Genomic DNA, 70,496 nt, shown 5'->3' with positions numbered 1-70,496 from the left:
AAGAAGGGTTAACAATGAGTAGTTAAGACTCACTTCTTGATGTTCAAGGTTAGTTCCAAAAATACTATCTTATGAAATGAACATTTTCTCATTCAAATGCACATTATATGCATCATTTTCATCAAAATTAATCCACTTTCACTTGCAATATGCTCACCATTTATGCTAGGGTCATAGTACATATCATTAGAAGAAATAATTTCATATAACTCATGCAATTGGCCTTGTATTCTACCAAAGTGAGAAGTTAATTTATCTAATTTTTCCTCAATCCTAACAAAACGGTCGGCGGTCGCATTAGCTAGTTTTTCTATAGCTAACTCCTAAGATGGTTTAGAATCATTAGCTAATCTTTCTATTGCTAATTTCTAAGATGGTTTATATTCATATTGGAAACATTCGGATTAGTAATCAAAAGAACATGGAGAAGCACTATATGCACATTGATTATCCCAACCGTAAGCATAAGAATTACCCCAATTAGAGTTGTCTTGATCAAAACAAGAATTATAGTGCCCAAATTCATCATAGCAATCCACATTTTGTACTTGCATACATGTATGAGTAGCATGATAATCTCCACACAAGTCACAAATCACATGATAACAATTAAAAGTATTAACATTCCTTTTTTGTTCAAACATATTCGTAATGGTGTCTATTTGAACATTTAACGCTATAACATCAAGTTTAACCTTTAAACTCCTTAAACCATCTTCAAACGACATATTTTCGTTAAATTCTTGGTTACTTCTATCTATGGAACTTTGCACGTAGTAACCATTCATTGCCAAACTTCCACTTCTCATGCATTGTTTTCCAAATTGATCTACCCTCCTCATTATCTAATATTGCTTTTAAACAACTTAAGAACAAGATTAGTAAGAAGAATAGGTGATAAAGCACATACACACGTTAAGCAAAAAAAATGAATAAATAAAATTCAAAACTAACTCGATAAACACAAAACAAACTAGACTCAATTAATATACTGAAAAACTATTAAAATGTTTAAACTAATAAAGTTGCTCTTCACGCCTATATTGCCACAAATCTTCCCTGGCAATGGCGCCAAAAACTTGACGAATTTTTGATATGTGTACAAGTTTAAATCCAATTTACACCCGTTTTGACTGCAAGTATACAGATCAAATTAGTAGTTTAGGGCATATATCGGTCGATTCCACGAGGAAGATTGGACAATTACCGGCACTACTAAAATTTCTCTATTATTTAGATAATCAATGAATTAAAAGATATAAAACTAGACTAAACTTATGCAAGAAAATAACAAATGAAAACTCCTTAGGTTATGGTATCCCTAACTACTCATGCAAGTGCTATTTTTGGATCATTGAGTGCTACTATATTGGTAGTTATGGCGTAATTTTCGTATGCATGTGAAACCTACTCTCGTAGTGAATCAACTATACTTATAACTAATCGATACCTACTCTCGTGGTTATGAAATTAACTACAAGTTCATTTTTTCAATGAAATTACATGAAATGAATTATTAAAACCACAAAGGTGTACCTCTACTCTCATGAATGTAGTCTCTAGGTTTAGCACTTCTTGAACTAATATTAAATTTCAATTTTCATTAAAGAAACAATACCTTAAGATAATCACAATTAATGGTACCAAGTAATCATGATTTAAAGAGCAAAAATACTAAATAACTTGTTCAAAATAATAGCATCAAATAGCCAAATAATAAACTCTAACAATCATAGAAAGTTCAACTAAACCCAAAGTATAAACTTTAGAAACACATAATAAACATAGAATCTAAACTTGTATATTAACTAAACAATAGAATCAAGTATAAAAGATAAAGAGTTTGGAATGAAATGTAACCCTTGTCACATGAGTTCATCTCCTCCATCTTCATCTCCTTCTTCATTTTTTCCTAGCTAATAAATAAGAAGGATGAACTAACTAGTTAAACTCTCCTATACTACACTAACCTAACATCAAGAAAATGTAAGAACTACATTTTTGTAGTATTTTTTACACTCTTCAAGCTCTTTTGATTCTTGCAACTCCATGGCTATTTATAGATAAAATTAGTCAAGAAATGAGGCTTCAAACATCACTTTTACAGCTGCAAAATGGTTGTCACACGTCCATCAATAGCTGTGAATTATTGGAGAAGAAAACAAGTTGTGCAAATAGAGAGCAGCATTTTTGACCAGAATCTAGCCAAGAATCCTGTTAGAACCCGGTCGGATTGTCGACCGGATTTCTCCCCTACTTTGCTTCTGAATTTCTGTTCAGTTTTCAAGGTCGTTCCAATTTCGTATCAAATTCAACTGAAATTTTCTCAATGATAGAAGCTGAATTAACTCTTGACTAAAACATAAAACTTGTAGCCCTTTGAATTAGATTTCCAATGCATCAAGAATCACCTCTTTTGGATTTGTGTAGGCTACGAAATGACTGAATTACCCTTGATTACTCAATGCCTTGTTTCAGTTTCGATCATACAAAATTGGCTACTATAATTTGGCTTTTTGACCTGGAAAACCTTTAAACTAAATTTCGATGTCTTCATAAGAATTGTAGAGCCATCTCTTATCTTCAAAATGGTTCAAGAATTATCTCCATCCAATCATTATAACTCAAGTTATAGCCGAAATACGAAAATGTATCAAAGCTGTCAACTTTCCTTTTTCATCCAAATGACGTCCATTCCAACTCCTATAAAAATTATGGACAAAATACAAGTAAAAAGGAACATAAATCTCATTTAATCAATTAAGAGCATTTTAAACTAATAATAGTCAAAATAATCTATTTTCTTCTTATAGCATTGCAAAAGTGACTAAAAATAATATAAAATGTCATTCAAATATAGCTCAAATTAGTCACTTATCACTTTGCGACTGTGATTCTCTAGTTAAAGGAATTTTCTAGATTTTTAAAAATAATTATCACTTGAATTTGATTCAATTAATTTTAAACCTCTTAAATTGAAGTCTTTTGAGATTAAAGGCTTGAGCATATACTGATATATGATTAGAACTAAATAAATTTTATACTTTCATTTAATAAAGTATTATATGAATGCATGATAGATGATTATGGATTAAAACCAATGTGATTGTATCTCTATTATTATTTTTTTATTTTTTCTAAAGAAAAATCATTTCATCTCATTAGATTTTTATTTGATTGTTTTTGCAGAAAAACTAGAAAGAAAAAGAAAAGAAAGAAAACAAAAAAAAATAGATGTTTGTTTAAAAAAAAAAACCCTTGCATGCACGCAATACCTTCTTCCCTAGACGATAGTACAGAAAGCTGGCGATGTTGCATTATTTTGGAGGAATTCTAATTCGTTTTGGCTCCTGATTTCTTGGCCTTCCAAGTCTAAATAAGTACAACACAACTAATCCCTCCTACTCTTATCTTGAGACACTCGAAAAATTGATCAATTGGATAAAAAATGGCCATCAAACTTGGTTTCATATCTATTATTGTTCCTAGGGTTTGAGGGGTTTTTTTTTTTTTTTGCATTTAAAAATAGGAAGAAGAGTCTAGGGAGGTGGCAGAGAAGGGAGAGAGCAAAAAAGAGTCAGGAAAGCGAACAAAAGAGAGAGACAGAGAGAACAAAACAAAAAAAGAAAAAAACGAAGTTTTCTGAAAAATTGCGACTAGGCTGACGGACCAGCCTAGTTCCTTGTCAAATTCCATTGTCGATCTTAACTTTTTGAGCAAACTATTGATTTCTGCACTATCCCTGAATGCAGTAGAGCAATTTTTGTTTTGAAAGAATTTAGGGAAAACGCCTCCAAGCCAGTCAAATCGAAACTCAAAGTAGCGGGTTCATTAGGACTGCGCACCCTGTGATGAAGTTTTCCTGACTTCGTTTCAGAAACCAACATGCATTTTCGGGGAAACCTTATGTTCGTTTGACTGCACGAGCATTCTTAGGTACTTTCAAACATAACTACTCATAGAAATCTCATCATTACGCGGTCCCGCAGCAGAATCTTGAGAACCGTGAAAATATGAATTTCCATCCGGAACCGACAGAAAGATCTACCATAATTCCATCTTAAATACTGCAAATTTGGGGGCCCAATTGAGAGAGATGCTGAACAGATTCAATGAGTTAAGTGCAGAGATGGTGGCACAAAGGCGCATGATCAATTAACTGATCTCAAACAACACTGGCAGTGTCCAAAATGATCATATCCCGTTGACGATAATCAATATGAGTTAGAAACCTATCACCTCATATAGGGGTGAGCAAACGGTGCAAAATCAGTAATTCAGTAAATTCGGTTATTGGACTTATAAAAATTTAAACCGCTTTCAAATTTGAATTAGAGATACCCGAATTCATTTCACTTCCATATTTGAATTTGAAAATGGTAATGAATTAGGGTTAACCGAATTCATTAAAAGAAAACAAGTCTGCTGAATCCTTTAATTGTAGTTTCCATTCTTATATAGCTTTTTTGGAAAAATTTGCAAATCACTTAATTGGTTTTAATAGTAAAAGCCAATACACTAATACATTGATTTGCAATTCATATGCATTCATTTAAACTGCTTAGTTGTCTTGTCTATGCACAAATCCTTAAGATTAGTGAATAGAGAATATGGATTTTTATGTTAAATATGTTTTGTAATTTTAGAGTACACTAATATTTGCAAGTTATAAGTTACGCATTCAAATATTCAATAATTCAAACATGAATGATGTATCAAATTACCAATATCTAAATTCTAATCATTAATTATGTTTATTGTTTAATATTTAGTATTATACATATACTTATTAATTATCATCTAATTCTAGTCTTGTATAAAATAATAAGTATTATAGTTATGCTATGTATTATTATATATTTGTATTATTATAGTCATATAACAATTAACAAATACTAAAATAGTATATTGTACATCATTATATATTATTATTATCATAAGTACATGGCAATACCATATACTAACTATTATTAATAGCATTTACCTATATAATATAATAATATATTAGTAGTATATACTAATACTAAATAGCATTTATCTATATATTATATAATTTTATAAACTAATTTGGTATTCGAATGCGGTAATACGGTGCCCTATTTCATTTTACTAAATTTAAATGTGAAATCGGTTATTACCAAATTCATAATCTCATTACCTATTTCATATCATATTAGAATTCGGTGAATTCGGTAAATACAGCTTTTGTACCAAATTACCAAATACCCGATTTCAAAGTACCAAATTAAATTTGAATTCGGGTATGAATTTGGTACGTATCAAATTTATTCACCCCTCACCTCACATATCACATAGTCAAACCACTTTTATCCCACTTTTTACAAGTCCACCTGGGGACGCCTTTACTTACCCCATCCCTAGTTTACCGCATACATATCCAAACAATATTTTCGTCAATCCAACTAGCAACCAAATTCTCCAAAGTTACCTACAAATCAACTTGAATATCCCATCTAACTCTTAAGGATCCCATCACCCTACCATAGAGTCGTTCATGTTGGACATTGTCGTTCAAACAAAGGCAGAAATTGACGAACCCTCTGCTTCAATTGATAAAAATTTGCTAAAAAGATTGGATCGATTTGATAAGTTCATGAAAAAAAAGCCAGGGATTGAACAAGCATGGAGATTTGGACTATGATGAACTGTGTCTCTTTCCGGATATGCAGTTGCCTCTGGGTTTTAAAGTTCCTAAATTTAGTAAGTATGATGGAACCGAAAATCCCAAGATGCATCTCCAAATGTTTGCAAACAAGTTAAGGAAATCAATGGATGATGAGAACCTACCAATGCATTTATTTCCTGAAAGCTAGGAAGGCGACGCTCTGGACTGGTATTCCAATGTGAAGCCTAAAGAGATGAAAACTTGGTTGGATTTGTCTACAACTTTTGTGATATGAGTACAATTGTGAGCTTGCACAGACAAGAACGACGCTCAAAGGAACCAAGAGGAAACCATTAGAAGATCATAAGATATATGCTAAACATTAGAGGAAGTTGGCCGCCAAGGTAGAAACCCCTATGACCAAGGAGGACACTGTCCGCATATTCATTAAAGCACATGACCCACTATACTTTGAAGAGATTTTTCGTATAACTGAGTGTTTATTTGCTGCTATTGTCAACAAATTTGAAGAATTTGATGGGTTTGTCAAGGCAGGAAAAATAGTTAACGTGTCAACTTTAAAAATGCAATTGGAAGCCCTATAGAGCCAAAATAATTCTGAAAAGAAGCCTCAATTCAAAAAAAAAAAAAAAAGAGGAGAGACTGCCTCTGTATGGGATCAAAGCCCCTCAACTAGACCAAATTTCAAAACCACTCCACCTACTCATCTCCTTATCCATACTATCCAAACCCCCGACCCGTTTATCGCACCACCAACAATCATCCTTGCTCCCAACCAAACTATACAAGCATACCGGCATCGCCTTTTTAAATTTCTCACACAAATTTGCAAACTCAACCCCAACCCCTTTATAATCTAAGGGGATCCCACCCTACCAATAACCAAGCCCATAACCATGCTCAAGCTAGTGGATCCCAAACCCAAAACCAGTTCCGAATCTTCACTAATCTAGCCTGACTCCTCGATCAATTGTATGAGCAGCTTAAAACTGTTAGCAAAATTGGCATTGTACCTCCTAAAACCTACCCTAGGGGTATTCCTATTGGTTATAATCCTCAAGTCATTTGCGCCTATCATTCTGAGAGTCATGGTCACTTTATTGCCAGTTGCTGGGCATTGAAACACAAAATTCAAGACATGATTGACGCCAGAGAGATAATTTTGAGGAGGAGAGGTGAACAAAGGTTGAATGTCAGTAAGAATCCTCTTCCTGAATATAAGAGCACTGTGGGAGCTATTACCACTGATGAGTAGTTTGAAGAGCCTACCCAATATATTGTAGACGAGAATGAAGTAATTGAAAAAAATTGAGAAGCCATTTATACTTGAAAATGAACTCTTCGAAACAAGTGGAAATCCTTTCATCCTGGACTAGTCGGAATCTGTGGTACTTGAATTTTTCGAGCAATCACCTATTGACGGCTTGCATAGAAATTTAGAAAAATTGCAATTTGGCCCCTTGACTTTTGAACAATTACACTAAGGCCCAAAAGTTGTGAAAAAATGAATCAAATCTTCTCTTTGCAAGCCTTGATCCTCTTTACATGTTTTATGTATGCTTTTGAGTGAATTATTTCTAAATTTTAGGATATAATTTGGGTCTAAACATTTTTGTTGGCTTTTATTTATTCAATTAAATATTTGGGTTTAGGAAAATAATTTAAGAAATGGGTTAGGGTTATTTAACGGGTTTTGGTGGATAGGTTTATGGTATATTTTCTTTGGTTTATGATGTGAGTTTGTAGGTAAAACCCAACATTTTTTATTTGGGTTTGCTTAGCCAAAATTTTCTCTGTGTTTTCCCTTTTGGCCAAGAGGTTTTCGACCCAAGAAAATAAATGAGAAGTTCCAAAGGCCTTCCAGCCCTAAGAAATTAGAAAGCATATTTGTAGTTTAGTTCCTAATGTTTTGATTAATTTCATTATGGCCCTAAAAACTTCAGATTTCTTTCAATTAGGTCCTTAATTTAATTAAAATTTGATCCATGAACTTTATCTCTTGTTCAATTTTGACCATCGACTTTTTCCAAAAATTATTATTTTGACCCCAAAAAACTTTTCAATTTTTGCAATTGGATCCGTGACAGTTTTGATTTCTTAAGTATAATTTATCTATCTTCTTTAAATAATTAATTATACCTCATTTAAATGCATTTACTTAGTAAATTTCAGGAATTTTATGTCCATTTATATTTCTTTATAATCAAGTCAATTTGCTATATGCTTACATTTTATTTTTAATTATTAATTAAATTAGTGTCTTGACTATTTTGTTGATTTTGGAGTATAAATAGGGCAACTTCTACCTCATTTAATCACTATTTCAAGGGAGGTATCTTCTATTATTATTTTAAATCCTTTTATGTGCTTCTATATTTTTTTTTTGTGTGATTGCATATTTTGAGTGCTTTTTCTTGTATTTATTCATTTTAAAATTTTATTTATTATATTTAATTTTTCATAATTATTTGAAAGGCATTTAAATGCCTAATTGTAATAGATAGATGCTCAAGAAATGTATTTAGTTAGGTAATGTAATAGATAAATTTTATTTTTGCCAAAAAATGTAGTTAATTAGATGGATATAGTAGTTAGGTTATTGTTTTTCAAATTTCCCTTTTAGGTTATAGTTAGAGCCCCAATGTAATAGTTAAGTCTTTATGTGCATTTATTTCCTTATGTGCTTATGTGTTTATTCGCTTTCTTTAGATTCTTTACATCGAGATATTATGCTTATGTGTTACGTGCTTTATCTGCTTTATATGTTTATTTGCTTTAATTATGTTTTATATGATTTATTTATTTATAATAAATGTATGATGTCACCATACTAGTCCAATGCTAATTGTGACCTTTCTCCCCAATTTTTTGCTAGTCTAACGCTAGTGAGGACTTATAGAAATGGATTAGTCCAGTGCTAGACCTTTTAGACTGTTTTCGTGCTAGATTCATACCTTGTGTGACATTTGTTGCATTTCATGCATTTTTCCTATTTTTGGATTATTTTGATTTGCATGTTATTTTTCCTACTATTATTGCCTTACCCTTTATATATTTGGATCATATCATTTAGAATTGCGTCTCATTCTATGAAATTAGAAGTAGGCTAGTCCATTTGTTTAATTAGATTAGAAGAATCACTTTTCAAATATGGGAAATGAACTAGTGTGATTTCTTAATCTTAGCACGCTATTATCTCTTCTATAAGAAGGAAAATTTGAGTCATGAATTTTAACATCCCATACCCGTTATGTTACATTCCCCTTTTTTAGATCATGTATATTTATCTATATACTATAATTTCCCTTTTGACTCTTATCTTTTGTATTTTCCGTGACCTCTTCTAAGAATCATTCTTGGATATCACAATTAATGTATTTTGCATCAATTAAATTTTGAAGAGACATTTCGACCCTCCTAATATCCTTTAAGTCTCGATTTGCATCTATGTAAAAACATCCAAATGTGATAAGTTTTATAGGTTAGATTATGAAAATTTTTGACTAAATCTTGCAACTAACCTTGGTTAGATTGAAAGGGTGCTTTAGGTTTGAACCTATCAAATCTTTGTCTTCCCTTTCTTCAACCGTGACTCTCGAACTCTTTTATCTTGTGCTTCAAAGACCCGAAGTCGTCTAAAAAGGGTTTTATTTATTTTTTTTATTTGAAATATATTTTAGGTGATTTGGTACACCTAAATTCAATATCAAGTGGCGACTCTAATTTTTTCTAAAATCCTTTTTAAACTATTATTTTGGATTCAAAACGTCGCATATTTTAAGTTCCATTTTAGGTCCTTTTTCTTTATTTATTTTCTAAAATAAAAAATGCGTTAAAACACTAAAATTTATTTTCAAAAATGGGGCGCGACATATTCGAGACTAACTTGGAATCTTAATGAGTCGAGCTCGAGTTTAGAATACATATTATCGAATCAAATTGAGTTACCTGCTCGCGTGACTCGAGTTCCAGCTCGAATAGGTCTGTATGGCACTGAATTCGAGTTCGAGCATAGTATTACTTGAATTCGACTGAACTTGTTACTCAGCCCCAAATCTAGTTGGAACAAAAGGAGAGCAATTATAATGCCACGTACTGCCTCCCGCGCTTCACATTTTTAGCTCCAATTTCGCCTCCCAACTCCCAACTAGAACCTCCGAGTGAAGAAGGCTGGCCATGGCTGCCGTGGCTAGCACCACGTCTATTCTCAACAACTTTCCAAGATTCAACAAATTTAAAGAAAGCCCTTTTCTCAATTATATCTCCAGAGGGGTTTTCCCACTGAGAATTGCAAAAGACCCTAAAAAATGACAACTTGCAGGATCCAAATGGAAATGGTTAAACCCAATAGCTTCAAGAACACTTCTTTTGTGAATCACAATGGTCGAATTTACCATAGGCTTGAGTCTTGTTTGGTCATTCCTCCTCCAAGAGGGAGAAAACCTAAAGCTATTATTAAATTTTTGGGAGGTGCTTTTGTTGGAGCTGTCCCTGAAGTTGCTTACAGGTCAATCACCAATTTACTTATGTATATTCGCCTGTCGTTAATATCTCTGTTTCAAACATAGTTATTAAACCCGGCCCGAGGAAGAATTCAGTGAAAGAGGTGGGTCAACGGGTTACTGGTTCAACCGGTGAGTAAGTGGTCCAATCGGTGGGTCACTACAAATATTTAAATATTATGTTTTATAATTTTTTATGCCATAATAAATATTCAGTTAGTTTAATTTATTATAGATTCATTAATTTTTATAAGAATTAACAACCTAAGTTTAATTAGTAATCCACCAAATTTCAAGTATAAAATTTTATCTAAGTGTAATTATCTAGTTTATTTATGAATTTTAAGTGCAAAAGTTTATTAAGAATAATATTTGCCATTAAAATGATTTTTGTAATATGTTATTTTTAAGTCAATTTCACAATTTATAGAGTTCAGGGAATAATAAAAATGTTATTAAAAGATTTCAAATAAATTTTGTTTTGGGGAAATAAAATAAGAATAAGACTCTAATATATAATATAAGAGCAAAGTAAGTAATAAATGGTTGGTTGGTCCAGCGGTAATGGTTGTCTTCTTCTTTGCATGAGGTCACACGTTCGAATCTCCATTCCAGCAATGTTTACAAAATTTTTCCATAGTCCGGGTTTCTCAGAAAATCGGCCGGTTCAATCGAGTTAACCGGTTGAACCGTCGGTCCGTTGAAAAGTCTACGGATTTAATGCAGAAACGATCTTGTTAAGAACCCGGCCTAGTTCCATGGCCGGTTCACTGGGTTGACTAGTCGAACCGTCGAGCCGGATCGGGTTTAATAACTATGGTTTCAAACTTCACTATTATAGTTGATAATTTTCATGTCTTTTTTTTTTTTTCCTATTTTGATGAAGTGCTGTTAGATTTCTGGGATGGAACATTTTAATTTAATTTCTGGATTAATATATGTGGCTATTTGCTTGTCCAACTATAGTTTTAACACACTATATTAGATTAATCCTTGAATTAATTCTTGAAACACAGAAACTGAAATAAATTTGCTGGTAGTGTTAATTTTTTTTGGAAGATTTTTCCTGTGGTTGAAGTAATTTTTTTTTTTAACTTGGGAAAAGAAGAAGGAAACATTGCTCTGGAAAAGCAAGGTCTACTTGATTGAAATTCAAACTGTGATGTTTACTACAGAACAGAGGGTTGTTAATTCAATTTTTTCTACTGTAAACTAAAATGGTAATAGAGTCTTATAATCCGTTTTGTTTGATTAGTTGTTTTTGTTGTGGTGGCAGCTATTTGCTTGAGCAACTGGCAAATGAAGGCTATTTCATTATCTCGGTGCCATATAACGTGACGTTTGATCATGAAAAAGTTACTAGGGAGATTTATGAGAGGCTTCATGCTGGCTTTGATTTGATTTTGGGGTCTGAATTGCCAGAATATGGCCTTTCACCTGATGATATTGTTGATCTTCCACTTTACTCGGTTGGCCATAGGTGAGTGGAGGTTAATTGAGCATTAATGATCACAAATTAAACTTCATAAAGCCTTAATTGTGTTGTCTAATGTTAGTTTGTATGCTCAATGATATACTTTGTCCCGAGGATGTTAGGCCTGTCCTCTTTTTTTCTTGAGGAATCTTTACATCAATGTGTATTGGAGCAGCTAACCTTCATATCAACATTCATTTTATCATAGTAGAGGTTCAGTAAAGCTGTTTTGGAGCTGAACATGGGATAGTTGTCCAATGAATTGTTTTTTGAATGTAAGATGATCGAGTTAAGCTTGGATACATTGGAGGAACTTATGACTGATTGGATTGGATTAACAAAATGCTGGGAATGTTTACTTTGAAATGGTGAGGATGATGAAGAATACTTCAAGGTTAAAAACCTCGCTAGTACTCTTAAGTTTCATTCCGATGAGACTTCGTTATAGATAACCATGCCTAAAATGCTATCTAATTCATCTAACTTTTATTTCATTCTTATCACGATACTATCTTTGACGTTATTTGGTTTAACTATAATTGCAGCAATGGTGCACTTCTACAAGTGCTTAATGGAAGTTATTTTTGTGAGAAGATACCCAAGGTTGCTTCTTTCTTCCAAAGTTTCATAACTGCTTAACCAACATTGAACTTAATTAAGATAAGAAAAATATAACTAAAAAGTTATGCTTTTGCAGCTTTAATGTGTGAACATGCACCTTAGTTCAGTGTTTAGTACTTTTTGACTTAATGACGGTTATTCTTGTCTCTCAATGAAGGCAAATGCAATAATATCATACAACAACAGGCCAGCGTCGGAGGCAGTACCATACTTTGAGCAGGTAATTCTATTCCAATACTAATTTAAGGGGCTTAGCTATTATCCTGACTATCCAAAAAATAGCAAAAAGTTGGTTTTTAACCTTTTTGGCTGTTGAAGTTGAGCAATAAATCTTTATTAAATTGGATGTTTGCTATTTTTTATTTATTTCAATGCTAAAGATCTTTCTTTATTTAAGTATTTACAGTACTTACCCTTATTCCTTCGCCTAAAAAAAAACAAGAAAGAAAATTACCCTTCTTACCCCCTTCATCTCTAACTGCCATAACTTGGGCTATTCATGCAATGCTCTTGGGGAAGGAAAAATTTGCAGTTTATGCTTTAGTTTCTTTCATTTTCCTAGTTCTGGCTTTTACTGGCTTCCAAGGAACTTGGATGGGGATTTCCTTTTCTTATACAGTTGTGGCCATGAAATCTTGGAGGCCACCCTTCAAGAGCCCAAAAACCTTTGGGGATTACGATTCTTCCTGGCTGGCTCATAATGACTTAAGAGCAGTTATATAATATGTGAAGCTGGGAATGGACTTCTATGGGGAGATTGAGTAGTTCAAAACAATGTTTAGTGAGTCAGGATGCATCTGTGTTATGCCACTTGCTGAAATAGTCTGTATGAGTTCATGCACAGGATGGTAGCAACTCGTGAGTGTAGAAGTTGCTGTTGCACCTTGTGATTTGGGTGTTCTTGCACAGGATGGCTGCAACTCGTGAAATAGTCTGTAGATTTGGGTTTTCTTTCATATATATCATTTTTACCATGGATAACAAGAGTAGTTTTTAGAATCATCCTTTTCAATTTGTATATAGGGTATTTTGTTTCCATCTTAGTTCCGACCATGTGACATAAGAACTGCTGCATACTATGCCAAGCAGGTAATGGTGCTCTAGGGTAGATCAAATAATTGTAGCCATGGCTTAGCTAGTGTGATGCCGGATATGAAAGACATCAGTATATCGAAGGAAAAAAAAAACTTCAGTTTCACAATCTTTTAGCTCTGGAATTGATTTGAGATTCAGATTGTGGTTCATTTGCTAATTTTCAGTGTGCAACTGTTGAGCTTGTTGCTGCAACATTTGTTGGTAAGTAGTTGGCTGCCTGATAATGATGCTGTACTTGAAACTAGTAGTAGAAGTCTAAGGGTAAAGCATGATTGGAAGTCCAATGGGCATGGGTGGACTTTCAAATAACACCCATGGTTGGGAGTTCAATGGTCATCCAACATAGCTACTATTGTTGTGGACAACAATTGTTATCGACTCTACTCTTGAATGGCTGTTTTTTTTTTTCAGAAGAGAAAGCTTTTAGGTTGCTGTGTTAGACTCTTTGAATAGCTTGCATTAGTTTTTGTAATTGAGAGTGAGTTTGAATCAAGAAAGTTTCAGAATGAAACCCCTCTTAGGCTCTTACCTGTGAAGTCTGAGTAGTCATGTTTCCTTCCTTCCTTTCTTTAGCCCTGTACCTCTCCTAATCTCTATCTAACCTCTACTTCTTAAATCTAATCTGTGCTCAAATTTCACCAGGCAAACAGCCTATTCTTTCATTGCCTCTCTGAATTTTCAAACCGACATATAGGGTAAATTTATAAGAATCGTGGTTTCTATTGAGGATCTATCATGTGATGCAACTGACTGATGTAGTTTGTCTGAGTTCATGAACAGGGAACTCCACGATTTGTGAGTGTTAGCACTCTAAGACCTACCCCATCAGTGATGTAAAAGTCATGTCCTGTAGATATTTGACATGTATCCAGCTGATGCCATTTTTGAGAGCGCACTTGGTGGATGAAAGTCTCTTTAGTTACTAAGATTGCTTTCATTATCATGCCATGGCATGAGTTTATTACCTTTTTCAAGCGGAATTTCTACTAATCCTCCAATAATCCTATGGATAATATCATCTTAGTTGTCGAAAGATGTATGCATGACCTGTTGTGTCGGATCCTATCATCCTCAAAATCTCCGTAATTGTCATGCTATTCCCTTTACATTGGAATATGTATAAGATGTAAAATGTTAAACACAAACATGAAAAAGCTAATGCATAAAGCAATGTAAAGGTGCCATCGCATCAATGCCGTATTATGATTGTCAGCTAACAAAGAAAATTTTTTATAATATATATTGCTTCAGCTATGCCATGAAGTTGACGTAAAGTGAAGATTTTTTTTGGAAAGGAAATAATTGGTAACATTACAGGGAGCAAGAAAACGGGTAAACTTATAATTGAAACAGGACAAATGATAGCTGAAGGTAGCAACTCAGAAAATAAAGTGAAAAGGAAAAAAAATGTGAAGTAGAAAGTGTAATATGCAGTTTATAATTAAAAGAGTGTCCACAGTGATTGCATATATTTGTGGAAATGGTATGTCTGTACATCATTTCTAGATCTTTCTGCTTCGAGTTTTAGCACCTATGCTTCTGCTTGCTGATGGCTTTTAGAGCAACTAACGCACTTTTGTTCGTTTGTGATTGTTGTAATTTTGTCCTTATACTGAACTGTTCACCAATTATTATTCATCCAAAGGGTGAAGTCATATCAGTCTTCTGTTCATTCAAGAATACAAATTAGTTCAGTATAAGGGAATCCACATAAACAACATTATAGTTAACATATCCTTGATCTTGGTGATGGCTTAACTGGAGCCAATCAACATTGAGGATTATATGGAAAGTTGGATCTAAACATTTCTTTAGTCTGTTGAATTTATATTTTGATATTGCATAAATATTATACCTTGAGCTTTGGTGGATCAATTTTGTCATTTGTTTTTGAACCTTAATTTCATTTGAAATCTTATATACCAAGGTGGAGTTGATTGTAAATATGCTTATGTGATGAGTTGTTTCTATACTCGTTCAATTGGTAGGGCTGTAGTTTTCTCAGCCCTTGCTTTAGAATCCGTGACAAATTTTTTGTCTACTGCCTCTCAAAGAACTAGTATTGCTTTTGTAACATTCCTCATTTTTGAAGTTGTATTATGCTTTGATGCAGTTAGGACCTCTTGTCAGTCAAGTACTTCCAATAATGAAAGCATCTCCAGTATATTCATTCACTCAAAATGCCTCAGGTTGATCACAGCAAAAGGTTTCTTAATTTTCTTAATACTTCTTTAAAATTAAACATCATTAGTTATGTTGCTTTAGCTACTTATACATCAATGCTGCGTTAGTCTAATAGAAATCTTTTGAATCCCATGATTAGTTGTATGCTCTTTACAAAAGCGGGCTACTGAGAAATTGCCAAATCAATTCCTCTGTTGTTAATATAATCACCGTTGACATTAGCTTTGATGAGAAACAGCATGGCTTTGTTTGGACTCTTGAAGGTCATTTTTGCTCTCACCTTCCCATGATCTAACTTGTAGTTTGGGTTAGGTGGAGGAATTTGTGTTGTAGACTAATGAGTATTGGTGGACTGCGAGAAGGGATGGGGTGGTAGGGAATGTTCCTGTTTCTGTTTTATTTCTCTATTGTAAATTGCAGTAATAGTTTAGTACTATTTTCTGAGTTAGTCTAACTTTTTAGGGCTAAGTTCTGTATAAGGGTGTTAAACAACAGAGCGGACAACTGGTTACCTATAAGGTGGTTTATATAGAAACGCTCTAGTGACGGTCATAGATAGCACTAGAATGAGGGGTAAGTCTTGGGCTTTTCGGAAACTAGCAAGGCATGCTGTAGAAATTGTATCCTACAAATTGTGTGGACACAAATACTTGTGGAGCTACTAATGTGTGGATGTCATGAATTTGTAGCCAAATCAAAGCTTCTAGTTGTAGGTACCAACTTTGTTATCCACAAATCGACAATCCGCAGTCAACATGGTTTTGTAGTTTTCTATCTGCACTTAATTGAGTAATTCATGTGAATGTTGTGACATTCTTGACAATGTTTATTTGCCTTTTTCATTTTCTCTTCTATTGGGAAAACAAACCTTCTGTTAATGTAATGGAGGATGAGTACCTCTACCGTATTGGACAAAATTTGAATAGGTACCACCAGTTTGATTTAATCTTATACTAATTCCCTGTCCTGTGCAACTCTTTGGGTTCCTGAAGACCAATTATTTGGAACTATAGTTTGGTGAAGTGTCTCTACCCTTGATTTCCTTATAGATATGCTAAAAGAGAATCTTCTTGCAAATGTTATTTTCTGTGGCCTTGAAACATACGCAAGATTACCCAGGCATACAAGTGCTCTTTAGTCTTGATTCCATTTTAATGCTTTGAAAGAGGCCACAACAATATCTGCATTAAACGGAAAATGAGACATTATTTGATTTTTGGAGGGACGGGGGAGGGGGAGGGGGAGGGGGAGGTGGAGGGATGGGTTGGGTGGTTCAAGAAGAGGGAGAGTAAGTGAGAAATTCTGGATTCGAACCCTTCCACTTACACTAAAAAAAAAAGAGACGTTATTTGACATTTGCAGAGAGTGTACTTCATTGCAACTTTCAAATGTTAATACGTGCATTTTCAATGTAGATAGCAAGTGTAGCAGTAACAACAAAAAGTAATTTTTTTGGCTTGTACAAAACTAAATAAAAGAAAAAGAAAAAGAATCATTAGCTATATTCGGATTTGTACTCTTGCATTTGGTTTCTTTTTCTTAATTTTGCAAATGTTTATTAACAGTTAATTCCTTGTGTTACCCTGTTTGGATTGCTAATTTTAGAAATTTTTGTAGGAAAATGTACTGTAGCGATTTGATGTATGTGAGGTAAAAAGGTGATTGGGAATGTGTTCATGGAAAATGTAAAAAAAAATTTTTTGCACAAAATTGCAATCCAATTATTTTCCTGAACCATAGAAGCTTCCCACACCACCCCGACTGTGTTGGGGGGGGGGGAGGGGGGAAGATTGGGAGTCTGCACATGCTAGGCTGTAATCTACGAGTCCTCCTCGCATAACCCACATAATGTTGTTTCTCATTTATTCCTGAAGATATGAGTGTGATGGACACTGAAGCAAGTAGTGTATTCATTTAATCCTTGATCAAGCTAATCGTGCATAAAGCTTTTATAACACTGTGATGCAGATTGGTGCTTGAAAACTGGGCTTTATCAAGAAGAGAAACTTAATGCATGAAGTGTTTTGATGTCAGGCTTTAGATCATGTAAAACATCGTTCTTCTATTTTGTGTTGAGGGAGTAGAATATTGTTTTTAGGGTCTTAGGGAATACAGAGATATTTTCCTGCAAACTATGGCAGGCTATATTTCATGTTTGGATTGCATTTTCCATGATTTTTCATGGAAAAAATACTGTAACGATTTGATGTATGTGAGGAAAAAAGGTAATAGGGAAATGTGATCACGGAAAACGACGTAATTTTTCAACGGAAAACAACAATCCAAACAAGGCCGAGCACAAGAGTGACATATAATTAACTTGTCCTTTCATTTTTTATGATTTACAAGAAACAGAAATCAATTCAAGACCTTGAAATTATTATTTTTGAAACTTTTATTAAATCCTCCCCAAGTTTCACAATTACCAAATGTAAGGTATCTCTGTAAACCAAGGCAAGCCTTCAAGTAGTAATGAAAATATCCTAGTAATGGTTTTAAAATCAATTTTGGATTTTTTTCATAGGTATGATACTATGCTTCATTTTATTGAAGACATATAGCTGATGAGGTTGAATAATTGCTTATGTTATCTTTCTAATTCTAATGCCTTCTCCTTTCATTGATACTAATACACAGCAGATGTATGGAAAGTACTACTTGATACTGCTGGAACCATGATTCCAAATTACGATCTGGAAGTGGCAGTTTCAGTCAACATGTTTGTTGATCGGTTGCCAGCTGTTTTTAATCAGGTGACAAGCCTCTTACATGATGATGCCTATCCAACCTGGAAAACAAATCCTGCCACCTTTGTGGCTGAACATGTCTATATCTCCGACATTTATCTGTCAACTGGTGAAATGGCTTTGTTGCTCTTTCTGTCTTCTGGTCGTTCTCTAATCCTCAAACTGTCTCAAATGGATGTTACTTCAGCTTGCTGAAGGAATTTTGGAGTTCAGGCCTGTAGATGCTGTTGCTCAAGGTCTTGAGACAATTTCTTTGAACGACACTCGAGTCCTCACAAGAACAATTACATACTGGTTTAGTCAACTTGAAGGATAGAGACACATGAATCAGAACCATGATGCGGCAGTATCTGAATCGTGTGAATCCTTCCTGGTATTAGGTTGACCTTCTTCCCTTTGAGTTGTTTGCATAGAATTTTTCTCGGAAAGTGTTCCTGGAAAAGCATCCTATGTTTGCATAGAACTTTCTAGGAATTTGCAGGGAAAAGCATCCTATGATGCAGAGGATGCAGGAAATTTGTTTGGATTGTAAATTATTTGAGATATTTTTACTGTAGCACTTTTTGTGATGTAATGTATGTGAGATAAAAAGATAATTGAAAAGATAAAAAGGTGTATTGGAAATTGTGATGATGACGTAAGTAAATATATTTGGTCAAATAATATGTTGTCCAAACAAACTTATTAGATATGATATAAATACGTAATTTTGATAGTTGTAGGCATCATTACAAGTTACATGACTTGTAAATACGTCATTTTGATAGTTCTGCACACACACACACAGATGCAGCTTCAAATGGCACGTCAACATTTAGCTTAGTTTTGGTAATTGATACCAGCAATCATTTGCTTTCTACTTGGTGATACTGTGATTTAAGTGGTGGCCTTGTGCATAGTTTGCGGGGAGGGGCAGACTGTACATCTAAATCTCCTATTAGCATCATCTGATATGCTTTGTCATGTCTTGTAATCTTTTCCTTTAGGTGTATGTCTTTTGCAGCGTGGAAAAAGACTGTTTTATGGCTTTTCATCAAAAGCTGCATGAAAGTTTAAGCTCTATCGGATCAAAGATTCCTTCAGTAATTGAAGTAATTTGAGCTCTATCGGATCAAAGATTTCTTGTCCACCAGTTGCACCAATAATCACTGGCACGAATTGCATCTATGGAATGAATTGATTTAGGACTAAGCAAAGAATAGCCGCACAAAATTTTAGCCTATATGTTTCTAGAGTACTCACAATTCTTTCCTGAAACTTGAAAATTATTAATCCGAGGCCATAATTACTAGACCTGAGCTTTCCTTTTTCTCTGTGTTGTTCAAGGACTCTTCCACTTCCGACACGTTAGTTTGTTATAAAAACAACTTATCCTACGCCTTGGTCTTTGACAATCCCAAAGAATGTCGAGAAGTATTTGTGTTTGTAATACCGCATATAAACAAGATTATGCAATACAATATTTATACAATAAGATAAAAGATAACGCAAATTATAAACTTAGAAGTTACAAACAAAAGTGCAAAAAGTAAATAAAAAGAAATAGGAAGGCAGGGCTACTAAGAGAGGAATATTTACATCTTCTTCCCCCATAGCCGGCAACGTTTCCATCCCTCATCGGTCCACAATTCAATGACAACTTCAGAAATGTGTGCAATTTTTCTATAATCTTCAGTCTCTTCATTTAGATTCTCTAGCTTCTCCATCAGTTGAGAACCCAACTCATACAAACCCAGCTTTCGGAGACAGCTTAAGTGTTGAATATCCAAAGGTAACTCCTCCAGCAATGGAAGTGTATCCAGACTAAGTTCTTGGAGACTGGGCAATGCACCCTTCTCCACTTCCATCCATCTCAACTTTTCTAATTTCTTTAGGTACAAATCCTTCAGCTTTAGGAATCCTCCAGCCTTGAAACACAACCCCTCTCCTTGGTAAGATCCACAAAATTGAATAGTAACCAAATTTGGCAAATGGTGGAGGGGTGCAAGCGGATCCTCCTCATCCCTTAAACCGCTCCAATACAAATCTATTCTTGCCAAACTTTGAAGATGAGCTATCCATTGCGGCATCATTTCTAAGCGGCCACGCAATACTAGCATACGAAGAGATTGGAGAAATGAAGAACGCATTGAAGATGAAAGAGAATGATTCAGATCCATTACCTCATAATCACCACCATCATTTCTAATTGAAGCAATGTTTAGTTGCCGAAGACTCGTGAGGGTGGCAAGGGAGGAGCAGAGCACCTTTCCATCCTCTCTTCTCAGATTTGAAATCCCTAATCGTCTTAATTGAGTCAATGCTCCTATCTCTTTAACTACTACGGATCCGCTACTCGCATCTATGGTTGTTAATGATTGAAGGGCAAGAAGCCCTCCCAATTTTGATGGAGCTTTAAATCCATGATATCCATAAGTTGTATCAGAAACATCAACTTTTTGGTATACCACAAGATGCTCAAGCTTTTGTAGCTTCAGGATTTCAACGGGTAATTCCTTGACTTGAGTTTCACGCAAATCCAAATTCTCCAAATTTCGTAGCTTTCCTATGAAATTCGGGACTGCTTTAACCCCTGTCCTACATAGGTTCAGATGCCTGAGATGATACAAGTTGAAAACCTCATTTGGGATTTTCTCCAATGTCTCTTCATCACTCAAATCCAAAACCTTTAACAATCTGCTACTCTTCAAAACTTCAGATAACAAGGTTCTGGATATTAGTGGATTCATGGATTCAATCGTAATAAAGGATCGAAGGTGGTTAAAGCTATAACATTGGCTTTCTTGGTGCTGCTCGGTGTTGTTGCTGCTACTATGGACTACCAAACGGCGTACCTTCTCAGACCACCACTTTGTGTATTGTCCAGTAGTAATTGCGATCATATTTTGTTCCCTTGCCTTGGAAAGAACAATTTCTCGCACTAGATCATGGATTCGACAAGCGTAGGGGATTCCTTCATAAAAAATTTGGGTCACTTGAATTAGGCTCCTATTGACCAGTTCTCTGAGGTAATTGTAGCCTACATCTTCCACAGTCATTCCTTCTCTCTTACCCACAAATCTTTCAGCTGACCATAATTGAACAAGTCTACCACAAGGTATTTCAAAATCCTCTGGATAAATGCTTAAATACAACAAACAGGACTTAAGATGGGAGGGTAGATCATTGTAACTGAGAGAAAGTATCTTTTTGACCCTGTCCAGCATACCAGAGCCTTCTAATTCACCCACTAGGCTGCGTCGAACTATCTCCCATTCCTCTGCAATATTCAAGTCTTTCAAAGCCAAAAGCCCACTGATTGCAAGAATCGCAAGGGGCAATCCCTGACATTTCCCCAATATACCTTTTGCAACATCTGTTAGATGGGCAGGACAACCATTTCCTTTGAAGATCTTGTTGCAAAATAGGGTCCATGAATCCTCGAAAGAGAGGGGCACCATTTTGTAGACATAATCTTGAGATTTGTTGCAAGATGCAGAGGCTACATCGGCTTTTCGTGTTGTTAGCATGACGCGATTGCCATAGCCATTTTCGGGCAGTGCAAATCTAATCGCATTCCAGAATTCCACATCCCATACATCATCAAACACAATTGCATACCTTCCAGCTTGTTGAAGAAAATCTTTAACACATTGTTTCAGCTGAATTGCAGTCATTGTCTCAATCGATTCTGGAACTGGTTTCTTCAAATCATTGTGTAACTGCCGAGTCAAGTCTTTCAGGAGCTCCTGGAAGTTGCATGGTTGAGAGACAGTTACAAAGGCACGAACCGGGAAATGCCTTCTAATACCTAAATCTTCGTGGACTTTTTTGACTAAGGTAGTTTTACCGAGTCCTCCCATGCCAACCACAGAGACAACTTTGAGCTGGGAATCATCCCTCTCGAGTAGTTGAGAAATTAGCTGTTGTTTGGGGTGGTCAATGCCAACTAGTTCAGCTTCTTCCACGAGAAGTGCATCATCCCTGCTATAGCGCCATGTTGTGTTGTTAACAGTAGCAAGAGACTCCGCCGCTTGGGTAGCACCGCCGAATTCTGATTGGTATCTCTGATGCCCTTCAGATATATTCTTTACTCTGGCCTTGATGCTCTGTATTTGCTCAGCAACCTTACGACGAGCTCGCAAAGTCTTCACGGAGTTGAAAATTTTCCTAACAGAGCCATAGAACCCTGTTGCATGATGGTGAGCAAAGCGAGCTACGAATTCATCAAGAACATCTTCAGTGTCATAAGCGGCTTCTCGTACTTGCTTGATCCATTCTTGCAGCCTGGGATCTGCATCTTCTTCCTTTGTTTCTGCCACTCTCAGGAATGCTCTCATGTGCCCCAACTCATCGCTGATGAGTTGAACCTCGTGGCGAAGCCCTCCCAATAATCTGCCCTCTTCACGCAGAAAAATTGACAGCTGATCTAACACAAAAGAGAGAACTGTTTCTGCCATTTTCAGTCTTTTTCTTTAACTTGAGAATGTCAGGAAAGGAAGAGAGGGTCCTTGACCTTGTACAGAGAAGGAAGAAATTAGAGTCGGTCCTGGGTTCGTAGTATACTATGAACTTTAATAATCTGTGGTTCAGAACCATTGGTCAACAAATCAAAACCGCGTTCAGATGTATGAATATGAAAGGTGTGGGGCAGAACTTACAAGGCTTTGATTCTGCAAAGACTTCCGGACAATGTTTTAAAAATCGGACCGTTAATTAAACCGGTGACGTGAAAGAGTCGAGGTTCAATCGATCGGACCGATTTAACCTCGGTTCAATGAATTTAAAAAAAATATATTTATATAAATATTTATGCATAAAATAAGACATGTAATGGACTAATTTAATACATTATATGATGAAAAGTTTATTATTTTTGAATAACTTGATTTTTTAAAAATAAAAATTTTAAATTATAAGTTAAAACAAATAAATTTCATTTCAATTTCAATTATATCTACCAAAAAAATCTTAGATCTAACCCAAAAATATCATAATATTTTAAAATTATACAAAATTCATGTCTATGAGAATTTAGATTTTGTGAACTTAAATTTTAATTTACGTTTTGGGATTTAGAGATTGCAATTTAAAAAAGGAATTTTGGAGTTCGAAAGAAGTCAGGAGAATCGAAAATAGAAATGCAAACTTGATAAGAAATAAAAAATGAGATAAAAGTGAGTGGTTGTGGCATTAAATAATTTGGGTTAAAGAAAAATAATTCTTTTTTAACCTTTTTCAATTTAATGGACAAAAATAAAATTAAAAGATAGAAGAAAACATCAATAAATTAAAAATAAAGTGGTTTGATTAAAAAGTGAGTGACAAAAAAAAGAGGAGAGAGAGAGAGAGAGAGTGTGTGTGTGTGTGTGTGTGTGTGTGTGTGTGTGTTGAAGATTAAAAAGAAAGAACCATGAGATGATTAGATTTTGTAAAAAAAATGAAAAAAAGAAATATGAGTTTTTGTTTTATATAAATAAGTTATAAAAAAAAACTAATAAGATGTGATGGTGCAATGGTTACTACATTGGTCTTTTATTACAAAGGTCTTGAGTTCGAATCTTGATAGCTGCATTTTGCAAAATGTAAAAAAAAAAAAAAAAGGGAAAATCTCGAAAACCGGAAACCGCCAGTTCAATCCGGTCCGGCGGTTTTCACGGTTTAACCAGTTTTTGACCGGTTTTCTAACCTGATCAACTATAGCATAGAATCGGACCGAAACCATGACCGATTTGCGGTCCAATCGGTCGAACCGGCCGGTCCAGTCTGGTTTTCAAAACACTGTTTCCAGACATATTCACATGTGAATCTGTTCTTTACTGATTTACTTATGCAATGATAGCTAATTTGTGGGACACTTGTGTTACATATCATTGTGATGACTCTAAAAGAATATTTATTTTTTTAATTGCTCTTAAACATATTTTAGAATTACTTAAATACATTACACTACAAAACATGCTACAGTGAATTATACAAAATTTTTTCTAAGTAATATTCTATCCATGCAATCCCAACTAAAAAAATAAAAGGAATTTTTTTATTGGCTTTTCCTAAATATATTTTGGAGTGATAGGCTAAAAAGTAGTAGTTCAATTGATTGAGTTATTACCTTATTTTTTCAGATTTCTATATCAAAATAGTTACCTTAGTTAAATATTTAAAATTCACCGGTGAAATTTGTTGCTAGTCATAACTTGAAAGTCAATTACTCATGTTACTGGAATCCTACGACAACTAATACCATATTCTTTAATTTTTCTGTAAGTGTTTGTCATCTTGATACCATTGCTACAAAAGAATTGTCAAAGACGTGTGAAAAAGTTAAGGATGAAATGCTAGAAAATATAATTGTAATCACTAATTCAGGAGAAAGAAATTGGAGGGAAAATGAAGCCATAATCGTCCAAAAGGGAAGAAAAAACTAAAGCAAAAGGATGGAAATTTAAAAAAGAAGCCAAACAGCGACTTGAGTTTGAAAGACGAAGCTGCCTTACAAAAGAAGCCAAAATGCAAAAATGTAGAAGTTATCAGGAAGACTTTTTTAGTCAGTGGGGGTCTTCACGCTTCAGGGTTATTCAATTGATTGTGGGTTCTTCGAACGGATAAAGGACTGAAGGAGCAGCCATTGCACGGTGCAAAAGTAAATAAACAAAGAAGGGAAGATTGTTTATATTTATACGCCTTTTGTGTATGTGTCTCTGTGTGTGTGAATGAGCATTTTTTTAAACTACTGTAATTTTGGGTTAATATTTGCCATGAGGGTTTGCAATGATAAATCAGGCCAACTAAAGAGAGTCAAAAGTTACCTACGATATCTTGTCATTTTTTTACTTTGTATTTTAGGGGTACACATTAATAATTTAATATTGTTGGCCATTATTTTCTAAGTATATAGAGTCTAAGCAGTTTTTAGTCTTACCAATATTTGTAAGTTGATAAGCTCCACAAATTTTTGAGTGCATTTGTGATTTCAAGGACCTTAATAAAATTCTAATCAATATCTTTATTTCTTAAAAGCAACCAGAAACTAGAAAAAAAAAATACAATGTGAGAAAAATAAGACAAACTGGAAGAGGATAGTATTTTTGGGGATTATCAAGAATGGCATTGTCAAAAGAAAAAACAGGAAAAGTGTAAAAAAAAAAAAAAAATAGAGCACTAGTACAAATAGGATAATCATAAAGCACAAATAAGTGATTATACTCTTTTTTTGGTTTATCCTGTTACAGGGATATACTCTTTTTTTTTTTTTCTGTCAATGGCAGCTCATATAAATGATTATGCTTTTTTTTTTCTTTCTGAAAAGTGCGGAAGATAGAGGCAAAAATCAGCATACCCTTTTCTGAAGTAATGATCTTGTCACTTGACAAATCGAGTTTGTGGCAGTATTTTTCACCTGCAATGGTATGTTCTTTAAAAAGCAACATTTTATTTGGCATGTGATTAAAGTTAGTACGAAAAACAGGAAAAATCTCATGGTCACCTACTAAAGTATTTTTAATACTAGCCCAAAAGATTTAAGAATGTGAGCATTAGTTGTGTTTAACTTTTTTTAAGACATTTCTTTTTTCCATTCTTCTTCAGTTTCCAAGAAGTTTGCCAACAAATAGCATCAAATTCACTTAATTTTCCTAAAGTCCTATTTAGTCTGCCATGCTATTTTTCATTAACAAAGTGACAAAAGTTCCCCACTAATTGCAATGTGCTGCTCGTGTTTTATAAGTTCCCTATTTTTTAACCACTAATTAGATGGAATGGTTCAATTAATATACTAAAGTATGAAGTATTCTAACATTATCATTTTATCATAATCCTAAACTTTAGGAATTTTGATTTTACAAGACATTTGTGTGTTCTTTAAAATCTCGAGTGTTATGCTTCCCAAAAAAAAAAAAATATCTCAAGTGTTTTTAGTTTTAGATACATTTGGACTTTGGAATTATTTTATAGGGTTTTGTGCTCTCTCTCTTTTGTACTCTTTTGCTTATCGCGATTCCTTTTTCACTCATGACCCACGATAGTGGATCCTCAGAAGAAAGAAACTGCCGGAAAATGAAGAATTAATTGTCAAGAAGGAAAGAACACCAGAAAGCAAAAGGATGGAAATTAAAAAGAAGAAGCCAGACAGCGACTTGATTTTAAAAGATGAAGGTGTGACAAAATGAATTTCAATAGTCATAAAAAATTAAAAAGAGTATAATATGAAACTTCAATCATCAATTAATAAGGACATAATTGAAATAACAAAAACTAAGATAACTTGCACTTACATTCTAAAGTACCGAGATTTGTTGTATCTTTTAAAAATGATAATGATAATAAGTGTTGTTAAGAAAAAAACGGTTTTTTTTTTATCAATGCTTTTGTGAAAAAGTAAAGAAGTTGCAACCAAACGACAAACGACGTGAGAAGTGAAAATGTGTAGATATCATTTAATGCTAAAAAATTGGGTTGATCACATTTTATCCCCTTAAAGAATATCCCATTTCTCAGTTTACCCCCTAACCTTTAATTTTGCTCACTTAACCCCCTTTAGGACAAAATTGCCCTTGCATTATTTTGAATTTTCATTTACCTTGTTTTCCTTTCTTTTATTTCTTTTTCTCTTTCTTCTTTATTTAATTCTTTCTCTTTCCCACAAAAATCTTCACCTTAATGATTGAAATTAAAAAAGAGGAATTGCAGAGATCTATCTTCTCCTTAAATGATTAAAAAAATATTCAAATCACTTTCCTAAAATACAATTTTTTTAGCCTTTCAATTCTTTTAATTTTGGGTTTTCCTCTTTCCTTTCTAGTTTCTCATTTTATTCTCAAGAAAATATCATAAGATGAAATTGTTTTCCTTTCTTTTATTTCTTTTTCTCTTTCTTCTCTCTTTCATCCTTCCCAATAGAAATTCCATTTCAATGAAAATTTTTGTTTTGAGTTTGTAATTGCATATTTCTGGGTGAAGGTTTAAAAGGTATCAAAAACTAATTTTGATTTTTTGTATGATGCCACGTGTCACAAATTTCAATTGATGATTATTAATCAGGTCACAATTTCATCTTAAGATATTTTCTTGGGAATAAAATGAGAAACTAGAAAGGAAAGAGGAAAACCCAAAGTTAAAAGAATTGAAAGGGTATCAAAAACTAATTTTGATTTTTTGTATGATGCCACGTGTCACAAATTTCAATTGATGATTATTAATCAGGTCACAATTTCATCTTAAGATATTTTCTTGGGAATAAAATGAGAAACTAGAAAGGAAAGAGGAAAACCCAAAGTTAAAAGAATTGAAAGGCTAAAAAAATTGTATTTTAGGAAAGTGATTTGAATATTTTTTAATCATTTAAGGAGAGGATAGATCTCTGCAATTCCTCTTTTTTTAATTTCAATCATTAAGGTGAAGATTTTTGTGGGAAAGAGGAAGAATTAAATAAAGAAGAAAGAGAAAAAGAAATAAAAGAAAGGAAAATAGGGTAAAATACACGGAACCCCCCTATGGTTTCGCGAAAAGACACATTACCCCCTTATCGTTTAAAAACATATACATAAACACCCTAAACTTCATAACTAAAGTGGAAATAGACCTATAACCGGCTGAACGACCTACTGATGATGGGTATGCGAGATTCTTTTGAAAAGATCTTGAGTTTCATTCCCAAGTTACCCTTCAGTTGCTATATTGAAGTGACATATCAGGGGAGAAGAGATTTCAACCTATCAAAGAGTGAAAGGAAAAAGGGAGAAGATCTACGGAGAAGTTTTCACCTTTCGGACCTAAATAATAAGCCCTCATCGCTAAAAGGTTTGGATGCCTGATCTTCCCCAGTATATTAACCTCAGTTTCAAATTCCCTTTGTCCTTTTGTAATCTTCTCTCTCAATCTCTTCACTGCAGCAACACTGCCATCCTCCAATGTTGCCTTATATACTGTTCCATAAGTGCTCTTACCCATGATCTCTGCTGTGGCACACAACAGATCGTCTGCTGTAAAAACCATGGGTCCATCAAAGTGGACAATCTTTCCTCCTGCTTCTCCAGCTGCTTCAACTTCACCTGCAGTTGGAGGAGTGCCTTTTTCTCCGGAGATGAGGAGAGCCCCAGCTGCGATGAGAATAATGTCTTTAGTGCTCAGTTTATGATGTTTCTTTGCTGGAGATTCTGGTGGAGTTGATGGGCCCGGAGAGGGTGGTATTGGACATTGGGTTAATGCACTGTATCCGCATAGCTCAAGATTGCCCACGAAGGCGCTTGCATTGAACTTTTGAGCAAGCTTAGTTGGAACAGGACCGGACAGATTGTTGTAAGACACATTAAAGGAACTAAGATTAGGTAAATCACCTATAGATGCTGGAATCTCTCCACTAAACTTGTTTTGAGATAAATCAACTTGTGTCAGGAAAGAAATGTTCCCAACTGTTGCTGGAATAGGACCAGCAAATTGGTTATTTCTCAAGTTGAGAACAGATAGTTTCTGTAGTTTGTTTACAGCTGCAGGAATTTGGTGGTCAAGATGGTAGCTTTCCAAGTTCAAAACTACAAGGTTTGATAAATTGGAAAGAGCGGCAGGTAAGCTCCCATTGAGTGCATTATATGAGAAATCAAGTGTTCTAAGCCTAGATAGTCTTCCAATTTCATTGGGTATCAATCCAGCCATGTTGTTATGACTGAGTGAAATCTCTTGGAGCTCACTTAAGTTGCCAAGAGAAGCTGGAATTGTCCCAGAAAATGAATTGTGACCAAGTGTTAGGGACTGAAGTTGATAGAGGGCCTTCACATTTCCACCCCAAGAGTCAGGAATGGAACCAGAGAGATTGTTGTGCTCTAGAGCAAGAAAAATCAGCGATTGCGATTGAGTAAGGCTGGTGGGAATTGAACCAGACAAAGAGTTGTAGCTAAAATTAAGCCTAAAGAGCCTGGTTGAAATGGCAAGAGTAGCTGGAATAGTTCCAGAGAGGGAGTTGTTACAGAAATCTAGTGATTGAAGAAGGGGACTCAAACCAAGTGTAGGTGGGATTGAACCAGAAAATCGATTATTGAATAATTGAACACCTCTGAGGTTAGGCAAAAGCCCCAACGAGGAAGGAATTGCACCACCAATTGCATTATCGTGGAGGCTAAGCTTTCTGAGAGCTTGCAGCTGCCCAATTTTTTCAGTTACTCGACCACCTAGACCTTTCCAGGGAAGCTGGATTACAATTACTAGTCGCCGAGCACATTTAATCCCGGCCAAGCCACCCGAACAAGCTCCAATACCACTGTTGTTCCAGCTTCTCAGGAACCCTTTAGGATCAACCAATTCATGTCCGAAAGGCAGCCACGCTGTTTTCAACTCAGATTCATGATATTTCAGCAACAATTTAGTATACAAATCCCTTGTTTTAGGGTTTTTTTTTCTTACACAGGATGAACGAGAGAGAGTCAGTTCTTGATTCTCTCTCCCTCTCTATTATAAATGAGGGTATTTTGGGTATTCGACCTGCAGCTGGTAACTCAGCCGGTTAAGAAGTCAATCTCCACTTTAGTTATGAAGTTTAGGGTGTTTATGTGTATGTTTCTAAACGATAGGGGGGTAATGTATCTTTTCGCGAAACCATAAGGGAGTTCCGTGTATTTTACCCAAGGAAAATAAGGTAAATGAAAAGTCAAAATAATGCAAGGGCAATTTTGTCCTAAAGGGGGTTAAGTGAGCAAAATTAAAGGTTAGGGGGTAAACTGAGAAATGGGGTATTCTTTAAGGGGATAAAATGAGATTAACCCCTAAAAAATTTTATTGAAAACTTGTGAAAATTGAACCCTGAACCAAAGTAGGAAACAGGGGTAAATAAATGGGATCTGCTGAGAGGCTGCATCATTAAAGTACAGAATGAAGAGTAAAAGTCAGTGGTAGGTAAGATAGCTGCATCATCCTTGGAACGAAGCTGGAAATCCGAGGACGAAGATTAAATTGATTAACAGTATAAGGTTACTAATGGTACAGAAATCACATCAAACTGATTTCGAAATTCTTGAGGAAGCTGCCCTGAACTTACAATCATTTACACTAGAAGCCGATCAAGTACAAATATGCACTGGAAAACGAATATGGAGATATGCAAGTGGAAGATTAAACAAATTACAAAACTTAATTGATTAGGAATCATTTATATTTTATATTGAAATGAAAACCGACAATGATATCATTAGATTTTTATAATGTCTTGATGACCTGTACCATAGTTATTAAACCCGGCCCGGAGAGGAGCCCGGTGAAAGAAGTGGGTCAACGGATTACTGGTTCAACCAGTAAGTGAGTGGTCCAACCGGTGGGTCACTAAATATATTTAAATATTATATTTCATAATTTTTGATATAGTTGAAACTATAATAAACTATACCATAGTAAATACTCAATTAGTGCAATTTATTCTAAAATCATTAATTCTTATAAGAATTAACAAAATCTAAATTTAATTAGTAATCAACCAAATATCTAAGTGTAATTGTCTAATTTATTTACGAATTTTAAGTGTAAAAAGTTATTAAGAATAATGTTTGTCTTTAAAATGAATTGTGTAATATGCTATTTTTTAAATCTATTCATAACTTATAGATTTTGTGGAATAATAGAATTTTATTATAAGATTCCAAACAATTTTGTTTTGATGAAATAAAATAAGAACAAAGATCTAATATATAATATAGAAGGGCTGAATAAGCTCCAAAGGGGTTGTTGGTCCAGTGGTGCGCGCGCTTGGCTCTTCTGCGTCAGGTCCGGAGTTTGATTTTTCCTAGCAACATTTTCTAAATATTTTAACATACAACCGGTTCCTTATAAAACCGTCCGGTTCAACCAAGTTGTCGAATCGTTGACAAGTCAACGGGTTTGTTGTACAAACGATCTAATTACCAACCCAGTCTGGTTTCATGGCCAGTTCACCGGGTTGACCGGTTGAATCGCCGGGCCGGACTGGGTTTAATAACTATGACCTGTACGCAATATTATTCACTTGGTCATCTACCAGTTGTTTTACGTTTTTCTTTGTCTTCTATTTGGAAAAGAAACCTACACCCAAATGACGAGTATATCTACCTTCAATTTGGACAAAATTTTAAAATTATTGACTTCAAAGTTTGTATAAAAATGTTGATCCAGCCCAACTCGAATCAACTGACCTATGCAAACATTGGGTTCTTTAATTGAAAGACCAATTCTCATGCCACTTCTCCCGTAGAAAAAGATAAAAGTATTGATTGATAGATAATAGACCAATTCTCATGGGTTTTAGTTTAAGCATTTTGGTTATGTGAATTATGCTCAAAAGTTATTTGGTGAACCCAAAATGGAAAGCATCACAGTTACTATTAGAGCAAAACTTGTATGCTTTCTACGAGATTGGCTTTGTCGTATTGGGTTATGAATGAGCAAGGTACTGGAGGGGTTAAGGATTGTACCCGATTAAGTGCAATACCCACGTAAAGGCAGGCATATGACTTACCTCTAGATAATAGATATCTCTACTAGTTGAATTTTGAGACGACGCAAAGAATTTAAGGAGAGTTGTTAGGCTGGCCCGGAAATGTATCCTATTCAATACTAATTTTTTGGGATTTAAATGTGACTCTGACTATTCAAACAAAATTTTTTATTTTTTTGGTAAACAAGGGAACTTTGAACTTTTCTTGCTGTTGAAGTTGTAGTAACGTCCAGTAGAAGTGTAATTGTATAATGCCATTTTCATGCCAAGGATCCTTATATTGTGGAAATTCTAAAAAATGTTAGTGTTCTTGGAACATTTTGGGTACAGCAATATTTACACAAGACGTTGTATTGCTATAGCCTCACGTGTGAAATGGGGAGGCCCCCAAGTTTTTTGAGTGATGATCAAGAAAATTTACCTTAGAAAACTAACTCAACTGGAATAGCATTAACCAGAGATGGTGAGGTCCCTGGTTCGAACCTCAAACACTACCATTTTAGTTAAGCTATAGTTTCCAATGAGCTAAAAAAAAAAGGAAAAAGAAGCAAGATGGTTTTCTTGAGGTCTCAGCACTACCATAGGTTAGTGATAACAGCATATAATTAAAGAGTAAAACTTATATACACTGACAGTGTATACACTATCACCGTTGGATCCATGACACATGCAAAAATTAAATTTCGAATTCAAATTTTGCATAGTTATCATTCATCCATGGTATCTACACGCACTACTCTCTTTTATTCCATTGAATGACTAATTAAAACGTTTTTAGTCACAATGCTTTGATTTTCCAAACTACATCTACTCACATCCCTTGGCTCTCCACCCACCAAACAAAAATTACCGTTAACTTCTTTTCTTGACAACTGTTGATTTTTTTTTTCATTTCAATTTTCTAACCATACCTCATTCAACTATTGATTTTTTTTTAAATTTTTATATACTTGATCAATTGCACAAAGAAATTTTCATAACTATTTATTTGCATATTTTTAGTGTGTTTTATTATGTAGTTTTTGGCATTTTTTAGTCATTTTAAGAGCTAATTTAACTAGCTCTCTAGTGAAGTTTGTATTTTATGATTAAGTAAGAAAAATTGCATTTCTATGTATTTAAGCGATTAAAACTTCATATTTTTTGTAGGTTTTGATTATTCAATCATCAAATGGAGTAAAGCGAGAATATATTTGCATGATTTTTGATTATTTGAAGTGATTTCAAGTGACATTAAGTACATTTTTTTTTTCACGAGAAAGTGCAGGAGTACATAGCAATTAAACTCTGAGGTAAGGGAAATTCATCCTATCCAGGCTAACAAAGCCTCTAAGTGGCAACGAAGATTGGCTACCTTGACACATCGGAGTTTTTCAACTATAACTTGAACTACATGTATTAGATAGGCTACATTTCTTATGAAGACATCGAAGTCCAATTTGCATATTGCGAGGGCCAAAAATTTAAAATACAGAGATGCATTTTTTTAAAAAACCAAAATCTAAAAATGGCTGTTGACTAGTCAGGGAGAAATCTATCATTTCTTAGCCTACAGAGTCCCAAATGATATGATTTTTGATGCATTGGAAAGCTAATTCAAAAGGTTATAACTTTTATATTTTGTGCAAGAGCTAGTTCAGCTTGTTTGGAAGAGTGGAGCTATTAATAGTTGAGGGTGGACAATTGCCCTCCCTCCTCAACTTTCAAAAAATGCCCTTGATATAGTGTAAAATTTCGTATAAATTACACTATTTGCCACCCCCCTCCAAAAAAAAGAATGGGGGACAAACTTGTGAAGCAAAAGTACAATGGCCCACCATCATTTATTATGAGAGAGATAATGTAAGAGCCATGTTTTGTGCTTTTAGGTATATTTCGGGTAGGATCGGTCACTAGGCTGACCGTTCCTGAACAATCCTCTCACAAAATGCGACGAGATGCGAAACTATCTCTACTGGTCCCGTTGCTAGACCAAAAACAACATCGTTATAATAAGTGGGCAGAATAAAAAAGTAAAAAATGTATTGAAATCCTAACGTGGTTCGTTTGGGGCAAATGAACTGATTCAAAATTCAAATATCAACTGAAAATTTTAAATCAACTGCGTAAAATGGAAGGAAAAGCCGAGAAAGTATATGGATTCATTCTTTTGTACAACAAAATAAGCCTTGCTACCTCTACGGATATTTGCAAAACATAATTGAGAGATAAAAATGCCAACATTGAAGTGGGAGGAGAAATTTGGGGCACGTTTATGCCAACTTTTCTACGCCTTTCAAATGTTAATATGTGCATTTTCATTGTGGATAGCAAGTGTAGCAGTAACAAAAAAAAGTAATTTTTATTGGTTTGTATAAAACTAAATAATTTGTACTCTTGCATTTGGTTTCTTTTTCTTAATTTTGCAAAAGTTTACTAACAATTAATTCATTGTGTGGCCTTGTTTGGATTGCTATTTTTAAGAATTTTTGAAGGAAAATGTACTGTGAGGTGAAAAGGTGATTGGGAATGTGTTCACGGAAAACGTAAATTTTTTTTTTTACAGAAAATCGCAATCCAATTATTTTCCTGAACCATAGAAGCTTCCCACACCCCCTCTCTCTTATTGTGTTGGGCCGAGGGTGGAGGGGGGGTTGTGGGGACGGGGAGTCTGCATATGCTAGGCTGTAATCTACGAGTCCTCCTAAGTCCTTCCTTCACATAACCCACATAATGTTGTTTCTCATTTATTCCTGAAGATATGAGTGTGATGGATTTAATCCTTCATCAAGCTAATCGTGCGTAAAGCTTTTATAACACTGCGATGCAGATTGATGCTTGAAAACTGGGCTTTATCAAGAAGAGAAACTTAATGCATGAAGTGTTTTGATGTCAGGCTTTAGATCATCTAAAACATCGTTCTTCTATTTTGTGTTGAGGGAGTAGAATATTGTTTTTAGGGTCTTAGGGAATACAGAGGTATTTACCGGCAAACTATGGCAGGCTATATTTCATGTACTTTATTATTCCAGAACAAGCAATATAGCACAAGAGTGACATATAATTAACTTGTCTTCTCATTTTTTTTTTATGATTTACAAGAAACAGAAATCAATTCAAGACCTTGAAATTATTATTTTTGAAACTTTTATTAAAACCTCCCTGTAGATGGCTAATTACTTAGCTAATTACTTAGAATATAGGTAAAAAAAAAAAAAAAAAGTCAGACACTTATTGGTCTGATACATGCTGAGTATAAATCTATTGTTGCCGGGCTAACACAGCCCGGCACCTGACACCAAATTTTTAAGCTTTTTAAAAAAGCTGGCAGAGCTATAGAATTCCTAAAGCTAAGAATTCCTGCCTGTGTTAGATCTCGTTACAACTATTATGGAATTTTTATTTTTTTTTTGCTAATTAGAAAAAAACTAGGATCTGGCGAAGTAATGGAGAAATGTTCTGATTAGTCAGCGGTAAAAAATTGCAAAGAATATAAGGCATCTCGTCCAGATAGTTTAATTACCCTTTGATCTTTACAAACCATTACATGGCACGTCTTGGAAAGTGGAAGCTGCCGCTGAGTTCACTTACGTGTGCTTTCCCCAATGGTTTGAAAATCAGCATCAAGAATTGGGGGAGATGTAATTGAAGAACATTAGTGGTGGCTAAATGCAGTATCTCAACTTTAAAGCACATTCCTATTTAATTTCTAGGTGTTTTATTGGAGTCAAATTTGGGATTGTTCTCTTATTTGGTTAGTGTTGCTTTATTAGCTAATTTCTTGTTTACCAAGTATTTTATAATTGATGTATTATTTGGACCAAATATTAAGGAAAGACCACTTTTGCAATGCATGTGCCGAACAATGTGTAGATTCCCCAAAGATGTTTTGAGTGTACTTAAATACTAAGAAAGATACCGCGGGAGAGGGATGAATTCAATGTTACACATTTGCCATGTATATATATACATACTAATAATTATTAGCTTCTCTTGCATTTATATATTTTTTCTATTTAATCTTACATACTTTCTCTTATATTTATTTACCTTTTCTAATTAATCTTATAATTTAAAAAATATGATACCTGAAATATATCTTAACTAATATTTAATTAGATTAATTGTTAGATCTACATGCAGGATTTGATTTCTTCTTTCCAGCCATTCTCATACTATAATATAGAAAGTACAATAATCATATGAAATTTCTAACCATATAATATAGAAAGTACAATAATGATATGAAATTTCTAACCATACCTATCCCTAGTTCATTTTTTTTTTTGTTGAAAGTTTTTCTTCCCCCACTCATTACGAGTGGTTTAAAAATTAGGATCAAGGGTTTGGAGATGATGTAATTTGGATAAATTAGACGCAAAGGACATTAAGGGTAGCAAAATGAAGTATCACATCTTTGAGTGGACAAATAAAGCAGATTCTTATTTAATTTCCAAGGGTTATATTGAAGTCAAAATTTCTAATAGTTTTCTTATTGGTAAGTGGTGTTTTATTAGCTAATTTCTTGTTTACCAAGTATGTATAATTGGTGTTTTATTAGGGTCAATCAATTATAGGTTTCTTCTTGAAACGTCTAAATCGTTGGTGGAGGATATGTATGAATTTTTTCTTGAGCTTTATTGGTGTTTAAGATATTAATAAAGTTTTTAAAGAAAGGAATAAATTGAGTGATACAGGGGATGGAGTGTAATCCCACCTACACTTGAAAGAAATATTAATAAAGTTTCTGCTGTGCAATGTTATTAGACTGGCAAAAAGTTCTAAGATCCAATGGGCTCCCATACCCAAGTTTAATTTGGGTGGAATGGGTATGTAAAATATAGAATTAGACCTAATTCAAAATATACCCAATAATACCCATTTAAAAGGAAAAGAGTTGTATATAGCCACATGGTTCCAGTTAACAAAACAGTTACATATGGCCGCATGAGATTCCTGTCCCAAACCCTACTGTACCATGGGACGTTCACGACGAGTTCAAAGGAACTTTGGGAAGTTTGGTGCAAGAGGAAGCAAGCAATCACAATTAGATGGATTAATGCAACTGCTTCAAATCCCAGATGACACAATTCGTCGTAAGTCCCTAATAAGTCCCAAGACTTCCGGGTAAGTCCCTAATAAGTCCCAAAGCAAAACTTTTGACTGGATGCGGCACCTGCCATGTTTTAGAAAAAAAAAAATTCGGTCAGGTAACGGGTTGTGTCAGCCTGGCAGCTGACATCTTTTTTTAAAAAAAAATTTGATGCCAGGTGCCGGGCTGTGTCAGCCCAGCCCAGCACTTGCCATGTTTTAAAAAAAAAATTGGGTCAGGTGACGAGTTGTGTCAGCCTGGCACCTGACATATTTTTTTTAAAAAAAAATTTGGTGTCAGGTGCCGGGCTGCAACAATAGATTTATACCCAGCATGTGTCAGACTAATAAGTCTCCGATTTTTTTTTCTTACCTATATTCTGAGTAATTAGCCCCTGTAGATATCAAAATTTTATCAATTTTAATATTTTCTTGAATTTTATCTATTTAATGAGTTATTTATTTTCTTGTATTTTAATGTGCATATTTTTTTATTTATTTCATCTTTATTTTATTTATTTTTAGGTTGGTTTAAAAAAAAAAGAAAAAAAAGAACAAAATCAAGAAATCAAGGAATCAAAAATCATCCTAATCATTTTGTTTTATCAAAACCACTATTAATCTATTTTTACACTCCATCCTCATTAACATTTCTCATCATTTTCGTCAAAAAGTTCATCATGTTATTTCCATGCACTTTTCTTGTCATTTGGAAGTCCATCATTTCTTTGACCAACACAAGCCACAAACTCCACTCTGTTAATACTCCCTCTCGGCCTTTTCTTTTGCTCCCAGACAGACAAACACACCATCAGACAGCTAAAAAAAAAAACTCCAATACTCCCTCTCGGCTCCCCTCTTTTTCCCTCCCTCTCAATCTCATACACCATCACGCACCAATACAAAATCACTTCCCTCTCTCAGCTCCTTCCTTCTGCAGCCATTTTCTCTCACAAACCGAAAAAAAAAGGGGGGCAAAAGAAGGTGAAAGGCAAGATCAAGGGTGAAGTTGGGAGCTTGCTGCTAGTGCCATTACCACCACCACTGCCATAATAATCGCCATTGTAAAACTATTGTAAGTCTCTCCTTTTATTTTTATTTTGACTCCAACGAGATAGCTCCTGGAAAATTGGCAAAGATTTATTTGATTCTTTTTTTAATGCAAACTGGTTCGGTTTTTTTTTCTCTTCTTTTCTTCGGCCTTGATGATCAATAATTTTGTGGGTTTTGTGAAAGAAATTGGCTGCTGGTGTTTGTTGAATTTTTTGGGGTAAGTCACGAATAATATTAAGAGGAAAAGAGGATTTCTGTGAATGCATATTAAGTGTTTGTAAAAATGTCAAACCGAAAAATGAATCAATTTAGTGAATCTTTTGTGCTTATTTTGTCAAGATAGATGGTCCTAACTAGCACAAGGCCCGGAAAATGTTTGGTTATCCAAGTTTTTGGAGTTTTGAGTCTCAAAAGTATTGAAGGATTTTTTTTTTATTTTTAGGACTGTTTTGATTTAATTTTGTCATATTTGTTGTTGCTTTTATTAATTTCCGTTCATAGTTATGTTGTAAAAATCACAAGGAGTGTTGTAGTATAAATTTTAGAGTGAATGACCCAAAAGGTCACTAAACTATTGAAAATGGCACCCTTTGGCCATCAAACTTTTTTTGTGGCTTAAAAGGTCACTAAACTCACAAAAACGCACTAGAGGAGTCATTTTACCGATTTTTAGCGGTTTCTCATCCGGTGGCACTGGCAATGTGGAGTGGAGGAATATTTTTTAAGGGGCAAAAATGTCCAATAAAATATGACAGACCTGTTTTGTCCCCGCAAGCCGTGCCCTTAGATCTAAAAGTTCATTGAGTCTCTCTTTCATCTATTCAGAGAGAAATCTTCTTTCTTCAAAAATGAACACAAAAAGTAAAATTAGTAGAGTTCATACCGAGTCCCAGCGGTTAAATCATCTGCCCCTTGTGCAGTCTTCATTTTTCTTTGCTCATACAAAAAAATTTTAGTGATCAAATTACAAAATAAGTAAACAAATTGAACTGAATCATTGGCACGCACCAGATAAGTAATCTTCTTATAAGTTTCCCACGGCATACTCGAATCAACATGCCCCACAATCGGAACTTGCAACCATTCAGCCTCCAAAATAACCGAAGACTTCCTCTCCGTATCGAAAATCACCACACAATCAGGAGCGTGAATGGCTCCCAAGTTCAACTTCTTATTCCGGCCGCGAAACTTTTTGGGACTCGAACTGTTTGTTAAAAAGCCTTCAAGACGCCACGACTTGTCATTCTTAATCCCAATAGCTTTCGTCATTTCCTCGATGATTTCGTCGAAAAGGGTGTTGGTGTTGACGAAAAGAAACTGCCCTTTTAACCTGACGAGGTTGCCGACGAAATTGCAGGCGTTGCGGAGGCAAATAAGAGTCTTGTCGGAGTCTATTATAGTCATGGCATTCCGAGAGCCACAAGAGTAGATTTTGAAGTGGTGAGCCGCAAGAATGGGGAAGATGAAAGAAGATTTGTCTAATAGATGAAAGAAGGGCTCAATGAAGTTTTAGATCCAAGGGCACGGCTTGCGGGGACAAAACAGGTCTGTCATATTTTATTGGACATTTTTGCCCCTTAAAAAATATTCCTCCACTCCACCTTGCCGGTGCCACCGGATGAGAAACTGCTAAAAATCAGTAAAATGACCTCGCTAGTGCGTTTTTGTGAGTTTAGTGACTTTTTGGACCACAAAAAAAGTTTGATGACGAAAGGGTGCCATTTTTAATAGTTTAATGACCTTTTGGGCCATTCACTCTAAATTTTATGGTTTTTGGTGAAGATTTGAGTGTTGAAAAAAAAATAAAACTGGACTGACTTTTGCTATTTTCGCCACTTTTGGTTCCTTTTTTGTAAAAACTAAGCCCAAAAATGGAATCTACGCAAAAAATCGAGTGAGGGGGTGTATTTTGAGAAAATTTGGTAACCGAAAATTTTGCGTCCGGTGGCGGTCCGGCGCTGGCTCCGCCGGAGGTGGCCATAGCCGCCAGCAAGGAGAAGATTCAGCTTCTCGGGTGGAAGAAGAAGAAAACTGAAGAAGAAGAAGAAGAAAAAGAAAAGAAGGAAAAGAAAGAAAAAAAAAAGTGTTGGGCTAATGTTTTTTTTTGTGTGGTGGGCTTATGGTTATTTTGGTTAAGTTATGGGAATGGGTTTTGGTTTGTTTCTTTTGGGTTTCGGCTTGTGCTAGGAGGTCAGACCCCATGCATTTTTGGTCGGGCTTGAGTGATAAAAGGATAGGCTGGACCGCTTATTTGTTTTGGGTTTCGACTGGGTTTAGGAATTTTCGGCCCAAGCAAAAAAAAAGGCCCGATGGCCTTTTCTTGCCCAAACCAGAAACTGAAATTTGCACTTTAGCCACTAATCTTTGGAGTAATTTTATTGTGGTCCAGAATTTTAAAATTTTTAATTAGGTCCTTAATTTAATTTCAATTTTGTCCCTAAACTTTATCTTTTATTTAATTTTGACCCCTAAATTTTGGAAAAATTATTTTTTACCCCAACAATTTTTAATTTTTGCAATTCGGTCCCTAGTGAATTTTGACAGTCTATTATAATTGTTTATTTTCTTTAATAGCTAATTATGTTACTTTTGAACATATTTAACTTGTGATTTTTAGATGTTCTTAAATTCCTTTATGTTTGACATGTTAATGTGAATTTAGTATTTTATCATTATTATTATTTTCAATTAAATTGGTACCATGATTCTTTTGTTCATTTTGGATATAACTAGGACAATTTGACTCTATTGAATTACCACTTCAAAAATGGAGGTACCCCTAATATTATTTAAATGTCGATTACGTGCTCTTATATGCTCTTACATGTTCTTATGTGTTTATATATTTTTATATGCTTTATTTATTTGATTCAAATGTTCATTCAAATTTTCTTATGTTTGTTTAGTTAATTTTATAATTATTTGGGAGGTATTTAAATACCTCAAAATGTAATAGATAGGTAATATTCTTTACAAAAATTGTAATTAGATAGCTTAATGTAATAGATAGGATAACTAGGTTTATTTTATCATATTTTTTCCATCTTAGATTGTAATTAGGTCCCCTATTATAATATATAGGGTAGATAGGATTTTTTTTTATTTCCCCATTTTAGATTGTAGTTAGATTCCCCACTGTAATAGATAAGTTTTTGTGTATTTATGTAGCTTATGTGTTATGTGCTTTATCCGCTTTTTTTAAAATTTTTGCATATAGATATTATATTTATATGTTATGTGCTACGTGCTTTTATGTGTTTATTTGTTTTAATTTATACCTTATTTGTTTTACTATGTATTATTAATGCATGGTGTCACCACACTAATTTAACGCTAGTTGTGACTTTCTTTTCCGCTTGCTTGCTAGTCCAACGCTAGTAAGGTTCTTTAGAAATGGGCTAGTTCAATGCAAAACTCTTAGATCGTTCGTGCGTTAGATTCATCTCTTGTGTGACATTCATTACATTTTCATGCACATTTTTTAGGATTTTTTCTCATTTGCATGATATTTCCTATTATATTATTCTTCACCCCCTACCCTCTAAATGTGTTAATCATATCATTTAGAATTGCATCTCATTTAAAAAATTACAAAAATAAGTTAGTTCATTTGCTTGTCTAGATTAGGAAAATTATTCTTTGAACATGGGAAATGGATGATTATAACTCTTTAGTTTAAATATCCTATTAATCCCTGTATAAGAAAATTATGTCACGAGTTTTTGCCTTCCATACCTATTATGCTACATTTCCTTTTCCTTTGATCATTTATACCTATGTATGTAATTTAATTTTCTTTTCTTTTCTTTTAATTTCATCATTTGTATACTCGCGACACTTTCAAGGAATTATTTTGGTCTTCGCAATTAATGCGATTGGTATCAATTAAACCGTTGAATGAACATTTTGTCCTTTTTGATATTTTCTAAATTTAGATTTGCAACCATGTAAGAAACATCCAAGCGTGATAAAATTAAGAGTTAGATTAGGAAAACTTTGACTAAATCTCGCAACTATCTTAGACTAGGTTGAAAGGGTGCCTTAAGTGTGACTTAATCCAACCTTTGCCTTTCCTTTCTTCAACCGTGACTTTCGAAATCATTTTCCTTTGTTTTTTTAAAGATCTGGAGTTGTCGAAAAGGGTTTTATTTTAAAATATTTTTGTCAAAAATATTTTTGGGTGACTTGGTACACCCAAACTCAATACCAAGTGGCGACTCCTATTTTTTTAAAAAACTCTTTTAGACTAAATTTTGGATCCAAACTATCGCATTCTTTCAAGTCTCATTCTAAGTCCTTTTTTACTTATTTTTAAATAAAATCACATCTTTTATAAATACTTATTTTCATCGCAAAAAATGGGGCGAGACACTCCCCAAGTATCACAATTACCAAATATAAGGTATCTCTGTAAACCAAGGCAAGCCTTCAAGTAGTAATGAAAATATCCTAGTAATGGTTTTAAAATCAAATTTGGATTTTTTTCATAGGTATGATACAATGCTTCATTTGATTGAAGATATATAGCTGATGAGGTTGAATAATTGCTTATGTTGTCTTTCTAATTCTAATGCCTTCTCCTTTCATTGATACTAATATACAGCAGATGCATGGAAAGGACTACTTGATACTCCTGGAACCATGATTCCAAATTACGATCCAGAAGTGGCAGTTTCAGTCAACAAGTTTGTTGATCAGTTGCCAGCTGTTTTTAATCAGGTGACATCCCACTTACATCATGATGCCTATCCAACCTGGAAAACAAATCCTGCCACCTTTGTGGCTGAACATGTCTATATCTCCATCATTTATCTGTCAAATGGTGAAATGGCTTTGTTGCTGAAGAGGTGATTTTCGGTGGGTAGTTGAACCGACCCGAATCAAGCCCCTCTGAGATGAAGTGAGGTGTATCCTCACGTCTGAAGTGGATGGCGGGGCTTCTCCCCTGGTATCACTCCGACGATTAAGTTAGTATGAGAACGAGAAAGATAATAGTATATGAGAATGAACAGTGTGTTTACTTGTTGGGAGTGTGTGGGGTATTTATAGAGTGAGAGTGAAGGGCAGGACGGAGGTCTTATGCCGGTGGGAACCATGTCCTGCCATTACGGCTCTGCTCCCTGTCGGGGGGCCTGACTCTGACACTGTAGCCGCCTGGACAGGGTGACGAGGAGTCCTTCGCAGTAGTCATTAAGTGCGACAGTGCTTTTCAGATAAAGCACTGATCCCGGATGATGTCAGGTGTCTTGGCATCATCCGCGTGCAGCTGAAGTGGAGGTGCCGAGGTCACCTACACGGTAGACTGGGGATCCGGCCGAGTTTAAGGGATATGCCCGAGACACGGATGAGCTCTGATGACGGACGAGGTGAGTTCACCTCGGGCATGCGGGGCGGCCGAGGTGAGCATCCTCAATAAGCCCCCCAAGCCTCGGAAGCTCCGGGCCAGGGAGGTACCGAGGCTTCCTTGGGCCGAAGTTGTAGAGAGTCGGAGTCCTGAAACTGCCCCGGAAGATGCGGGGACGCGACACGTGGGCGTGTCAGTTGACAGGACGTGGTCACTGGTAACCGTCGCGTCGTGAAGTAGTGGGACGTTTCGTGCAGAGGGTGTCAGCTGAAAGGACGGGGCATTAATGAGGAGAGAGGGAGGCACGACGCTTTGAATTCGAACGTGGCCGTCCTTTCACATTCTTGCCGCCTCTTCGGATTCTCCCCAAACCCTTATAAATAGGGGGGTCCCCCTCACCGCACTTCCCACACCTTTCATTTTCATCCGAGACCTGCAAAGTTCGCGAGCGTAGCCGAGGTCAATATAGTAGCCGAGATCAGATCCGAGGTCATCCACTTCGTCCAGTTCCGTAGGCAATAGTAAGTACCCTTTTTCTTTCTTATTTCATCTTTCACCCATGGTCAAAACGGCTAAGACCCACAGAGAGACCATAACTCCGAGCTACCTGACCGAGGTGAGGCCGGATCCTCGGGAAGAAGCGACGACGTCTAGCTCGGAAGGGTCGACCCCGAGTTCTGAGAAGGGATCAACCGAGGCGGGAGCCAGTGGGGCAGCCTCGGAGTTGGAGTCATCCGAGATGAGCGAGGGTGGTTCCGGGGTGGACTACAATGAGGAGCTCGGCGTCGAGACACCACACGACGAGGACGCCCTGGAGCCTGTCGCTCCCAAGGACCTAGCCAACATCGACTTCGGCAAGATGCCGAAGTTTAGAAGTCGCATCGGAAGAGATAGGGCCGTGAAGGTGATGAACAAGTACCCTTTCCGGTCGGGGTACGAGATCATACCGGCCGGGGCAGATGACTCAGCCGAAAAGCCCCCCTTGGGCACAGTGGCCATCTATGTCCAACAGTTAGAGGCCGGGCTGAGGATGCCCACGTCGAGGTTCTTCAGGGACTTGCTTCGTCACTTCGGCGTGAGGATTACCCAACTCACCCCGAACGCGATCCGCATCATTATAGGGTTCGAGATGCTGTGCCGACATCAGGAGGTGGCTCCCTCTGTCGACCTCTTCTGCCGATGTTATACCCTCAAGGTGCACGGGACAGACAAGGGATGGTTTTTTGTTAGCAATCGGAACAATGCCATTCCGAAGTTGGTGGTCGGTTCTCCCAGCTCAATCAAGAATTGGAAACGCGACTTCTTCTTTGTGTCCGAAGTGGACTTTCCCAGAGGTTTCTGGTGGAGGCCAATCAAAGCGAAAGCCGATCCCTCCGCTGGGGATGCCAAGGAGGAGGACTTCCAGAAGCTGATGGGGTCAGGATTTCGGATATATAGCCTAGACTACCCCGAAGCCGTGCTGGTTGATGGAGGAGTCAGCCGAGCTTTGCTCAGTCCTGACAAAACTCCCTTCACTTCCACCAAACTTAAGATTCCTTGTAATTTTCTTTCATAACTTTGCTTTCACTTCGGCTAAGGCATATGATAATATTTGTTTCTTGTGCAGTGACTAAACTGTCCGACATCGTCGTATCGGGCTCGTCCGAGGTGGCCAAAAGGCAGAAGAGGAAAAGCTCTGGCGAGACATCGGCACCTCCGCCAAAGAAGAAATCACAAGGACCAGCTGCCAAGACCTCGGCGGCTAAAAGCACTCCCACCCCGGTTGGTCAAAGCAGCTCGGCCACCGCGGCTACGGGGTCCACCTCGTCCGTGCCCGAGGGAGTGCCTCTTGGAGTCACCACGGCACTCCCACCTCATGGCCGAGGCAAGCAGCTGAAGCCCCCAGTCAATGCAGTGTCGGGGACCTCGCTATGGAACCGTTTCCATAGCCCCCCGGTGTTTCCCGGGGAGGAGAAGACACACTCTGGCGAGCACTGGTGTCCGAACTGGAAGCTTTCGGTCAACGACAGGTGCAGCCATCCTCGGGTTGCCCAAGAGCTAGTGATGCACTCCACCCTGTCAAGGGACTTGGAGTTCATGAAGAAGCTGACCCCGGCCGAGATGGTTCAGAGTCTCATGGTGACCACGGCCTCCAACTCAGCCTTTGTTGCCGAGATGGCACACCGGTACTGTGCTATGGTCGAGGAGCAGGACACAGGCAAGCTGCAAAATCAGATCTCCAAGTTGGAGAAGAAATTGGCGGTGTCCGAGTCTGAGAAGGCCGAGCTTCAAAGGCAGCTCAAGGAGGCCGAAGCTAAGGGTGAGGAGGCCGAGGTTACTATGAACAGTCTCAAATCGGCCCTCGAAGAAGAACAGAAGAGGGGGGAGGAGGTGAAGAAGTCTCATGAGCAAGCCCTCAACAGTGTTGGGGCCTCGGCAGTGGACGCATTTCGGAGGTCTGAGTCCTTTACCAAGGATCTCGGCCAACTGCTTACGCCGAGCTTCATGTTTGGCTTCACGTCGGGTGTGGACGCGGCCGCAGCCCACCTCTCATCTGAAGCCTTGGAGTCACTGAAAGACAATGCTCACTACAATGAAGATTCCAAGGAATTGTGTGACCGGATGGCCGAGGGCATCCAAAATGGAAGGAACCTGGCCGAGATCCAAGACGAGTTCAACAAATGGCTGTCTGAACTCGACGAAGTGTTCGAGGAGGGCCAAGGAGAAGAAGCCGAGGTAGGCCTCGGCGAAGGGACGGGTGAAGTGTCTGGAGGGAACATCGGCGAAGAGCATGGAGAAGAGCTTCACCCCGGTGGAGAGGAGGCCGGAGAAAAGGCTGCCCAGGAGGGAGCCGAGAAGGGGAATGGAGCCGAGACAGGGGTCTAGGCTCGTGGGTCTTAAAGGGGTGGCCGAGGTGGAGAGTGCTTAGTAGCACTCCGACCTCGGCCTTGTATTTTTTGTAACGCTCTTCTTTTTTGAATGAAAGTTTATTTCTTTTCACCTCAGCACTTTAATTTCTTACTTTGACTTCGTCTGCTTTGACTTCGTCCCTTGCTTGTCCCCCTTTATTTTTTAATAACGTAGAACCGATGTTGAAAAATAACATAAGATCCGAAGTCATAACTTGATTAAAAATTCAAGTATAATACATTTTGAGGTTCTCGGAGTGCCAAGACCTCGGCACTAGTGAGCCATCTCGGTAGCTTAGTTTACAATATCCCTTAAGGTCAGACTCCACAACTCGGTAAGGGCCTTCCCACTTTGGGAATAGTTTCCCTTGCGGTTCAGCTCGGCTGACTGAGTTTTTTCTCAGAACCAAGTCTCCAGGCTGGAATCTACGGTGTCTGACACGGGCATTGTAATAGTGTGCCAGTGTGTTCTTGTAGGAGGCTATCCGGGCTGAGGCGAGGTCCCTTCGTTCATCGGCGAGGTCGAGATCCATCTGTCTCTCTTCGTCGTTCACCTCGGCGGCATAGGCTGCCAGTCGGGGGCTAGGGGTGAGGATCTCGGCGGGGATGACAGCCTCAGCTCCGTAGGTCAAGGAGAATGGGGTCTCTTGCGTGGCTGACCTCGGCGTGGTCCGATAAGACCACAGGACACTGGGGAGTTCTTCGACCCAGGATGTTCCAGCTCGGTGTAGTCGGGTCTTAAGGCCGTGCAAGAGAGTTCGGTTGAAGTTTTCTGCTTGGCCGTTGGCCCGGGGATGGCCTACCGAAGTGAAATGTTGTTTGATGCCAAGGTTTGTGCACCAACTTTTAAAGGGGTTCTCGGCGAATTGCCTCCCATTATCCGAGATGATGACCTGAGGTATGCCGAAGCGGCAGACGATGCATTTCCAAAAGAATTTTTGAATTGCCAGCCCGGTGATGGTCCTCAGAGGCTCGGCTTCAACCCATTTGGTGAAGTAATCCACAGCGGTTACCAGGAAGGTATGACCCCCGACGGCTCTGGGGAAAGGACCTATGATGTCTGTCCCCCATTGCTCGAATGGCCAGGGTGAAGTGATGGGAACCATGAAGTTGGCGGGCTGGTGATACTCGGGCGCGTGGACTTGGCAGGAAGGGCAGCCGAGGACGAGGTCTTGGGCGTCTTGCCGAACTGAGGGCCAGAAATATCCAAGAAGCAGAGTCTTCTTGGCTAGCATTCTGTGGCCGACGTGAGCTCCACACAAGCCCTCGTGGATCTCTTGGAGGACGTGGCGTCCTGTCTCGGGAGTGACACACCTCAGCCATGGACCGAGGTAGGAACGTTTGTACAGCTCTCTATCGCGGAGAGCGTACCGAGCCGCCTTACGTTGTATTTTTCTCGCCTCGGCTCGGTCTTCAGGGAGGGCTCCCTGACCCAAGAAAAGGATGAATGGGGTCATCCATGTTTCTTCAGAGTGCACGGGGCAGGCCACCTCTTCCACATATCCTGGTTCACTCAGGACTTCCACTAAAACAGTTTTGTTGAGCTCAGAGAATGACGTAGAAGCCAGCCGGGATAAGGCGTCGGCTCGCTTATTCTGGGAACAGGGTATTCTTTGGATTTCGAAGGACTCGAAGTACGCGGTGAGTTGGTGTACTTTGAAGAGGTACCGTTGCATGGTCTCATCCTTGGCCTCATACTCACCAAGGACTTGGCGTACGACGAGTTGGGAGTCACTGCGGACGTGGATTTGTTGTGCGCCGAGCCTTCGGGCCAGTTGGAGTCCAGCGATTAAGGCCTCGTACTCGGCTTCATTATTGGTGGCTGGGAAGCCAAAGCGGAGGGCATAAGAGCACACTTCTCCCTGAGGTCCTTCTAGGAGTAGCCCAGCTCCGCTGCCATCCCCATTAGAGGATCCATCTACATACAATGTCCACAGGGATGAGGTGGACACCTCGGCACTGGCGGAGGTGGACTCTGGGCCTTCCGTGAAGGTCAACTCGGCCAGAAAATCGGCTAGGGCCTGTGCTTTTATGGCGGTGCGGGGCTCGTATGACAAGTCATATTCTCCCAATTCCACAGCCCATTTGGTGAGACGCCCGGAGGCCTCGGGTCGAACCAGTATCTGTCGGAGAGGCTGGTCGGTCCTGTCGGATATGGGATGAGCCAAGAAATAGGGCTACAGCCGCCGAGCGGCGTGGACTAGCCCCAGCACCAGTTTTTTCACCTGAGTGTATCGAGTCTCTGGTCCGCGGAGAGCCCGGCTGACATAGTAGACTGGCACTTGGGTGCCCTCATCCCGGATAAGAACAGCGCTGACAGCCTCGTCGGCTGCGGAGAGGTAGAGGTAGAGCTTCTCCTCGGGCCGAGATGAAGCGAGAGTTGGTAGGTGATGGAGGTATTGCTTCAGCTTGTCGAAAGCGGCCTGGCACTCTTCCGTCCGGGCAAACTGATCAGCCTTCTTGAGCACCTTAAAGAAGGGCAGAGCTTTCTCAGCTGATTGGGACAGGAAGCGATTCAGCGCGGCCAGGCGTCCATTTAGCCGTTGGACTTCTCGGATGTTCCGAGGTGGGAACATGTCCTGAATGGCCTTCACCTTGTCGGGGTTGGCCTCGATTCCCCGGTGGGAAACCAGATACCCCAAGAATTTTCTCGAGGTGACGCCGAAGACGCACTTCTTGGGATTCAGCTTCATCCTCGAGTCTCGTAGGACTCCAAAGACTTCCCTCACGTCTAACAGAAAGGATGAAGTGGCGAGGCTTTTAACGAGGATGTCATCCACATAGGACTCCACATTGCGGCCGATCTGATTCTGGAAGAGTCGGTTGATCAGCCTTTGGTAGGTCGCCCCGGCGTTCTTTAGCCCGAAGGGCATGGTAGTGTAACAATAAGTACCTCGGTCGGTGTAGAACGCCGTTTTCTCTTGGTCCTCCTCACTCATTCCTATTTGATGATACCCTTTGAAGGCATCTAGGAAGCAGAGGATTTCATACCCCATCGCCGCGTCGACGAGGGCGTCTATCCTCGGCAGAGGATAGCAATCTTTGGGGCAGGCCTTGTTGAGGTCGGTGAAATCGACACACATTCTCCATCCACCGGTGTCCTTTTTGACCATGACTGGATTGGACAGCCAGGTGGGATATTGGACTTCGTAGATCATTTTGGCCGGCAAGAGCTTGTCGACCTCATCCGATATGGCCTGACTACGTTCGGGGCCGAAGTGCCTTCGTTTCTGTCGCACAGGTCGGGCCTGTGGGTCAACGTTGAGTTGGTGAATCAAGAGCTCGGGTGGCACTCCGACCACTTCATCCGCGGACCACGCGAAGACGTCTCGGTGGTCTTTGATCAGGGAGATCATTTCTTCTTTCAGGGGTGAGGGTAGTCCAGCCCCTACTTGGAGCACTTGGTCAGGTTTCGCTTCATCCACTACCACCAGTTCCACCTCATCCCCGGGCTCCAGCCTGTTGGGCTCTTCTGCCTTCTGAGGGTTGATGCAGTCTATGGAGAGGACCGCTGGCCTCTTTTCTTCTGACCTCGGTGAGGGCCGGGGGGTGACTGCTGCTTGAATGGTGGCGAGGTAGCACTCCCGGGCGGCGCCCACATCGCTGCTCACCTCGGCCACCCCCGCAGATGTTGGAAATTTAAAGCTCAGGTGGTAGGTGGAGTATACGGCTCTCAAGGCATTGAGCGTGGGCCGGCCTATCAGCATATTGTAGGGGGAGTCTGCTTTGACCACCGCAAAACTGACAGGCACAGTTCGGCAGCGTGGATGACGCCCGATTGTTACCATCAGGGTCAACATGCCCTCCGGGTGGACGACGTGTCCCCCGAATCCCACGAGGGGAGTTCTGACAGGAGTGAGTTGCTCCCTGGTCAGTTTCAAACTTTCGAAAGTTCGGTAGTACAGGACGTCTACCGAGCTTCCGGGGTCTACGTAGACCTTTTTGACTACGTAGTTGTTGGTGAGGACTTCAATCACAAGAGCTTCATGATTGCTGGAGGCCGTAGGAACGGGGTCAGCGGGACCGTAGGTGATGACCTCGGACAGCCGAGAGCTCGGCTCGGTCACCTCCATCTCGGCCTGGCGGTAGGTCCGCTTCTGGGAGTTTTGGCTGTCTCCTCCCGTTGGTCCTCCCGCGATGGTGTTGATCACCCTGGCGATGTTGGGGCCGTAGCCCGGTGAGCCATCGCGTGGGGGCTGCTTGTCCTCCCTACGGTCCTCGGGACCTCGGCAATGCATGTTCGTGTCTTGTCGGTCGTCTCGGCGGGGGCCCCGGTTCTCCCGGTGGGAGACGCTTCGGTTGAAGCCTCCATCCTTGCGGACAAATTGCTTCAGGTATCCTTGCCGGATCAAATTCTCGATTTCCCGCTTCAGGTCATTGCAGTCTTCAGTCTCGTGCCCTACATCACGGTGGTAGGCACAGTAGAGGTTCGAGTTCCTTTTATCTCTCCTCCCCGGAATTTCGGGAGGATTGCGGCCGAGGTGATTCTGCCTCATCACAGCCAGGACGTGGGTCCAACTCGAATTGAGGGGGGTCAGCTCGGCGTCCGAGATGGATGATCTGCCTTTCACGATCCGGTCGAAGACACTTCGGCGGTCTCGGAGTTGGTTTGAAGTGCCACTTGGGCCTTGTTCACCTCGGCCTTGTTCACTTCGGCCTGTGTCTTTCCTCCTCCGGGGATCTTGCCCGGTACGAGATGCTTGGGCTTCTCGCTTCATGCGATTTACATCTTCACTTCGGATTCCCTGGTCCACTCTTTCCCAGAGCTCCCGAAGTGTATGGGGGTACTGCCGATGGATTTCGGTGTTAAAGATCCCTGCCACTAACCCGTTGGTGAAGGCAGCGATAGTTACCTGCTCGTTCTGGTCAGGTATCTGTACATTCTCCTCATTGAACCTTTGGGCGTATGAGCGAAGTGACTCGCCCTGACCCTGTTGCAGGTTCAAGAGGTAAGCTGAAGTCTTTGTTATTGGTCGAGACGACACGAAGCGGTGGATGAACCGGTCTATCAGCTCATCCAGGGAGGAGATGCTCCCCGGTTCTAAACTCCAGAACCACTTTCGGGCGGTCCCGTGTAGGAAGATGGGGAAAGCCCGACAGATCACGGCGTCGGGGACGCAGTAGAGTCAGAATGCGGAGATGAAGGCGCGGAGGTGATCCTCGGGGTCACCTCGGCCGTCATAGGTGTGCAAATTTGGAAGCTTAAAGTTTGGGGGCACCATCTCCCCATTGATGTCATCAGTGAAGGGCGGAGCCCTCATGTAGTCAGTAGCTAGGCCCCCGGGGCGCCGAGGTGGGTTCTCGGCGCGTTTCCCTAGCAGTCCCCGGGAAAATGCCCTGGAGATGGAGGCCATTTTAGAGGTCGCCTTGGAGGAGGCGCGCCTAGAGGTGCTCCGAGAGGGACGCCCCTCATCGGAGTCCTCCCCTGAGGGCACTTCAGGAGACTTCGTCGGCCTTCGCTTTGAAGACTCGGCCTTTTCCTTCCCCTGCCTTTTGAAGTACCTCCCCAGTTCTTCAAAGATGTTTGGGTTATCAGCCACGAACTCGGCCATCTTGGCGATGGCGTCTTCGTTATTGGGCTGGGTTCTTGGAGACCCTTGTTCTTCAGAAATACGATCTTGCTGGGCTCCCGAGGTCTGCCCAACCCCAATTGAGGGAACTCTTCCGCTTCTGGAGCGCGTGGATCTCATTTTAACAGTGATCTCGTTCCCACAGACGGCGCCAATTGAAGAGGTGATTTTCGGTGGGTAGTTGAACCGACCCGAATCAAGCCCCTCTGAGATGAAGTGAGGTGTATCCTCACGTCTGAAGTGGATGGCGGGGCTTCTCCCCTGGTATCACTCCGACGATTAAGTTAGTATGAGAATGAGAAAGATAATAGTATATGAGAATGAACAGTGTGTTTACTTGTTGGGAGTGTGTGGGGTATTTATAGAGTGAGAGTGAAGGGCAGGACGGAGGTCTTATGCCGGTGGGACCCATGTCCTGCCATTACGGGTCTGCTCCCTGTCGGGGGGCCTGACTCTGACACTGTAGCCGCCTGGACAGGGTGACGAGGAGTCCTTCGCAGTAGTCATTAAGTGCGACAGTGCTTTTCAGATAAAGCACTGATCCGGGATGATGTCAGGTGTCTTGGCATCATCCGCGTGCAGCTGAGGTGGAGGTGCCGAGGTCACCTACACGGTAGACTGGGGATCCGGCCGAGCTTAAGGGATATGCCCGAGACACGGATGAGCTCTGATGACGGACGAGGTGAGTTCACCTCGGGCATGCGGGGCGGCCGAGGTGAGCATCCTCAGTTGCTCTTTCTGTCTTCTGGTCATTCTCTAATCCTCAATCTGCCTCAAATGGATGTTACTTCAGCTTGCTGAAGGAATTTCAGAGTTGAGGCCAGCACCCTCTAAGAATCTCGACTGTTTCCAGAAGTCATACAGTGTTCAGTGTACATTACTGGTTTGAGCATGTTATTCAAGTACAAGAATTGATTGAATTGCTCCAACTTCGATGTTCACTTTTTAGTCTATCTGATTCTTTTTTCAGGTCAAGTTCAATGTTGATGCAATTGATGAGACTGACATTCTTGAAGAGACACTGAAGCCTTGAGTGGAATCTATTGGTGGAAAACTACAGAAAATAATATTGAATGGAACTCATATTACACCTTGCATACAGGTATGCTGCAGTAACTTTGTGCTCCTTTTGTATCATAATCTCTAGACCTTCGCTTTCTGGGAATTTATGCTGACATGTTGCGCTGCGCCTTGTATGTTATGCTAACTGTGTATGTATTATTTAGCATGATCTTTAAGTTACTTTTGATAAAAAATTGGAAAGTAGCACGGTAATGAGAACAATGACATGGTCAACGATTGTTCTCTAACAAAATTTCTTCTTTTTATTCTCCATTTATGCTGAAATTTGTTTTGTTGGACGATCAGGAACCTAGATGGCAAGTGAGAGATATATACACGCCTGTAGATGCCGTTGCTCAAGGTCTTAAGACACTTTCTTTGAATGACACTAGAGTCCTCACAAGAACAAATACAGACTGGTTTAGTCAACTTGAAGGATAGAGACACATGAATCAGACCCATGATGCGGCAATATCTGAATCGTGTGAATCCTTCCTGGTATTGGGTTGACCTTCTTCCCTTTGAGTTCTTTGCATAGAATTTTTCTCGGAAAGTGTTGCATGGAAAAGCATCCTCCCTTTGCATAGAACTTTCTAGGAATTTGCAGGGCAAAGCATTTTATGATGCATAGGATGCAAGGAATTTGGTTAGATATGATATAAATACGTAATTTTGATAGTTGTGGGCATCATTACAAGTTACATGACTTGTAAAATATAAATCTCAGACACTTTCTCTCTAGGGTTCTGCGCACACTCACACAGATGCAGCTTCAAATGGCACGTCAGCATTTAGCTTACTTTTGGTAATTGATACCAGCAATCATTTGCTTTCTATTTGGTACATACTGAGATTTATGTGGTAGCATTGTGCGTAGCTTGCGGGGAGGGGCAGATTGTACATCTAAATCCTGTGTTTTCAGACTCAGACTGGACTGGCCGGTCAAACCGGAAATCGGCCAGGCATCCGCTCCGAGCTAGGTAAAAAACTTGGGATTAAAAAATCGGCCAAACCCGGTCAGAACTTGGGTTTGACCGGTGAACCGGAGAATCAAATTAACCCCGGTTTTTTCTTTTTTTCTTTTTTTTGCCTTTTTTTTATTAAAAAATTGGACTCAATACTTGATTGACTGAAAAAACAAAAAGAAAAGGAAAAAATGGAACGAAATTAGACAAACGCAACTCTCTGCTTCTCTCTTTCGTTCGTTCCTGAGAATCTGAGATTAACCCTGAAAACCTCCACCGCCGTCTCTTCATAATCACTGATCGTTTCCTAATCGCGATTGCCGCCGATCATGTGTCGTTCAACCTCTAGCCTCCACCGTTGCAGCATCGCTAGTTTCTTCAGAGTTCAAGGCTCAAGCAACGCGCGAGGTCAGAGCTCAATCTGGTAATTTTTAGAATCTGAGACTAATTATATTCTTCACTTTTGCTTGATGATGGAAAGAAAATCGTTATGCTCTGGATGTTATTGTGGGGGAAAAAATAGATGGAATAGAAGAATATTTCTGCCCTTTTCTCTGGACATTTTTTATTGGGCCATTTCTTTGATTCGGAGGAATTAGGCCTCAAGGACTTGAACATTTTTTAGGCGTTTCTGGTTTCTTATGAAAAGGAAACGAAAAACCCTTTTGAACCTTTCTTTCTTGCTTGGTTCGTCAGTCTTACCTCCTTATTGATTGGTTTGTTTTCCTCAAGTGTTTTTTCGTACCACTTCATTGGCAGTATTCTGACTATAATGACGAAAATTGAGTGGGGACATTGTAAAAGATGCCCTTAGGCAGATGGTTTCAGTTACTTCTATATAACAGAAAGTTATAAGTTTCATGTAAACTTGATGGCAGGGTATTAGCTGAGAGCTTTAACCTGCTTATTAAATTCTAGACTTTCAATTTTGTGATAATTGACAAATATAGGATGCATTAGATTACAAAAAGGTTAAGTTCTTGCATGCTGGTCCAGTTTGTATTGATCTTGTATGTTCTTTATAGTTAGATTTGGCAGTCTCTTTGTTTCTAATCGAGTGCTACATTCTTGATAGTGTGGTAACTTATAAAAAATCTGGGTTCATATACTCTTGTAGTTCCTAAAGTTGATATGACTTGAAAATTCTTGTGAATCTTTTGATTTGACTTGAAAATTCTTGTAACTTATAGGATGCATTAGATTACAAAAAGGTTAAGTTCTTGCATGCTGGTCCAGTTTGTATTGATCTTGTATGTTCTTTATAGTTAGATTTGGCAGTCTCTTTGTTTCTAATCGAGTGCTACATTCTTGATAGTGTGGTAACTTATAAAAAATCTGGGTTCATATACTCTTGTAGTTCCTAAAGTTGATATGACTTGAAAATTCTTGTGAATCTTTTGATGGTCTCAAGATGCTTCAGATATGCTTTTCTTTTATGTGAGTTTGAAAAAAAGTGTGGCCTATATGACATACAATATGCACTTTGAGTAGAAGGTTAAGTCAACATGTTGACGCCATTCTTAAGTGCAAAGAATTGCAATTGCATCTTTTAGATATATTAACTATATTCTTTTCTGACCGTGGCTGGAACATGGGATGTAAAATATAAAAGTTTTGCTGGTTTGGTCCATTAGTGAATTTCTCAATTAGTAGTATAATCCTCACTTCAGGTCCTTCAGTATTGAACAAGCGGGAAGATGTAAGAATCCTCTGATTGTGCCAGTTTTTTAGTGTTGTATTGATGTTTATCAAGGATTGAACATGAACTTGTTGCCTTATTTGGATTGCTATTTGTCAAGGATTGAACATGTATGGGATTCCTATTTTGTAAATTTTGTGAATTTGGATGAATTTGGTGAATTGTTCGGTGAAATGGATATAAATTTGGATGATTGGGTTGTTGGTTATATTTTGTAAATTTGATTTGCAGAATATATATATATATATGACGTATTTATGACGTTATCTGGTTTGACCCCTTATCGAATCGAACACATTGACCCCTGACCCCTGAGTTCGGCCGAGTCGATTGCCGGTCCGAGTCTGAAAACATAGTCTAAATCTTCTATTAGCATCATTTGATATGCTTTTTTCTTTAAAGCATCATTTGATATGTTTGTCTTGTCTTGTAATCTTTTCCTTTAGGTGTATGTCTTTTGCAGCGTGGAAATAGACTATTTTATGGCTTTTCATCAAAAGCTGCATGAAAGTTTAAACAGGTCTTCAGTAATTGAAGTAATTTGAGCTCTATTAGATCATAGATTTCTTGTCCATCAGTTGCACCAATAATCACTGGCACGAATTGCATCTATGGAATGAATTGATTTAGGACTAAGCAAAGAATAGCCGCACAAAATTTGAGCCTGTATGTTTCTAGAGTACTCTGAATTCTTTCCTGAAACTTCAAAATTATTAATCCGAGGCCATAATTACTAGACCTGAGCTTTCCTATTTCTCTGTGTTGTTCAAGGACTCTTCCACTTCCAACACGTTAGTTTGTTATATAACGCCATGGTCTGTGACAATCCCAAATAATGTCGAGAAGTATTTGTGTTTTAAGGACACTAAACGTCTCATTTGGATTGTTATTTTCTAGAATTTTTACATAAAAAATGCGTTGTAACGGTTTAATGCGTGTGAGATAAAAAGGTGATTCAAAACTATATTCACAAAAAAACTTAAATTTTTTTTGGAGAAAAATTGGTTTCCAAACAAAGCACTATTATTTGGTTTTTATACTTCTTTGTTGCCTTACAAATATTGATTATGAATATGACTGCATTCATCAACAAATAGTGGTAAGTACTAAACCATGATTGTGATGTATTACACCAGTATTTATCACAAGAAGAAGAAATTATAGCGTGCGATGTAAAAGTTCTCAATTTTAGCAACTTCAATATTGTTGGTTTAAAAATGAACCTTGGTGTATTGGGCATTACAGTGCAAACATTCGATTATGAATTCATAGAAAAAGAAATTGTTTTCATGACTGTAATAAGTGGATTTGTCATATCGTTGACATAATATTTATTCATACATAGCAGTTGGGCATGATTGAAAATAATTTACTTAAAAATATTAATGTGTTCCTTCAAAATTTGTCACAAAAATACAGATGGATGAGCATAGAGAACTGATACAACCATTATTTTTCCAAAAATTACTATATTATTAATTACTAGAGAAATCAATTTCTAAGTCATACTAGTGTATAAACATAGGCTACATGTATTAATTTTGTACCAAAATCTTAGGCTAGTGTTCTGGATTGTATATTGAAATTGTGTGCAAGATACTAATAGACTTGTAACCTGCAACCTCTAAATTATTTGCTAAATCAATTAAAGAAAAAGTAAATAAGCAAAAAAAAAAAAAAGAGTGCAATACCGCATATAAACAAGATTATGCAATACAATATTTATACAACAAGATAAAAGATAAAGCAAATTATAAACTTAGAAGTTACAAACAAAAGTGCAAAAAGAAAATAAAAAGAAATAGGAAGGCAGGGCTACTAAAAGAGGAATATTTACATCTTCTTCCCCCATAGCCGGCGACGTTTCCATCCCTCATCTGTCCACAATTCAATGACAACTTCAGAAATGTGTGCAATTTTTCTATAATCTTCAGTATCTTCATTTAGATTCTCCAGCTTCTCAATCAGTTGAGAACTCAACTCAACCAAATACAGTTTTCGAAGATTCCTTGAGTGCTGAATTCCCAAAGGTAACTCCTCTAGCAATGGAAGTGTATCCAGACTAAGTTCGTGGAGACTGGGTAATGCACCCTCCTCCACTTTCAGCCATTTCAACTTTTGTAATTTCTCTAGGTACAAATCCTTTAACTTCGGGAATCTTCCAGCCTTGAAACACAACCCCTCTCCTTGGTAAGATCTACAAAATTGAATAGTAACCAAATTTGGCAAATGGTGGAGCGGTTCAAGCGGATCCTCCTCATCCCTTAAACTGCTCCAGTTCAAATCTATTCTTACCAAGCTTTGAAGATGAGCTATCCATTGTGGCATCTTTTCTAAGCGGCCACACAATGTTAGCATACGAAGAGATTGGAGAAATGAAAAAGACATTGAAGATGAACGAGAATGTTGTTGTTGATGATGATGATTCAGATCCAGTACCTCATAATCACCACCATCATTTCTAATTGAACCAATGTGTAGTAGCTGAATACTAGTGAGGGTGGCAAGGGAGGAGCAGAGCTCCTTTCCATCTTCTCTTCTCAGATTTGAAATCACTAATCGTCTTAATTGAGTCAATGTTCCTATCTCTTTAACTATTACGGATCCGCTACTTGCATCTATGGCTGTTAATGATTGTAGGGCAAGAAGTCCTCCCAATTTTGATGGAGCTTTAAACCCATGATATCCATAAGCTTCATCAGAAACATCAACTTTTGTGCGTACCATAAGATGCTCAAGCTTTTGTAGCTTCAGGATTTCCATGGGTAATTCCTTGACTTGAGTTTCACCCAAATCCAAATACTCCAAATTACGAAGCTTTCCTATGAATTTCGGGACTGCTTTAACTCCTGTCCCATATAGGTTCAGATACCTGAGATGATACAAGTTGAAAATCTCATTTGGGATTTCCTCCAATGTCTCTTCATCACTCAAATCCAAAACCTTTAACAATCTGCTACTCTTTAAAGCTTTAGATAACAAGGCTCTGGATATCAGTGGATTCATGGATCCAATCGTAATAAACGATCGAAGGTGGTTAAAGCAATAATATTGGCTTTCCTGGTGCTGCTCGGTGTTGTTGCTACTACTATGGACTACCAAACGGCGTACCTTCTCAGATAACCACCTTGTGTATTGTCCAGTAGTAATTGTGATCATATTAGTAATTGTGATCATATTTTGTTCCCTTGACTTGGAAAGAATAACTTCTCGCACTAGATCATGGATTCGACAAGTCTCGGGGATTCCTTCGTAAAAACTTTCAGTCACTTGAATTAGGCTCCTATTGACCAGTTCTCTTAGGTAATTGAAGCCTACATCTTTCATTGTCATTCCTTCTCTCTTTCCTACAAATCTTTCAGCTGACCATAATTGAACAAGTCTCTGACAACGTATTTCATAATCCTCTGGGTAAATGCTTAAATACAACAAACAGGTCTTAAGATGGCAGGGCAGATCATTGTAACTGAGAGAAAGTATCTTTTTGACCCTGTCCAGCATACCAGAGCCTTCTAATTCACCCACTAGGCTGCGTCGAACCATCTCCCATTCCTCTGCAATATTCAAATCTTTCATAGCCAAAAGCCCACTGATTGCAAGAACCGCAAGGGGCAATCCCTGACATTTCCCCAATATACCTTTTGCAACATCTGTTAGATGGGCAGGACAACCATTTCCTTTGAAAATTTTGTTGCAAAATAGGGTCCATGAATCCTCGAAAGACAGTGGCGCCATTCTGAAGACATAATCTTGAGATTTGTTGCAAGACGCAGAGGCTACATCAGCTTTTCGTGTTGTTAGCAATACACGATTGCCATAGCCATTTTCGGGTAGTGCAAATCTAATTGCATTCCAGAATTCCACATCCCATACATCATCGAACACAATTGCATACCTTTCAGCTTGTTGAAGAAAATCTTTAACACATTGTTTCAGCTGAATTGCAGTCATTGCCTCAATTGATTCCGGAACTGGTTTCTTCACTTCATTGTGTAACTGCCGAGTCAAGTCTTTCAGTAGCTCCTGGAAGTTGCATGGTTGAGAGACAGTTACAAAGGCACGAACTGGGAAATGCCTTTTAATAGCTAAATCTTCGTGGACTCTTTTGATTAAGGTAGTTTTACCGAGTCCTCCCATGCCAACCACAGAAACAACTTTGAGCTGGGAATCATCCCCCTCGAGTAGTTGAGAAATTAGCTGTTGTTTGGGGTTGTCAATGCCCACTAGTTCAGCTTCTTCCACGAGAAGTGCATCATCCCTGCTATAGCGCCATGTTGTGTTGTTAACAGCAACAAGAGACTTGGCCGCTTGGGTAGCACCGCCGAATTCTGATTGGTATCTCTGATGCCCTTCAGATATATTCTTTACTCTGGCCTTGATGCTTTGTATTTGCACAGCAACCTTACGACGAGCTCGCAAAGTCTTTATGGAGTTGAAAATTTTCCTAACAGAGCCATAGAACCCTGTTGACTGATGGTGAGCAAAGCGAGCTACGAATTCATCAAGAACATCTTCAGTGTCACAAGCGGCTTCTCGTACTTGCTTGATCCATTCTTGGAGCCTGGGATCAGCACCTTCTTCTATTGTTTCTGCCACTCCCACGAAAGCTCTCATGTGCCCCAACTCATCGCTGATGAGTTGAACCTCTTGGCGAAGCCCTCCCAACAATCTGCCCTCTTCACGCAGAAAAATTGAGAGCTGATCTAACACAAAAGAGAGAACTGTTTCTGCCATTTTCAGTCTTTTTCTTTAACTTGAGAATATCAGGAAAGGAAGAGAGGCTCCTTGACCTTGTACAGAGAAGGAAGAAATTAGAGTTGGTCATCGGTTCGTAATATGATGAACTTTAATAATGTGTGATTCAGTACTATTGGTCAACAAATCAAAACCGCGTTCAGATCTGTGAATATAAAAGGTATGGGGCTGAACTTACAAGTCTTTGATTCTGCAAAGGCTTCCAGACATATTCAAATGTGAATCTGTCCTTTACTGATTTACTTATGCAATGATAGCTAATTTGTGGGACGCCTGTGTTGCATATCATTGTGATGACTCTAAAAGAATATTTATTTTCTTAATTGCACTTAAACATGTTTTACAACTACTTATTTATCTTAAATACATTACACTACAAAACATGCTACAGTGAATTATACAAAAGTTTTTCTAAGTAATATTCTATCCATGCAATCCCAACTAAAAAAATGAAAGGAATTATTTTATTGGCTTTTCCTGAATATATTTTGGAGTGATAGGCTGAAAAGGCCGTAGTTGGGTTGATTGAGTTATTACCTTTATTTCAGATTCCTATATCAAAACAGTTACTTTAGTTAAATATTTAAAATTCACCGGTGAAACTTGTTGCTAGTCATAACTTGGAAAGTTCAGGTCCCATATTCTTTAATTCTTTTGTAAGTGTATTTGTCATCTTGATACCTTACTACAGAAAAATTGTTAAAGTCGTGTGAGAAAGTTAAGGATGAAATGCTAGAAAGTATATATCGTAATCACAGATCAGAAGAAAGAAATTGGAGGGAAAATGAAGCCATAATCATCCAAAAGGGAAGAAAAAACTAAAGCAAAAGGATGGAAATGTAAAAGAAGAAGCCAAACAGCGACTTGATTTTGAAAGACGAAGCTGCCTTACAGACCAAAGAAGCTAAAATGCAGCAATGAGGAAATTATCAAGAAGATTTTTTTAGTCAGTGGTGTCTTCACCCTTCAGTGCTATTCAATTGATTGTGGGTTCTTCCAACGGATAAAGGAGCAGCCATTGCACCAGCTTGCAAAAGGAAATAAACAAAGAAGGGAAGATTGTTTATATTTATATGCCTTTTGTATGTGTGTCTGTGTGTGTGTGAATGAGCATTTTTTTTTAAACTACTGTAATTTTGGGTTAATATTTGCCACGAGGGTTTGCAATGATAAATCACGCCAACTAAAGAGAGTCAAAAGTTACCTACGATATCTTGTCATTTTTTTACTTTGTTTTTTTAGGGGCACACATTAATAATTTAATATTGTTGGCCATTATTTTCTGAGTATATAGAGTCTAAGCAGTTTTTAGTCTTACCAATATTTATAAGTTGATAAGCTGCACAAATTTTTGAGTGCATTTGTGATTTCAAGGACCTTAATAAAATTCTAATCCATATCTTTATTTCTTAAAAGCAACCAGAAACTAGAAAAAAATACTGTGAGAAAAATAAGACAAACTGGAAGAGGATAGTATTTTATGGATTATCAAGAATGGCACTGTCAAAAGAAAAATTTTAGTAGGTCAATCCATACGAAAAAGATGGTAGAGCAAAATTCTGAAGTATTCTAACATTATCGTTGTATCATTGTCCTAAACTTCAGGAATTTTGATTTTATAAGACATTTGTGTGCTTCTTTAAGATCTGAGTGTTATGCCTCAAAAAAAAAAAAAAGATCTGAAATGTTTTTAGTTTTAGATACATTTGGACCTTCGAATTATTTTTTAGGGTTTTATACTCTCTTTTTTATAATCTTTTGCTCATAGTGATATATTATGTTCCTTCTTCACCCATGATCCACGATAGTGGCTCCTTAGAAGAAAGAAACTGCAGGAAAATGAAGTATTAATTGTCAAGAAGGAAAGAACGTCCTAAAGCAAAAGGATGGAAATAAAAAAGAAGAAGCCAACGACTTGATTTTGAAAGACGAAGGTGCCCAAGCTGCAAATGAAGCTAAAATGCAAATTCGTGGAAACTATTAGAAAGACTTTGCTGTCCGTGGGGTCTTCACACTTCAGGACCTTTAATTTGATTTACTTTTGCACCCACTCGCAAAAGTAAATAAACGATGGAAGAAAAAGTGTAGTATATGCCTTTTGTATGTGTGTGTGTCCGTGGGGTCTTCACACTTCAGGACCTTTAATTTGATTTACTTTTGCACCCTCTCGCAAAAGTAAATAAACGATGGAAGAAAAAGTGTAGTATATGCCTTTTGTGTGTGTGTGTTAACTACTGTAATTTGTGTAATTTTGTGTTAATGTGCCACGATGATTTACAATTTTAAATCAGGCCAACTAAAGAATTGAAAGTCATAACTAATAAGTTACTTGAGATTTGATTTTTATTTTTTCTACTACCAGTATCATCCTATTTTAATTAGGAGTCCCTATTTTAATGGAGAGGAAACCAGCTGAGTTCTCTATGAGATTAGGAAGAAAGGATCATTTACACTAACGAGGTGCATTGATATGCCCTTTGAATTTTTTTAATTGTAGGATATGTGACGCCCGAAGGAAGAAGAAAAGGAAAAATTCTGGTGAACAGTATTCTTAGCAAATCCGGCCAGTTCTTGGCCGGATTGTTGGTGGGTTTTGAAAAAAATGGATTTCGCCACTGTCCTAAATCCGGCCAGCAATCCGGCCAGATCTTGGCCGGATTGTGATATGGCACCTTCGGCAGCCAAGTTTAACCGGCTGTTTTCCTTCATTCTTATTTTGTTTCTTGGCTGATATTTTTTCATTTCTTCCCCTTGCTTGGCCGGCCACTTTGAGAGGAAAAACCAAGAGAGTTTCCTCAACTTCAACTTCCATTTTTGCTCAAATCTTGAGTTTCAACCGTTAGTTTTGGAAACTACTCCATACAAGTGTGTACTAAGGAAGAATAAAGGCTTTGGTGGAGTCTTTGGTGAAGGGAAAGCACTAAGCTACCTTGTTTCTTGTGGTTGTAAGGTAAGTTACCAAGAAATCCTCTCTTTGTTTCTCATAATCAGAAATTAGTGGTTTGTAGAGGTTAGATATATTAGTTTGTGGATGATTTCATGATTTTAAGTAGAGTTTGGCAAATTTCTGATTTATTAGTGAATTTTCTGATTTTATATGATAATTGTTGGTTGGCCATGGAATGATAGCTTGATATGGTGTGAAATGGAGCCTTTATGTATTAATTGTGGTTATTTGCAGAAAATTTCAGAATTTGTGCGGAAATTTCAGTTTTAAGGTTTTGAATTGGGGCTTAATTGTGATTGGTTTTGGAGCTATCAATTGGCTCATATTGAAGGGGCATTATGGCCTAATTAGATATGTGGTATATCTTATGATTCGTATGTGTACTTGTGGTTATATACAACGGTTAGTTTAGAAGTGTAATTTCAGTTTTTACCTTGTTTCTGGACTCAACTTGGACTGCACATTTCTCCATGTTTTAGACTGAATCAGCTTTTGGACAAAACATGAAAGTTGTAGATATATGAGTTAGATATCCACCTGCAAAATTTCAGATCGATTGGAGTACTGTAGTTTGTGAAATGACCAAAATACCCTTTACTGCCCTTAAGCCCTGTTTCACGGACAGTTTCCATTTTTCTCTAAGATTTCGATTTTTGACCATGAAAATGTCTAATTTGGCTCTGGAGGCCTTCATAAGAAATGTTGGTATATGTCTTAGCTTCGTAACGCCATAAGATTCGTTTCAATCGGATAAGTGTAACTTCAATTGTGATTAAAATGCCAAAACGTGATAGGAACTTGATGCTTTTAGAATTCCTTTTGTTTGACATGATATTCGTGATCTAGGGACTTGAGCAAGGCAATGATTTATGATTGATGGTTCCTGAGCTGTGGTTGGTGAGTGATTTCACAACTATTTGCAAATTTACTTTTGAACTATTTCTTGCAATGCTTACTTGATTGCATATCATTTGTGTTTGTGTGTGTGCCATGACATGATTTGGCTCCAATGAGTTCTTGGGATATCTTGTGCTTAGGACCAAAGTCTCCACCATTGATTATTTGGAGCAAATGACTCCCTTGTATTGTTTGACTGTTACTGGATCAGTTTGAGTGTTGGAGTTCTGAGTACGATGATTTCACTGGCTCACAAGAGCAATAAACGTACATTTGATCATTGATTCATAATCTCATTTAAATGCATTATTGTGGAACTGGTTGATTACTGATTTTTACTGGACACTCGCTGAGTTTCTAACTCACCCCAAAACATATTTTCCTCCCCACAGGGCTCGAGGCAAAGGAAGCATTTGTATTAAGTTCTCCGGGTGACTGGATGGATTATCTCATGTATAGTTTGAGTTTTAGATTTATCTTGTGTACTAGTTGGGTTTGTATGAATGTTTGGAATTGAACTAATGTATGTGTACGTTCCACGCTTGGGAATTAGTATTCGCTTCGCTTATGATATGTAAATTCCGAGAATTTGATTTAATATTTGAGATGTGCATTGTAATTTAATTGAGGACTGTAGTGAGTAAGTGAGTCCTAGCGAGAGCTGGGCAGGCGGTCCGCCGAACCCTTTCGTTCGCCTTAGGGGGAGGTGGGGCTGTCACTGTTAGTATCAGAGCTTAGGCTTTAGATCTCTGTAGTGTATCCTAGGCTATAGTTTAGGATGCCGAACTGTGGGACTGGTTTGAAAGTGGTAAGCGTAAGATATGCCTTGGTTGCTCCCAAGTGTACAATCAACTGATTCTGGTACTAGCGTACAGCCTGAGTTGTAAAGTTTCTTAGTTTTGGAGTCCTATACTTGAGTACTCGATACTTTTCCTGAGGAAATGCTTGTGAATTTGAAAGGAACATGGTCTAGTGTTTGATGATGTGAATAGGAATCATAAGTGAGTTTGAGATAAGTTATAATGGCACAGGTTAGAGCACAGAGGATTTCGTATTGTACTCGAGACTTAACCAAATGAGGAGATTGAAATGATAAATGTTATCTAGAACTTGTCCAACAAGATTTTGGCTAGAGTTTTGATAGATTGTGGTGGTGGCCGGAATTATTAGAAAACTTTTGGTTTTTGCATCCTTCTTCTAGTCTTCTTGTTTGATTAAGGTTTGCATCACCTGATTTGTAAGTGTTGGGATTTGAAATACTGGAACTGCTTGAGACCGACTAAGCTGATCTCACATGAGACTTGAACCTATTTAGGTGAGTGTGCTCTTACGTACACTTAATGACCTGACTTGCCTGAATATATGGTATCTCTTTTACACATGAGTAAGTAGCTTGATTCGTATATGACCTATATGTGGATTTGAATACTGTGACTACTTGAGAATGTGAGTTGCTGGGCATAAGCTAGGAGAGTGAGTTCTTATTTGTACCTGTACTCCATGAACTTGAAGTAATTGACCCTATTTTTGAACTTGTATGCTTTTATGTGTGGTTGTAAACCGACTACTACTCTTCTGTAGCAGTTGAACTAAACCTTTCTGGGGAGGCATTGCCTATTGTGTTATCAAGCACCGCCATTCTTCTGGCGAGGCATGCCTGTTGTGTTATCAAGCACCGTTAGGGATGAACTTCTTGAACTGAACCTCTCTGGTGAGACATTGTCTGTTGTGTTATCAAGCACCGTCATTCTTCTGGTGAGGCATGCCTGTTGTATTATCATGCACCACCAGGGATAAAAATTCTTGAACTGAGGTTCTTTGGTGAAATATAGCCGTTGTGCTAGCTTGTTGTGTTGTCCAGTACCACCAGGGACGAATTCCTGAGACTCTTTAGTGAAGTATAGCTGTTGTGCTAGCTTGTTGTATTGTCCAGCACCGCCAGGGGATAAAATTTCCTACTTTAGGCTAAGTCATATCCTGAATTTTTCGAATATCTGGGAATTTATTTCCAACTCAGGGCTAGTTGGTTGAACCGAGCCCTTTTCCATGTTCTTTTGGTTACTTGTTTAGTTATTAGTGGGTCCGTGCTAAGTGATAAGTGGGATTGGAGTGATTCTTAGTGCTTGACTGACTTTCGAGAACTATATTAATCTGATTAATATAAGTTGGAATATTGAGAACGACATTCTTTTAAAGGGGGGAGTTTGTGATGCCCGAAGGAAGAAGAAAAGGAAAAATTCTGGTGAACAGTGTTCTTAGCAAATCCGACCGCAAATCCAGCCAGTTCTTGGTCGGATTGTTGGTGGGTTTTGAAAAAAATGGATTTTGCCACTGCCCTAAATCTGGCCTGGAATCCGGCCGACAATCCGGCCAGATCTTGGCCGGATTGTGACGTGGCACCTTCGGCAGCCAAGTTTGACAAGCTGTTTTCCTTCATTCTTATCTTGTTTCTTGACTGATATTTCTTCATTTCTTCCTCTTGCTTGGCCGGCCACTTTGAGAGGAAAAACCAAGAGAGTTTCCTCAACTTCAACTTCCATTTTTGCTCAAATCTTGAGTTTCAACCGTTAGTTTTGAAAACTACTCCATACAAGTGTGTACTAAGGAAGAATAAAGGCTTTGGTGGAGTCTTTGGTGAAGGGAAAGCACTAAGCTACCTTGTTTCTTGTGGTTGTAAGGTAAGTTACCAAGAAATCCTCTCTTTGTTCCTCATAATCAGAAATTAGTGATTTGTAGAGGTTAGATATGCTAGTTTGTGGATGATTTCATGATTTTAATTAGAGTTTGGCAAATTTCTGATTTATTAGTGAATTTTCTGATTTTATATAATAATTGTTGGTTGGCCATGGAATGATAGCTTGATATGGTGTGAAATGTAGCCTTTATGTGTTAATTGTGGTTATTTGCGGAAAATTTCAGAATTTGTGCGGAAATTTCAGTTTTAAGGTTTCGAATTGGGGCTTAATTGTGATTGGTTTTGGAGCTATCAATTGGCTTATATTGAAGGGGCATTGTGGCCTAATTAGATATGTGGTATATCTTATGATTCGTATGTGTACTTGTGGTTATATACAACGGTTAGTTTAGAAGTGTAATTTCAGTTTTTACCTTGTTTCTGGACTCAACTTGGACTGCACATTTCTCCATGTTTTAGACCGAACCAGGTTTTGGACAAAACATGAAAGTTCTAAATATATGAGTTAGCTATCTACCTGCAAAATTTCAGATCGATTGGAGTACTGTAGTTTGTGAAATGATCGAAATACCCTTTACTGCCCTTAAGCCCTGTTTCACGGACAGTTTCCATTTTTCTCTAAGATTTCGATTTTTGACCATGAAAATGTTTAATTTGGATTTAGAGGTCTTCATAAGAAATGTTGGTATATGTCTTATCTTCGTAACGCCATAAGATTCTTTTCAATCGGATAAGTGTAACTTCAATTGTGATTAAAATGCCAAAAGGTAATAGGAACTTGATGCTTTTAGAATTCCTTTTGTTTGATATGATATTCGTGATCTAGGGTTTGGACTTGAGCAAGGCAATGATTTATGATGGATGGTTCCTGAGCTGTGGTTGGTGAGTGATCCCACAACTATTTGCAAATTTACTTTTGAACTATTTCTTGCAATGCTTACTCGATTGCATATCATTTGTGTTTATGTGTGTGCCATGACATGATTTGGCTCCAATGAGTTCTTGAAAAATCTTGTGCTTGGAAACAAAGTCTCCATCACTGATTATTTGGAGCAAATGGCTCCCTTGTACTGTTTGACTGTTACTGGATCCGTTTGAGCGTTGGAGTTCTAAGTACGATGATTTCACTGGCTCACAAGAGCAATAAACGTACATTTGATTATTGATTCATAATCTCATTTAAATGCATTATTGTGGAACTAGTTGATTACTGATTTTTGCTGGACACTCACTGAGTTTTTATCTCACCACAAAACATATTTTCCTCCCCACAGGGCTCGAGGCAAAGGAAGCATTTGTATTAAGTTCTCCGAGTGACTGGATGGATTATCTCCTGTATAAATTGAGTTTTATATTCATCTTGTGTACTAGTTGGGTTTGTATGAATGTTTGAAATTGAACGAATATATGTGTACGTTTCACGCTTGGGAATAAGTATTCACTTCGCTTATGATATGTAAATTCTGAGAATTTGATGTAATATTGAGATGTGCATTATAATTTAATTGAGAACTGTAGTGAGTGAGTGAGTCCCGGCGAGAGTTGGGCAGGCGGTCCGCCGAACCCTTTGGTTCGCCTTAGGGGGAGGTGGGGCTGTCACAGGATACAATTTTTTGTCCCCGATCATATAACTCAAAAAAGGATTTGAAATCGGTTCTGATGTTCAACTTGTCTTTCATGAGTTGATTCAGTTACTTATGTATCAAAGGGAAATAGATTGCATTTTTAGCGAACAAAACTTATGAAACTGCAGCCTTTGGACTTAAACGAATAACGAACAATGTTGCAATTGAATGTTTTCATGCTACACGTATCCCTATACTTGTGAAAATCTTAGAAAATATTGCTGCCATTGAATTACTCATGAAAGGAGAATACCAAGATTATTTGAAATTGTAGACAATGAAATTTTAATGAAATTTCAAAAATTACCATTGGTCTATAAAGTATTTTTATGGTTTATTTTTATCCAATTGAATATTACCATATGTCATGTACACTTAGGAAAATTGGTTATTAAATGACCAATTATATTTTTCCACGTGTCAAGTTGAGACGTTCCAATCAATTGAAATTGCGGGGATGTCTCTACCAACCAAATCATATCTACATGACTTGAAAATTTTTGGATAAATAACTAAATATTTATTTCTTATTGAAGAGATAATATTTAGAGTTGTTTAATTCATAGATACTTCTTATATACTGCAATAACTTGTCTAGTCAAACGGCGCCACGTCACGTGTCCTCGCGAGTTTGGCCAATCGAGAAATTACTTATCTCTTTATTAATGAATATAAAATGAAGAGATAATATTTAAGTTAGCACAGTCCAAATGTGACTGCATGTCTTGCAAGACAAATAGAGTGGTATATATGTTTTCAACCTCTACCTCTTTCTACGGCTATAAATAGGGGTCTCTCTACCAGTCAGACACACACGAAGAGGCATCTCATACATTCAAGTACTGAAACTCCAAGTTACAAAGGTCTGGATCTTCAAGCTCTCCAAGTCTCCCATATATCAAAACTTGAGTCTTCAAATATCTTTCAAGTTCTTCAAATCTTCCATCTCAAGATTTGAAGGAATCGGTGGTAGATCCAAGAACAAGCTGCGAAGCCCTTGGATTGGTGTTCGAGGAGGAGAATAGAGGGAAACTCTCTACAAGTTCGAGAAAATCCCAGAGATTGTACTCACATATTTTCTTAAATTTATATATTGTATATTTGTTGTGTATTTTTCTTGTCATTTTGTAGACTTGAAATTTTATCGCGTACAAATTTTTGGCAGGTCCTGTGGGACCATCTCTGTCTTCCATCTCTTCTCCTCGAATATTTAACTACATATATCACCAATGGTACCAAAGAACAACAAGTCCATGACTGCTCGTTCCAAAACTGCTAATGCCAAACCTGTTCAGGAATCTGCACCTGTTGCCATCAATACTCGCGTTATGGGTCCCATGACAAGAAGTATGACGAGAACTTCCACCCAAAGTAGCATGGCAGCTCCATCGGTGTCAACTCCCATCTTTGGTTCAACATCACCAATGAGCTATTCTTCCACGGTAGGAATCAAAGACATTTCTGTCTCGATTGAGAAGACTCTTACCATGCTCGAATTTGGATCCGGATTCAAATTTTTTAAGTATGATGATGATTCATCAAGCACTGGATCAGCCTCTTCACATGAAACTCTTCACTTGAGATTTTCTATTGAAGACTTTGCTGCAATGCTTGCTATGATGATAAACACTTCAAATCTCGAAAAATAAGTTTCGAAAATGTCCAAAATGATGGAGACTATGATGAAACACATCAAGAACCAAGATGCTCTTATTACTTAACTGCTCACCCAGAAAGATTACGCTCCTGAAAGAAGCCATGTGAACCCTAAAGAGCACCAAGAGTGTGAAATTCCCTCATCTAAAGGACATGACTAGGTAAAGGTAGTATATGTGACCACCGAGGGAACTATCATTGTAGAACAACTGAAGAAACTTGTTAAAGACATAATTAAAGACAAAAATGAGGGTGGCTCAAAATCAAACTTTACCTACTCTAAGCCTTACACTGCTAGAATCGACAATCTAGCAATGCCTGCTCGATATCAACCGACTAAGTTTCAACAGCTTGATGGAAAAGGCAGTCCAAAACAACATGTGGCCTATTTCATTGAGATCCGCAATAATGTTGGAACCTATGGTGATCTGCTAGCCAAACAATTTGTTCGGTCCTTGAAGGGCAACACATTTGATTGGTACACTGATCTTACACCGAGGTCCATCGACAGTTGGAAACAGTTGGAGCAAGAGTTCTTAAAGCGCTTCTACAGCACTAGAAGAGCCGTTAG

The 70,496-nt window shown here is 38.0% G+C and overlaps 4 protein-coding genes and 1 pseudogene across 5 annotated transcripts; 2 read left to right on the top strand and 3 right to left on the bottom strand.

Annotated features, from left to right (window-relative positions):
- The first annotated feature begins 9,954 nt into the window (after positions 1-9,954).
- On the top strand, positions 9,955-53,550 carry LOC113704531 (uncharacterized; annotated as a pseudogene).
- On the bottom strand, positions 26,313-38,639 carry LOC113704523 (probable leucine-rich repeat receptor-like protein kinase IMK3). The gene is made up of 4 exons (XM_072061808.1): positions 38,580-38,639; positions 30,106-30,163; positions 28,004-29,564; positions 26,313-26,373 (listed from the first exon to the last, which is right to left on the bottom strand). The coding sequence occupies exons 1-4, from the start codon at positions 38,637-38,639 to the stop codon at positions 26,313-26,315; spliced, it is 1,740 nt and encodes a 579-aa protein (XP_071917909.1).
- LOC113704357 (uncharacterized) lies at positions 37,456-46,150 on the top strand. Of its 2 annotated transcripts, none has more exons than XM_027226215.2 (3): positions 37,456-37,844; positions 42,426-44,704; positions 44,773-46,150. In XM_027226215.2, exons 2-3 carry the CDS (start codon positions 43,726-43,728, stop codon positions 46,029-46,031), a joined length of 2,238 nt encoding a protein of 745 aa, XP_027082016.2. In that variant the 5' UTR covers positions 37,456-37,844; positions 42,426-43,725; the 3' UTR covers positions 46,032-46,150. The 2 variants fall into 2 exon arrangements, with proteins under 2 accessions (XP_027082016.2, XP_071917809.1); XM_072061708.1 differs by lacking the exon at positions 37,456-37,844 and adding an exon at positions 39,285-39,367.
- Positions 38,525-39,331, bottom strand: LOC113704360 (small ribosomal subunit protein uS2m-like; the record flags this gene model as incomplete). Its single annotated transcript, XM_072061801.1, has 1 exon — positions 38,525-39,331. A coding segment is annotated over one exon (642 nt), but the record flags the coding sequence as incomplete, so codon positions are not given.
- Positions 53,551-57,183: 3,633 nt separating the features above from the next.
- LOC140012659 (disease resistance protein RPM1-like) lies at positions 57,184-60,084 on the bottom strand. Its single transcript, XM_072060939.1, has one exon. It carries the CDS (start codon positions 60,082-60,084, stop codon positions 57,184-57,186), a length of 2,901 nt encoding a protein of 966 aa, XP_071917040.1.
- Between the last annotated feature and the right edge of the window lie 10,412 nt (positions 60,085-70,496).

This window comes from Coffea arabica, chromosome 8e (assembly GCF_036785885.1).
Source record: "Coffea arabica cultivar ET-39 chromosome 8e, Coffea Arabica ET-39 HiFi, whole genome shotgun sequence".
NCBI lineage: Eukaryota > Viridiplantae > Streptophyta > Magnoliopsida > Gentianales > Rubiaceae > Coffea > Coffea arabica.
The sequence above is the reverse complement of the archived record's forward strand: the minus strand, read 5'-3'. Positions and strand labels throughout refer to the sequence as shown.

What these genes read in the sequence shown, in the direction of transcription:
- LOC140012659 (XM_072060939.1), bottom strand. Translation starts at nt 60,084, where the DNA reads ATGGCAGAAACAGTTCTCTCTTTTGTGTTAGATCAGCTCTCAATTTTT.
- LOC113704523 (XM_072061808.1), bottom strand. Translation starts at nt 38,639, where the DNA reads ATGAAAGAGAGACTCAATGAACTTTTAGATCTAAGGGCACGGCTTGCG. An exon ending in GGCTTGCGGGGACAAAACAG is followed by an intron (nt 30,164 to 38,579) that starts GTCTGTCATATT and finishes TCGGATTTCCAG; the next exon opens with CTTCGTTCCAAGGATGATGC. An exon ending in TGACTTTTACTCTTCATTCT is followed by an intron (nt 29,565 to 30,105) that starts GTACTTTAATGA and finishes AGTTGAAAACAG; the next exon opens with CGTGGCTGCCTTTCGGACAT.
- LOC113704357 (XM_027226215.2), top strand. Translation starts at nt 43,726, where the DNA reads ATGGTCAAAACGGCTAAGACCCACAGAGAGACCATAACTCCGAGCTAC. An exon ending in CACCAAACTTAAGATTCCTT is followed by an intron (nt 44,705 to 44,772) that starts GTAATTTTCTTT and finishes TTTCTTGTGCAG; the next exon opens with TGACTAAACTGTCCGACATC.